The 69995-nt window shown below is 43.8% G+C and overlaps 5 protein-coding genes across 5 annotated transcripts; 1 reads left to right on the top strand and 4 right to left on the bottom strand.

Annotated features, from left to right (window-relative positions):
* Positions 1-9431: 9431 nt before the first annotated feature.
* LOC148995859 (uncharacterized) lies at positions 9432-28846 on the bottom strand. The gene is made up of 2 exons (XM_089117987.1): positions 23536-28846; positions 9432-9937 (listed from the first exon to the last, which is right to left on the bottom strand). The coding sequence occupies exon 1, from the start codon at positions 27982-27984 to the stop codon at positions 26923-26925; it is 1062 nt and encodes a 353-aa protein (XP_088974113.1). The 5' UTR covers positions 27985-28846; the 3' UTR covers positions 9432-9937; positions 23536-26922.
* A 165-nt stretch (positions 28847-29011) lies between these two features.
* On the bottom strand, positions 29012-41987 carry LOC148995858 (uncharacterized). Its single transcript, XM_089117977.1, has 3 exons — positions 41924-41987; positions 41520-41581; positions 29012-41430 (listed from the first exon to the last, which is right to left on the bottom strand). Exon 3 carries the CDS (start codon positions 32958-32960, stop codon positions 31659-31661), a length of 1302 nt encoding a protein of 433 aa, XP_088974103.1. The 5' UTR covers positions 32961-41430; positions 41520-41581; positions 41924-41987; the 3' UTR covers positions 29012-31658.
* LOC148995856 (uncharacterized) lies at positions 40100-62335 on the bottom strand. Its single transcript, XM_089119157.1, has 11 exons — positions 61881-62335; positions 61590-61752; positions 53743-53935; positions 45202-45286; positions 44909-44970; positions 42471-42579; positions 42322-42383; positions 41520-41581; positions 41185-41246; positions 40695-40811; positions 40100-40596 (listed from the first exon to the last, which is right to left on the bottom strand). The coding sequence occupies exons 1-11, from the start codon at positions 61981-61983 to the stop codon at positions 40100-40102; spliced, it is 1515 nt and encodes a 504-aa protein (XP_088975283.1). The 5' UTR covers positions 61984-62335.
* LOC120472313 (uncharacterized) lies at positions 45983-50460 on the bottom strand. The gene is made up of 2 exons (XM_089117975.1): positions 46233-50460; positions 45983-46042 (listed from the first exon to the last, which is right to left on the bottom strand). Exon 1 carries the CDS (start codon positions 50456-50458, stop codon positions 46475-46477), a length of 3984 nt encoding a protein of 1327 aa, XP_088974101.1. The 5' UTR covers positions 50459-50460; the 3' UTR covers positions 45983-46042; positions 46233-46474.
* LOC148995857 (uncharacterized) lies at positions 56252-57235 on the top strand. Its single transcript, XM_089117992.1, has 2 exons — positions 56252-56583; positions 56725-57235. The coding sequence occupies exons 1-2, from the start codon at positions 56338-56340 to the stop codon at positions 57229-57231; spliced, it is 753 nt and encodes a 250-aa protein (XP_088974118.1). The 5' UTR covers positions 56252-56337; the 3' UTR covers positions 57232-57235.
* Positions 62336-69995: the final 7660 nt, after the last annotated feature.

The following is a 69995-nucleotide window of genomic DNA, read 5'->3' as shown; positions in this document are numbered from 1 at the left end:
AGTGCTATACAAGCATCCATTTTCGGTACAATGTCCGGGGTGGCATTGTGGTTGCGTTGAATGGGCTCATAACATTCACTTACTGCACTGTGTCGAATTTGGATTTCTTCTCTCATTTTATTTAGTTCATCTTTAGAACAGAATGATTTTAATGTGGTCCTAACCTTTCCTGCCACCTCTTTCCAGGAGCCATAAGCTCTCATGAATTCCTTCTTGTGTTTAATAGCTTCCTGTTTGCGAAACTCTAATCCTTTTTCTGTAAATGTTCTTTCGCGTGAACTAGACCTGACGGCCTGTGGGTTATTGGTTTTCATGGGTAGGTCATGTGTGCTAGCTGCTTCTTCTTCATTAAGTGACATCTTGTTGAAGTTGTGATGCTGTTTGGTTAAATTGAACTACTGGTTTATAGTTTAATTACTGAAATATAGCTCAATAACTCAACCAATGTTAAATATCAAACATGCACTGGGCGATTATCATTAATGAAAATGTAGGCTAACACAAACAGCTTAGCAATGAATGCTATCAAAGGATTTACCCAGGAATGAATTAAACTTTTAACAGGTTCAGTTAGTTCAATAGCTCTCCTTTTTCTCTTTTAATTAAATTACCCTTCTGTATCTTTATATTCACCTTTCACGTGTATGGTTACATCAAAACATCAAACGTTTACAGTATATGGTCTATAAAAGGTGACTTCAGTCCATTAAATAAACATCACTGTTCGCAGTCAAAGAGTCCCTGTGATTTTATGCAGCAATCAGCAAACGAAATAGACCGATCTTGCCCGGGTACCGGTTGACGTGACAGCGTTTGAACAGCAGGTGGCAGCCTTGTCCACAGAATGGCGGGTGGCAGTCCTTCTAACGTCAAGTTGAATTTCACTCCACATCCAGCGTCGAGTTTTCACTGTAGCAGCCCTTCAACTTGGAATAAACAGGCTTGGGAGTGTTTCCACACGGGTGCACTTTTATTCCGACAAGTGTGCATAGCATCAACGCCGTGAAAACTTCAAAGGAAAAAAACAAAGGCAGTTTAGCTTGATACAAATAATCCTTTGACAAATGCACATATGCTAGAAAGCTAGCATCAGATAGATAACAGCAAAGCAGGCAACAATCATCACAAAATGAATCTCATTTCCATTTACATAAACATATTAAATGAATTAGTATGCAAATGTACATTACAATGAACCACGTACCTCGCTCCGCATATCAAAGGGTGCTAATAGTGATCCAGGGGGGTTTCTGCCACCATTTAACTTAAACTTGGACAAACTTCGTGAATTAGCTTTACTGCCAAACAAAGGAATAACACTTAACATTTTATTTTAAGATTACATTAATATTTTTCGACCTCAGACGTGCATCGTCTCATATCATACCTTCCCGCGTTTACACCGTTCATGAGTGAGCGCGTGAGTGTGCGAACACAGAGAAAATATAGTCCCCCCTACAGATAGCATGTCAAAATAAAAGTCTCATAAAATAGAATATAAAAAACAGGATAATCATAATAAAACACTGATACTGGCCAACTACAGTCGTAACCCCGGTTCTATGGGAAGGGCATCCGTACCTGACCTCTGCAGAAGCATCCAATTGCACCAAGTCTGGCTAGACAGACAGAAGCGCGCGGCCAGTGCCCGATGAGGCCACACCCCTCACCCGCGGGCACATAACATCTGGGCGCGCTGCTATTCCTCAGTAAGTATATTCGCTTCTCGTGCGGCAAGCGGGGCAAAGCTGGTGGATCTCTCCACTCGATGTTTCAGAGAACCGGGGTTACGACAGTAACCTATTGTTCTCTTTCATCATCTCGTGTTCTCATCATCGACAGCTCCCCGATTGCCCAATACACTCACAGTGAGGTTCTGAAGCCAGAGAAGGACGGTCACGTCGGGGAGGCGGTGCCTGACACGTCCCTTAATCATGAGCCTGCGATGGTGAAACCACACCTAACTAATGTGGACAAGCAGGACATGAAATACGCATGGGACACATGCGAGATAGTAACCCCAACCCACCAAGACATAATCTACACCCGAAAGGGGAAGAAATGATAGGTGACAGGAATGAACATGGCCAGTCAGCCCATTCACCCTTAATGGTATATCCCAACAGGGTTACAGCAGGGAGGGGCTAAGACGACCCGACCCCTAGAACCGAATGTGCTACCGAGGTACTGGTGACATCCAGCCGGTAGTAGCGCACGAAGGTATGAGGAGAAGCCCAACTGGCAGCGGAGCAGATGTCCTGCAGTGACACTCCCCTAAACAGAGCCCAAGAGGTGGCTAAACCTCTTGTGGAATGAGCTCTGATGCCCCTAGGGGGCTGCACTCCCTTGCTTTGTAAGCCATGGTAATAGCATCCACAACCCAATGTGAGAGGCGTTGCTTTTTCCAAATTGGACTCCCTAAGTGAGGGGGAGCCCATGAAAAAAAGAGCCGGTCGCTCTTCCGGAAAGCATTCGTCCTCGTCACACAGAGCGTTCAGCCTCTGATCCTCTAGAGAGGTAAAAGGTGGAGGGTGAAAAGCGGACAGCTCCAACACCTCCGAAGTGAACGCAGGGAAGCACTTCGGCATGAAGGCCGGGTTAGGCTTAAGGAAGACCTTATCTCCACTAAGAGAGAACTTAGAGCACGAGGGATGAACCGAGAGTTCATGTAGCTCACTGACACGTTTAGCGGATGCCAAGGCCAAAAGCAAAGCTGTCTTGAGAGACAGCAGCTTAAGGGATATACTATCCAAAGGCTTCCAGCACCACGGAGAGGTCCCACTCCGGGACAGTTCTCCTGACGACTGGCAAAGAGCGGCGTGCACCCTTCACAAATCTGCGGATTAGAGGGTGCCGACCGACGGTCGAGCCCTCAAAACCCACACGACAGGCTGAAATAGCAGCCAAGTGGACCTTAATGGTGGAAAAGGACCTGCCTTTATCCATGAGGTCTTGAAGGAACCACAAAATATCAGGAACTGAACACTGATAAGATGTGATACCGCGCCCATCACACCACCCCTCGAACACTTGCCACTTACAGCCATACAAGGGCCGTGTAGAGACGGCCCTGGCATTCTGAATAGTGGTGACCACACGCGGCGAAAGCCCAAGTGCGTTCAGGTTCGTCCTCTCACGGGCCAGGCCCGGAGAGCCAACCTGTCCGGGTGGGGGTGCTAAATCTCACCGTTGGCTTGGGATAATAGATCCGTGCGAACGGGAAGGCACAATGGCTCGGCGTATAACGGAGGGATCATCTCCGCCAGCCACGGTGCTTTGGGCCATCTGGGTGCTATCAGAATGAGAGACAGGCCCTGCTCTCTCACCCTGGCCAATGTGGGAATATCAGGCACAGGGGAGGAAAAGCATACAGGAGCACTCTCGGCCATGGGAGGGCCGGTGCGTCTACCCCGAGGGGCGCGTCCATGTCCCTTAGAGAGAAGAACATAGGACAATGGCAGTTTACGCGCGAGGCGAATAGATCTACGCTCGCCCGTCCGAATCTCATCCATAGCATTTCCACCATCTGCGGACGAAGACGCCAATCCCGTAGATTGGGTTTCCCCTTGACAGCGGATATGCGCCGACGTTCAGAATGCCTGGGACGTGAGTCGCGCGTAGCGACAAGAAAACCCGTCTGCTCCACACCAAGAGCTTGTGAGCTAGGTGGTGAAGTTTCGACGAGCGCAAGCTGTCCTGACGGTTGCTGTATGCCACAGCCGTGGTATTGTCGCACCGTACCAGCACACGATGTCCCTGCGGGCGAGGCAGAAAATGATTCAGGGCTTTCCAATTGGTAAAAAGCTCTAAATAATGTATATGTGCTGAACGTAGTCTGTTTGGCCACAGACCGTTCACCGTTTTGCCCTCCTGGGTGGCACCCCAGCCTGTCAAGGATGCATCTGTCGTCACCACTTTCCGCATCGTAACCGCCCCGAGAGGGGTTCCCCGTGCGTAAAAGTCTGCGTTCTTCCAATGGCGCAGGGCTGCAGTGCGCGCGCGCGCGCGCGCGTCACTGTAACCGAGCGGCAAAGGTCGCGAATCGGGCTGAAATGTAGCGACAAAACCCATTTCATGAACGCCCTCATCTTAAGGAGTCCTAATGGCACAACTTGGGTGGATGAAGCCATGAGACCCTGCATCCTGAGACATGTGCGATATTGCACTTTCGCCCCTTCTCTGAACTGTGACAGACAGCTCATAGAGAGCGAACGCGCTCTAGAGAGAGACGCGCTCGCATGGCAACCGAGTTCAACTCCAAACCCAGGAAATTGACATTCTGACTGGCCGTGAGATAGCTCTTGCCCACGTTCACTCGGAACCCGAGCGATGTGATGTGCGCGAGCACACGGCCGGTGTCCTGCGACACCTTCTCCTTCGATTCGGCTATGATGAGCCAATCGTCTGTGCAAGTAGGATTCTCAGACCTGTTATTCTCAGAGGCGTTAAGCCCGCCTCCGCGCACAGACAGAAAGACCGGGGACTCAAACTGAGTCCAAACGGAAGAACTGTGAATTCGCAACATATGCCCTGGTAGGCAAAACGAAGAAAATTCCTGTGCGGAGGATAAATGCTTATGTGAAAGAAAGCGTCTTTCAGATCGACTGATGTGAACCAGTCGTTCTGTTTTATGGCACGGGCGAGTGCGCCCTGTGTCAGCATTCAGCATGAAGGTGTATTTCCTCAAATGTTTGTTCAACACTCGAAGGTCCAAGATAGGGCGGAGAGAGCCGCCTTTCTTTGGAACCAGAAAATACCGGGAATAAAAACCCTGGTTCATCAGATCGGGGGGTACCGCCTGAATCGCTCCCTTGTTTAAGAGAGAGATGAATTTTCCCCTTCCAGAATGTGAGAAGCTTTCTCTTCCGTGTGAGAAAAGAGAATGCCGTTGAAATGAGAGGGTTTTACTGCCAATTGCAATCTGTAACCCTGCATTATTGTACGCATAACCCACTCGGGAGCCGAAACGGTTCGCCAAGCCGCTTCGTGACTCGCGAGTGTCCCCGCTCGGGACAGAGCAGAGCTGTGTCTTGAGACCAACAGAATTATTTGTGATGCAATGGCGCCATCTCGTGGGCACACTAGAGGCGACATGCGGGGGTTCGGAGGGGTTTCCTCTCTCTGCGGTGAGAAAGGTTCTCTCTGCGGAAAGAGGTTTTCCCTCCGAAACGAATTTGTTAGATTCGTTATTATTTGTGTTTTGTGTGTTTTGTGTTGGGCAAACACTGCGTGAACTGGGCAAACATAGTGTGGTGTACACTGTGCTAAACTTTCACCCACAAGGAGCCCCCTGAAATTGGGGGGAAAACACACATCTCCTGAACACATGAACTGGGCAGTCTCAAGTGCAGGCAGAAAATACTATCCGTTTTTAGGGATATAGAAGAATAGTTTGTTTAAACGTGTATTTGGTTATGTGTTGGGAAACACAATGACCAAGCCTTCCACACACACAACGTGCACTAGAAGCACATGGCTTGCAGCCGCAACTGAGCTGTGCGAGCCCAGCTGGTTGATTTGTGAGGCAATGGCGCCATCTTGAGGGTGGACTCGGGGCGACATGCAAGGGATCAGAGAGATTTGCTCTCTATGTTGACACAGACATAAAAATCTGCACGAATTCATTAGATTCGTTTAATAACAGTTTGTGTTTTGTGTTGGGAAACACTGGGGCAAGCCTTTAATAACCGTTTTTGGTGAGGGAACCAAGTGTGTTGCGGTGTGGTAACACTGCTTATGTACTTTCCCTCACAACAGCCCCCCTGTGGCTTGGTAGCCACGAGACGGGATTACCCGACCGTCCGAGGGAGACCCCGTGTCTTTCGGACAAGGGTTCCGGGACCGGGAGAATACGGAGGGCTCGTGGCCCGTGAACGCGGGCTGGAGGCTCCCATGGTGGAACAGCAGGCGGGCTGCTAGCGTTCAGGGCCGCCTTCCTACTCATCAAGGCCCGTGAGACAGTGTTGACAGTCTAGCGGGAGGCTCTAGGCGCGCTTGAGAGCTTCGCGAACACTGGAAAAAAAACGTTGAAGAGTTGTTTCCTCAGGCTGGGCGGTGGTACCCGCGTTTACCCGTCGTAAATATTCCTATCCTGGTCGGTGGCGCTCTACGGAGCTGGCCACACAATGTTGAGACGAACGGCCGCTCGCTCACAAGCTTCCAGGAGGATCGACTGAGGCAAAACCGCGTGAGCGCTAGCTTAGGGTAACGTTAGAAAGGCCGCGTCATCCTCGTCGCCGGAACCGTACCGGTTCGTCAACGAGAGTGAGGTTTTCCCGCGAAGATGTCCTCTTCAGGGAATGCGGATTGGGCTGAATACCGCTCAAATATTTTATCTGTGGCGCTCCGGGAGTCCCCCGGTAGCGCGTCATCATCACCGTGTCCCCCATCCGAGTAAGAAATGCCAAGCACGGTGCGCTGGATAGTGCAACTAAAGCCGGCTTTGTAAAAAGCTACATGGGCAGCAATTACAATGACCGCAATTCTCCGGGTTCTCCAAAGCTCCTTGAGCGTGCTAAGCCCAAGCGGACCGCGCAGAACGAGAGGGTCCTTAGCGGCGATGAGAGCACCACACGCGGCCGGGCAGGCTCGTCGCGATGGACTGTTCCCCAGGGGAAGCGGCTGTTAAGACGGTCACATAGGTCACGTGGGTGGGCCAGCGGTGAAGAACTCGGAAAAAGGAGGAGCAGGTGAAGGACAGTGAGAGCTCGGCGGCTCCGGATGCAAAAAACACAGCGGACAGGCTGAAGAAAAACGACTGTCACTCACGTCTGGCGGAGGCTGATCTGGCGATATGTCCTCCTGTAGACTCGAAAGTGGACAGCGTAACGTTAATCCAACCGAACTGTGTCAGTGCAGAGGTCGCGAGGTCGCGAGAAGCGAATGTCAACTGAGGAATAGCAGCGCGCCCAGATGTTATATGCCCGTGGGTGAGGGGTGTGGCCTCATCGGGCACTGGATGCGGGCACACGGATGCCCTTCCCATAGGTGGATCTCGAACACGAGATGATGAAAGAGAACGCATGGCGTTTCAAATAACAACAGTAGAAGTGAAGATAAACATATCAATTATCTCCGACTGGTTTTGTTTCATTGTCAAAAGACATAACAGGAATAACAAAGTAACAAAGTGCACATAATGCACATTATAGTTTCATAGTTTTAAATCAACTTAAAATGAAATGCTAGCAGAAAATCTCACTTCTGATGTACTCACCGAAGATTCTTAAAACAAGCAAGGAAAACAAAAGTGCAAACGGCAGTTTACAATAACTAAAACTTCTTTAAGCTTTTACAACATTGAAAATTATTTATTCTGTGTGTTAAGCGATCCGCTTTACTACATTTATCTCACTCCGTCTTCATCTCACAATGCACTTGACGAGAGGGTAGGAAAAAAAATAAATCCCCAGTCTTCTTTAGCTGTGCAACAGAGTGACTCAGACAATAAAACGTGAAGCAGCGCCATCTAGGGGAATGGAGAATCACAGCAACTATCTCAGTCCTGTACAGTTTATGTGGGCTACACATGCATGGTTTGATTTGGTTGTGATTGTGTAACTAACATGATTAACATATTCACTGAAAGTGCATTACCTGTGCGATTTACCCTGACGGTACCCACACTTCTCAGTCCCAGGTTGGTGTGCAGCGTCTTCACCAAGTTGAAGCTGGTAAAGAAGTTGTCGTAGAACACCACAGTTGCCTCTTTGTGTACTGCGATAGTGTCGCAGAGTATTGAGACAACCTTGGCGCCAAGGAGGAGGTCTAATAAGGAGGCATTGTTCTTTGGTCAAAAAGAGGGCGCGTCTTACGGAAGCGGTCAGGGCAGCCCTCCATCTGGAAGTTATCATTGAAGTGGACATATCTTCGGAGCAGTTTGAAGCGCTTCACTGACATCCACTTGATTGGCATCAGCCACTGGTGGGAAGCGCAATGGCGCCACCAGGGGGTGGCCAGGGGTGGCCATGGCCACCCCTGGCCGACTCCTGGCCACCCCATTGGCCACCCCAATGGCCAGTATTAATTTTTGTAGCATCAGTTATGCATTTTATAAATAAGTCAAAAATATTCTTAAGTAAAAGAAGACGGGGAATTTATGTGTCGTGACGTGCTTTTTAAGTGCCAAATGGTACAGCAGCTTTTAGGTGTGTTTTTGCCACGTTTTTGGACAGGCAGGGATGCAAACAGCGCGCTTTTCGGCGCCTCCCGCTTTTTTCACGTCAGTTTGGGTGACAAAGTCATCTGAAGTCATTCCATAGCTTAATGTGAGGGACAGAAGTATATTTACATCGTTAAAGTATAAACTCGTTTTCCCTCCTCTGCGACTGTCATCATTCTCCATTCATATTCAAACAGCACGCGCGCCTCTTGGATGCACGGTAAAACTCTCTCCAATACGATATATTCACGTTATAAATGCATGATCTGTAGATAAAAGTCTGTATATTCGCATAAAATTACTTTATTTTCTTGGAGTTTGTTGCTGTTTTTAAGCGACTCACTACCGATCACACATACATATCACAAGGATTATGAATCGGCATCAAACGCACAATAACTGTGAAGGAACAAATCGCACTTGGATTTGTGCGCTCAACATTTCTTCGATTTGTGACATGAGCTTTTAAATGCACATTTATGAAGCGCAGTGCTGCTGCACACTGTGACTCCATGTTGCTTTGAGCACATCATTCTGCACCCGCGATGTTTTTCATCATGCAAGAACGGGCTCAATCATGGGTTTGCGCACTGAAATATTAAAAGCCAATATATTTTGTTATACCTAGCCTGCTCAATACATTTTAAATAAGCATAATTTAATTGTATATAATTTATTTGTAGTTTAGGCTATGCACTTCTGAATTCTTGACATTAATATATAAATATAAAATTGTGACATGATTGCCTGATTGAATTTTAAAAGAGAACTAATAGTAATTTGTTTTTATTAACATATTTAGATTTTATAAAATTACTGTGCAGATTTTTTCAAGAATTACTTTTTGCTGCTGATGTATACATTAAGTGTATTAAAAATTCATAATACATTTATGTAATATTTAAAGGTGTTAACTGTAATCTTACACTGCAAACTAATAACTTAAAAATGATTAAATTCATCACAATTATGTAAGTATCTGGAAATTTGCTGTGGGGCAAGGACCCTTATATATCATATAATATATATCATTATATACAATGTAATATATATTAGTTGGGCCCTACTAATATCATAACATTAAATATTACACAATAAACCAAAGTATATCAGTAGGAGTTTCCTTAAGTCTTTCTGATAGTTTTCTACAGGCTGGTTTATTACAATTACATTATGGTTTATACTGTAGTTTTGGTGTGCCACCCCAAGATTTTAACTGGCCCCATCTGGCCACCCCTACGAAAAATTTCTGGAGGCGCCACTGGGGAAGCGTGACTCGCAGGGAAGCCCAGTAATCTTCCGAAGAGGGAAATTCAAAAACACCCACGTAGAGCAAAACTGACAAGAAAACCTCCATTTCTGCAGCAGTGGTGTTGACGGATGTCCCGGTCCGTTGAACCGAGTACCGGTCGGTACGCTCAGTCATGTGCACAATCGTCCGGTCAGTAAAGAGCTTCTTAAAATACAGAAACGGCGTCTGGACCGACTCTGGAAGCTCGAAGACGGGCTCGGGCAGAGTGAAGGTCGGGATGTCCTTTTTGACCCATTTGGTCTTCCTGGACTTTGCAGGAGGGGAGGGAGTTTGATTGAGGTCTGAAGACACCTCAACAAGCCTGTTTCTATTCCTCGATTTCTTTGAAGGGGGCGGTAAATCTATACTGCGTGGAGGGACAAAATCTTCATTCTCTCCATCGTCCGGATCACTGAGGTCTTCCGCTTCCGAGTCACATGGATCAGCGGGTGCTAGAGGTAGATCTGGGGTGTCCATAAAATGTACTGATGGAACATAATAAACATTACTGTACAGTGTAGGGTCGCAAACTGTGTCTTCAGTGCATCGGGTACATCTATCCATAATAAATGCACAATGGTCAAATTGATAAACTGTTCACCCAACATACAGGCACATTATGATTTATTTTAATTTGTTGAGAAAAAATTAAATACGCTAAAAAATACTCTTTGTACTATGTATGACAAAGCAGGATAACACTCGACCATGAAATTAGATTAAGAGTCAGAAAATTAGACAAGAGACAGAAAATGTTCAAGTGTGACTGATAAGGTAAGTTTACTGTGCTAAATAAAGCCAAAAATGTTCAACCATCAATTCAGTCTCATTATCGTGTTATGTTTGTCAGATTGTTGAACAGAAAATGTAATGTTTATTCCCATCGAGACTATTCAATGCATAACGTAGTGTTAGTCAATAAGCCTCAGCTATGATGCAGAAATATTTGAGTAGGACTAATGGTTCATTTCGTAATATGTAAAGAGTAAACAGTATTACATTTAGAATCTGAAGGTAAACCACAGGCCGTATAAATAAGGGTAAAATAAATATAGTCTAGCAAAGAAATAGGCCGCATGATCCTGCAGGCTGTATTATTACTGCTGTGCTAAAATACACGGTCAAGCCAGCCGCTAAAAAAATAAGCGTGTGCGCCTATTACTATGAATACGGTAATTTCAGTCACAGCAGAGGAAGAACACGCTTCAGAGCGCTTGAGTTGCCCAGATCGATATATATATCTATCTATCTTTTCTTTCTTTCTTTCTTTCTTTCTTTCTTTCTTTCTTTCTTTCTTTCTTTCTTTCTTTCTTTCTTTCTTTCTTTCTTTCTTTCTTTCTTTCTATCTATCTATCTGTTTGTCTGTCTGTCTGTCTGTTACAAAAAAAATTGTAATAAGAAAAAAACTAATGGCCAATTCGTCCCATGCAATATCACCTCATATCAAACAATTTTATAGCATTTTGGACAAATGTCCCATTATTCAACTTCAGAGGGCCATAAATACCTTATTTCTAATAAGTAGAAAAAATTACCTGTCAGTTCTTGTAGGGGACATCCCATAGAGTACACACACCTCATATCAAACAATTTTACTGCAGCATTTTGGAGTAATGTTACATTATTTGACTTCAGAGGGCCATTATACCTCTTTTCTAATAAGTAGAAAAAAATGACGGTCAGTTCTTATATGGGACGTCCCATACAGTATACGCACCTCGTATCAAACCATTTTACTGTAGCATTTTTGAGAAATGTAGCATTATTCTACTTCGGAGGTCCATAAATATCTCATTTCTCATAAGTAGAAAAAAATAATGGCCAATTGTTATAGGGCACGTCCCATACAGTATACACACCTCACGTCAAACCATTTTACTGTAGCATTTTGGAGAAATTACACATTATTTGACTTCAGAGGGCCATAAATACCTCTTTTCTAATAAGTAGAAAAAAAACAATGTTCAGGTCATGTACGGGACGTCCCACACAGTACACGCAACTCATATAAAAACCATTTTACTGTAGCATTTTGGAGAAATGTCCCATTATTCGACTTCAGAGGGCCGTAAATACCTCATTTCTAATAAGTAGACAAAAATAATGGTCAGTTCTTATGCGGGACGTCCCATAGAGTACACGCACCTCACATCAAACCATTTTACTGTCGCATTTTGGAGAAATGTCCCGTTATTCGACTTCAGAGGCCCATATATACCTCATTTCTAATAAGTAGAAAAAACGAACGGTCAGTTCTTATACGGGACGTCCCACACAGTACACGCACCTCATATCAAGCAATTTTACTGTAGCATTTTTGAGAAATGTCCCTTTATTCGACTTCAGAGGGCCATAAATACCTCATTTCTAATAAGTAGAAAAAAATAACGGTCAGTTCTTATACGGGACGTCCCACACAGTACACGCACCTCACATCAAACCATTTGACTGCAGCATTTTGGAGAAATGTCCCATTATTCTACTTCAGAGGGCCATAAATACCTCATTTCTAATAAGTAGAAAAATTGAACGGTCAGTTCTTATACGGGACGTCCCACACAGTACACGCACCTCACATCAAACCATTTGACTGCAGCATTTTGGAGAAATGTCCCATTATTCGACTTCAGAGGGCCATAAATACCTCATTTCTAATAAGTAGAAAAAACGAACGGCCAATTCTTATACGGGACGTCCCACACAGTACACGCACCTCACATCAAACCATTTGACTGCAGCATTTTGGAGAAATGTCCCATTATTCGACTTCAGAGGGCCATAAATACCTCATTTCTAATAAGTAGAAAAAACGAACGGTCAGTTCTTATACGGGACGTCCCACACAGTACACGCACCTCATATCAAGCAATTTTACTGTAGCATTTTGGAGAAATGTCACATTATTCGACTTTATAGGCCCATAAATACCTCATTTCTAATAAGTAGTAAAAAATAACTGTCAGTTCCTGTAGGGGCCGTCCCATACAGTTTACACACCTCATATCAAACCATTTTACTGTCGCATTTTGGAGAAATGTCCCATTATTCGACTTCAGAGGCCCATAAATACCTCATTTCTAATAAGTAGAAAAAAAAATAACGGTCAGTTTATGAAGGTAGATTTGTGTCTTTATTATTCAATCAAAAAAAATGTTGCTTCAATCAAAAAAAATATTTTCAATTAAAAAAACCTTCACTTCAATGAAAAAAAAAACTTTTCAATCAAAGAAAAAAAGTATTTGAATCCAAAAATATATTTGAGACTCAAAAAAATACATTTGAACACTGCTTTTCTTTGATTGAAAATGTTTTCTTTGATAGAAGTCCGTTTTTTTTTGTTTAAAGCAACCTTTTTAATTAAAGTAACATTGTTTTTTGATTGGACCATATAATGGGTAGGACGTTTGTGTCTTTATCATTCAATCAAAAAAGAAGTTGCTTCAAACAAACAAACAACAGAATCAATACAAAAGTCACTTCAATGAAAAGATAAACATTTTCAAATATAGAAAATCATTTTTGAATGCAAATAAAATATTTGAGACTCCAAAAATTGCATTTGAACACCTTTTGTTTTAATTGAAAATGTTCTCTTTGATTGAAGTAATCTTTTTTGTGTTTGGGCCATACATGGGTAGGACATTTGTGTCTTAATCATTCAATTCCAAAAAAGTTGTTTCAATCAAAAAAAAAAATATTTTCAATCAAAGAAAAAACTTTTCAAAAGCAAAAAAAAAAATATTTACCTCGTGTATAAAAAAAGTATTGAAGAGAATGTGTGTTTTCGTTGTTTTTGTTTTTTATTTGAAGTGAAAAAAATTTAGAATTTCAAATTGTTTTGATTGAATCCTTTTTTTTTTTTTGAAGTGCAAAAAGTTTTGAAGTTCAAACTTTTTTTTGATTGAATCATTTTGAGACAAACGTTCCGCAGTGGGCGGGTGTTTCTCTGTTGCTCAGACATGTTTGATTGACAAGTGTCTACACCAACGACATCTTTCTGACAAAGAAGTCATGTTCGCCACTCGCCAGCAGCTTTTTTAGAGGGGATAAAATCTTTGCCTGGCAGGGGGATCTGCCACTCGACCGGCCACGGATATATGTGCCTTATATGCACTGCATTATATAGCGCCTGCCACTCGAACTTACACAATATTTACAGTAAATGCAGCGCATATTCCCCGACAGAACGGTACGCACAATAGGTCAATATTCACCATTAACCAAACGCTTTTCACCTGCCTAGCCACAAGATTTCTCACTGTTTACACCTATCAGACGCTCCTAATGGTAGGCCTACACGAGAGCACACATACAGTACAATACAGATATTATTTACACATTTATCATCTGATCATATATTTTATTCGTTCTTTTTGCCCGTATTGGAGCGCGTATAATAACGTGCAATCCATCTCTTATTTACCTTTTTGTCATCTTATATTATATTTTATTTGCTCTTTTTATGCGTATGGGAGTGCGCTCGCATGGCTCTATTAAGCGTCGCGCCGGCCACACCAGCCACACGATCTCTCTCTATTTACACCTAATGGTAGCTACACGAAAGCACACATAGTGCAATACAGATCTCATTTACCCATTTATCGTCTGATCTTATATTTTATTCGCTCTTTTTATGCGAACGGGTCGTGGCTCTAAGCATCGCCAGCCATACCAGCCACAAGATCTCTTATTACACCCATCAGACACTCCGATTGATGCACATGTGAAAACAGACAGTGCGATCCTGCAATCCCTTAAGTATCTTTTTTGTCATCTTATTTTATATTTTATTTGCTCTTTTTGTCCATAATGGAGCGTGCGCGTCACCTAGCGTCGCGCCTGCCACAAGATCTCTCACTGTTTACATGAGACACTCAGATGAGAGCAAATAAAGTCCAATCCATCTCTTATCTACCTTTTTGTAATTTTTTCTTATATTTTATTTGCTCTTTTTGCCCGTATTGGAGCCATCTTCGCAGTAGTGAACGCGCCGAGAGAAACGCTCATTTCATATGGATTAAATATAATCTGAGAGTAGAATAATCTATTTATTTTCGTTTTGAATTGTTTTGTTTAAAATTAGGCTAGACATTTCTACCTTTCTAGATGTAGCCTATTTATCATGTCTTTGAGAAACGTGCAAAGCAAAAAGTTCATGATTTTATTGCTATGCCTATGTTTGCTTTGCTTCTTATTTATTAAATCCTGGGAATTGGTTGATCAAACATTGATTAAAATCAAGATGCCATTTATTAAAAACGAAATTCACTTTAAAGAAAGGCTTTATTAAAAAAAACAAACTTAATGGAGTGGTCAAAATCATTCCCCATAGATATGTATGCATGTCCCCACCACTTTTTGCCAGGGTCGATTTTGTACCCACCACTTTTGAAACATCTCGCGGCGCCTACTCGAAAGAGAAAAAAAATAATGAATGCGTCATTGTACCCAGCACTTTTGAAAATGCTCTTCCGAATACGTCTCTCCGTCCCCCAGCACATTTCAAACCAAACCAAACTGACGCCCGTACACAAGAGCAGGATAACACTGTCTGTGTGCTCTCGTGTATTAATCGGAGTTTCTGATAGTAAACAGTGAGAGATCGTGTGGCTGGTGTGGCTGGCGCGATGCTTAGAGCCACAAGATCAAATGATAAATAGATAATATCCTGTAGGGGTAAAAACTTGCTGGCGAGTGGCGAACATGACTTCTTTGTCAGAAAGATGTCGTTGGTGTAGACACTTGTCAATCAAACATGTCTGACCAACAGAGAAGCACCCGCCCACTGCGGAACGTTTGTGTCAAAATGATTCAATCAAAAAAAAGTTTGAACTTCACAACTTTTTGCACTTCAAAAAATAAAAAAAAAGGATTCAATCAAAACAATTTGAAATTCTACATTTTTTTCACTTCAAATAAAAAACAAAAACAACGAAAACACGCATTCTCTTCAATACTTTTTTTATACACGAGGTAAATAATTTTTTTTTTTGCTTTTGAAAAGTTTTTTCTTTGATTGAAAATAGTTTTTTTTTTGATTGAAACAACTTTTTTGGAATTGAATGATTAAGACACAAATGTCCTACCCATGTATGGCCCAAACACAAAAAAGATTACTTCAATCAAAGAGAACATTTTCAATTAAAACAAAAGGTGTTCAAATGCAATTTTTGGAGTCTCAAATATTTTATTTGCATTCAAAAATGATTTTCTATATTTGAAAATGTTTATCTTTTCATTGAAGTGACTTTTGTATTGATTCTGTTGTTTGTTTGTTTGAAGCAACTTCTTTTTTGATTGAATGATAAAGACACAAACGTCCTACCCCTTATATGGTCCAATCAAAAAACAATGTTACTTTAATTAAAAAGGTTGCTTTAAACAAAAAAAACCGGACTTCTATCAAAGGAAACATTTTCAATCAAAGAAAAGCAGTGTTCAAATGTATTTTTTTGAGTCTCAAATATATTTTTGGATTCAAATACTTTTTTTCTTTGATTGAAAAGTTTTTTTTTCATTGAAGTGAAGGTTTTTTTAATTGAAAATATTTTTTTTGATTGAAGCAACATTTTTTTTGATTGAATAATAAAGACACAAATCTACCTTCATATCAGTTCTTATACGGGACGTCCCACACAGTACACGCACCTCATATCAAACCATTTTACTGTAGCATTTTCGAGAAATGTCCCATTATTCGACTTCAAAGGGCCATAAATACCTCATTTCTAATAAGTAGAAAAAACGAACGGCCAATTCTTATACGGGACGTCCCACACAGTATACTCATCTCATATCAAATAATTTTACTGTAGCATTTTGGAGAAATGTCACATTATTCGACTTTAGAGGCCCATAAATACCTCATTTCTAATAAGTAGTAAAAAAATAACTGTCAGTTCCTGTAGGGGCCGTCCCATACAGTTTACACACCTCATATCAAACCATTTTACTGTAGCATTTTGGAGAAATGTCCCATTATTCTACTTCAGAGGTCCATAAATATCTCATTTCTCATAAGTAGAAAAAAATAATGGCCAATTATCATAGGGCACGTCCCACAGAGTACACACACCTCACATCAAACCATTTTACTGTCGCATTTTGGAGAAATGTCCCATTATTCGACTTCAGAGGCCCATAAATACCTCCTTTCTAATAAGCAGAAAAAAATAACGGTCAGTTCTTATACGGGACGTCCCACACAGTACACGCACCTCGTATCAAACCATTTTACTGTAGCATTTTCGAGAAATGTCCCATTATTCGACTTCAAAGGGCCATAAATACCTCATTTCTAATAAGTAGAAAAAACTAACGGCCAATTCTTATACGGGACTTCCCACACAGTACACGCACCTCATATCAAACCATTTCACTGTAGCATTTTGGAGAAATGTCCCATTATTTAACTTCAGAGGCCCATAAATACCTCTTTTTCAATAAGTAGAAAAAAATAACGGTCAGTTCTTATACGGGACGTCCCACACAGTATACGCACCTCATATCAAACCATTTGACTGCAGCATTTTGGAGAAATGTCACATTATTCGACTTCAGAGGGCCATAAATACCTCATTTCTAATAAGTAGAAAAAAATAATGGTCAGTTCTTACACCGGACATCCCACACAGTACACGCACCTCACATCAAACCATTTTACTGTCGCATTTTGGAGAAATGTCCCATTATTCGACTTCAGAGGCCCATAAATACCTCCTTTCTAATAAGCAGAAAAAAATAACGGTCAGTTCTTATACGGGACGTCCCACACAGTACACGCACCTCGTATCAAACCATTTTACTGTAGCATTTTCGAGAAATGTCCCATTATTCGACTTCAAAGGGCCATAAATACCTCATTTCTAATAAGTAGAAAAAACTAACGGCCAATTCTTATACGGGACTTCCCACACAGTACACGCACCTCATATCAAACCATTTCACTGTAGCATTTTGGAGAAATGTCCCATTATTTAACTTCAGAGGCCCATAAATACCTCTTTTTCAATAAGTAGAAAAAAATAACGGTCAGTTCTTATACGGGACGTCCCACACAGTATACGCACCTCATATCAAACCATTTGACTGCAGCATTTTGGAGAAATGTCACATTATTCGACTTCAGAGGGCCATAAATACCTCATTTCTAATAAGTAGAAAAAAATAATGGTCAGTTCTTACACCGGACATCCCACACAGTACACGCACCTCACATCAAACCATTTTACTGTCGCATTTTGGAGAAATGTCCCATTATTCGACTTCAGAGGCCCATAAATACCTCATTTCTAATAAGTAGAAAAAACGAACGGCCAGTTCTTATACGGGACGTCCCACACAGTACACGCACCTCATATCAAGCAATTTTACTGTAGCATTTTTGAGAAATGTCCCTTTATTCGACTTCAGAGGGCCATAAATACCTCATTTCTAATAAGTAGAAAAAAAATAATGGCCAATTCTTATACGGGACTTCCCACACAGTACACGCACCTCACATCAAACCATTTGACTGCAGCATTTTGGAGAAATGTCCCATTATTCGACTTCAGAGGGCCATAAACACCTCATTTCTAATAAGTAGAAAAAACTAATGGCCAATTCTTATACGGGACGTCCCACACAGTACACGCACCTCACATCAAACCATTTTACTGTAGCCTTTTGGAGAAATGTCCCATTATTCTACTTCAGAGGTCCATAAATATCTCATTTCTCATAAGTAGAAAAAAATAATGGCCAATTATTATAGGGCACGTCCCATAGAGTACACGCACCTCACATCAAACCATTTTACTGTCGCATTTTGGAGAAATGTCCCATTATTCGACTTCAGAGGCCCATAAATACCTCATTTTCAATAAGTAGAAAAAAAATAATGGTCAGTTCTTATACGGGACGTCCCATACAGTATACGCACCTCGTATCAAACCATTTTACTGTAGCATTTTGGAGTGATGTTACATTATTTGACTTCAGAGGCTGATAAATTCCTCATTTCTAATAAGTAGAAAAAACGAACGGTCAGTTCTTGTAGGGGACGTCCCATACAGTTTACACACCTCATAACAAACCCTTTTACTGTAACATTTTTTGATAAATGTCCCATTATTCGACTTCGGAGGCCCATGAATACCTCATTTCTAATAAGTAGAAAACAATAACCGTCAGTTCTTGTAGGGGACGTCCCATACAGTACACGCACCTCATATCAAACTATTTTACTGCAGCCTTTTGGAGAAATGTCGCATTATTTGACTTCAGAGGCCCATGAATATACTTCATTTCTAGTAAGTAGAAAAAACGAATGGCCAATTCTCATACGGGACATCCCAGTTAGTACACGCACCTCATATGAAACCATTTTACTGTAGCATTTTGGAGAAATGCCCCATTATAAGACTTCAGAGGCCCATAAATACCTCATTTCTAATAATAGAAAAAAACGAATGGCCAATTCTTATAGGGAACGTCCCATTCAGTATACGCACCTCATTTCAAACCGTTTTACTGCAGCATTTTTGAGATATGTCATATTAATTGACTTAAGGTTGTGTATAAAGACCTCATTTCATATGAGTAGGAATTCAGTGGGTGCTGGGGTCTTGTGGATTACCACTTACCGTCCTAACTGTGGACAACAACGCCAGTCCCACTCACAACCCAGTTCCCAGCCAAGATCACCCAGACTCTGAGGATCAACAGCATGAGCCCACCACAAGCAGCAAGGGGGAATCTGCTGGTCCCGCCCAACCTCCCACCCCATCCCCAAAATACTTGTAATAAACTTGTATATGTCCTATTATCTGTCTGTCTCTGCAGTCCCAAGACACTCCTGCCACCCAGTCATCTCTTCCTCCCATCAGTCCCGCAGTGCGACTCAGTCTCCTCTCTGTGGCCCTGCTACATCTTTTGCCTGCTGTAAGCCATCTCCTCTTGGGGGTGTGAAGACTGTGGCTCCGTCTCCAGCATCTGAGTGCTCCGCCTCCGCTCCACCTTTACCCGCCGCCCTTGCTCCTGTGCTCACTTACCACCCTTGACTCCAGCGTGGACAATCGGCCATTCAGCGGGCTCCCTCTGTTGGACATTACACCTTCTTAGCCATGGACTTGCGGCCCATTCGCTGCCCTACGGCTCTCCACCTCTTTCGCCTTTGACTAGCTCCGCCCGCCCTCCCTCAGCTTCCACCTCTACCTATGGTTGTTGCAGCTCAGCCTCTAACCTCAGGATCGCAGCTTCCACTTCAGGGGGTCGGCGCTGTGGCCTAGTCGTGGTCGCCTAGGTCTGTGCCTCATCGCATCTCTGGCTACGTGGTGTGCTCTGGATCACCTCTGGTAATCCCCTTGGTAGTGTTGGGACTCTTCACTCCATGGCTACTCCCTTCTGCGACGCCTCCGTGGGATGCAGTCTTGACTGTGGGCTGGGTCTCCGTCTGCTCTTCTCTGCTCAAGGCCATCGCCCTGGCTGTCACCATCATCTTCACCAACCTTTTGCATGGTTCTCTCCGGCTTTTTATTGTCCTCCAGCTAAGCCGCATTCTATACATCTGCCGGCACAAGATGGCACCTTTGGCTTTATCATTGTGTTCATCTGCGTTCTACAACGCAATCTATAACATGCATATAGTATGGGGCTTTGAAGTAGTAAAATATAACATATCTTTAAAACGCTGCAGTAAAATGTTTACTCTATGGGACGTCTCCTAAAAAAAACTGACCGTTTGTTTTTTCTACTTATTAGAAATGAGGTATTTATAGGTCTCTGAAGTCGAACAATGTAACATTTCTCCAAAACGCTACAGTAAAATTGTTTGATATGAGGTGCGTACACTGTATGGGACGTACCGTATAAGAACTGACCGTTCGTTTTTTCTACTCATTAGAAATGAGGAATTTATCAGCCTCTGAAGTCAAATAATGTAACATTACTCCAAAATGCTACAGTAAAATGGTTTGATAAGAGGTGCGTATACTTTATGGGACGTCCCGTATAAGAACTGACTGTTCGTTTTTTCTACTTATTAGAAATGAGGAATTTATAGGCCTCTGAAGTAGAATAATGTGACATTTCTCCAAAATGCTGCAGTAAAATGGTTTGATATGAGGTTTGATATGATTTTTTTTCTACTTATTAGAAATTAGGTATTTATGGGCCTCTGAAGTCGAATAATGGGACATTTCTCCAAAATGCGACAGTAAAATGGTTTGATGTGAGGTGTGTGTACTTTATGGGACGTCCCGTATTAGAACAGACCATTAATTTTTTCTACTTATTAGAAATGAGGTATTTATAGGCCTCTGAAGGCAAATAATGTGACATTTCTCCAAAATGCAACAGTAAAATGGTTTGATGTGAGGTGTGTATACTTTATGGGACGTCCCGTATAAGAACTGACCGTTAGTTTTTCCTCCTTATTAGAAATAAGGTATTTATGGGCCTCTGAAGTCGAATAATGGGACATTTCTCCAAAATGCGACAGTGAAATGGTTTGATGTGAGGTGTGTGTGTACTTTATGGGATGTCCCGTATAAGAACAGACCGTTAATTTTTTCTACTTATTACAAATGAGGTATTTATAGGCCTCTGAAGGCAAATAATGTGACATTTCTCCAAAATGCTACAGTAAAATGGTTTGACTTTAGGCGTGTATACTTTAGGGGATGTCCCGTATAAGAACTGACCGTTCGTTTTTTTCTACTTATTAGAAATGAGGTATTTATAGGCCTCTGAAGGCAAATAATGTGACATTTCTACAAAATGCTACAGTAAAATGGTTTGACATGAGGTGCGTGTACTGTGTGGGACGTCCCGTATAAGAACTGACCATTATTATTTTCTACTTATTGGAAATGAGGTATTTACGGCCCTCTGAAGTCGAATAATGGGACATTTCTCCAAAATGCTGCAGTCAAATGGTTTGATATGAGGTGCGTGTACTGTGTGGGACGTCCCGTATAAGAACTGACCGTTATTTTTTTTCTACTTGTTAGAAATGAGGTATTTATGGCCCTCTGAAGTCGAATAATGGGACATTTCTCCAAAATGCTGCAGTCAAACGGTTTGATATGAGGTGCGTATACTGTGTGGGACGTCCCGTATAAGAACTGACCGTTATTATTTTTTTCTACTTATTGAAAAAGAGGTATTTATGGGGCTCTGAAGTTGAATAATGGGACATTTCTCCAACATGCTACAGTAAAATAGTTTGATATGAGGTGTGTGTACTGTATGGGACGTCCCATATAAGAACTGACAGTTATTTTTTTGTACTTATTAGAAATGAGGTATTTATGGCCCTCTGAAGTCGAATAATGGAACATTTCTCCAAAATGCCACAGTAAAATTGTTTGATATGAGGTGTGTGTACTGTATGGGACGTTGCCTACAAGAAGTGATCGTTGTTTTTTTCTACTAATTAGAAATGAGGAATATATCAGCCTCTGAAGTCAAATAATGTAACATTACTCCAAAATGCTACAGTAAAATGGTTTGATACGAGGTGCGTATACTGTATGGGATGTCCCGTATAAGAACTGACCATTATTTTTTTCTACTTATTGAAAATGAGGTATTTATGGGCCTCTGAAGTTGAATAATGGGACATTTCTCCAAAATGCTACAGTAAAATGGTTTGATATGAGGTGTGTGTACTGTGTGGGACGTCCCGTACAAGAAGTGGCCATTAGTTTTTTCTACTTATTCGAAATGAGGTATATATGGGCCTCTGAAGTCGAATAATGGGACATTTCTCCAAAATGCGACAGTAAAATGGTTTGATGTGAGGTGCGTGTACTCTATGGGACGTCCCGTATAAGAACTGACCATTATTTTTTTCTACTTATTAGAAATGATGTATTTACGGCCCTCTGAAGTCGAATAATGGGACATTTCTCCAAAATGCTACAGTAAAATGGTTTTTATATGAGTTGCGTATACTGTGTGGGACGTCCCGTACATGACCTGAACATTGTTTTTTTCTACTTATTACAAAAGAGGTATTTATGGCCCTCTGAAGTCAAATAATGTGTAATTTCTCCAAAATGCTACAGTAAAATGGTTTGACATGAGGTGTGTATACTGTATGGGACGTGCCCTATAATAATTGGCCATTATTTTTTTCTACTTATGAGAAATGAGATATTTATGGACCTCTGAAGTAGAATAATGCTACATTTCTCAAAAATGCTACAGTAAAATGGTTTGATACGAGGTGCGTATACTGTATGGGACGTCCCATATAAGAACTGACCGTCATTTTTTTTTCTACTTATTAGAAAAGAGGTATAATGGCCCTCTGAAGTCAAATAACGTAACATTACTCCAAAATGCTGCAGTAAAATTGTTTGATATGAGGTGTGTGTACTCTATGGGATGTCCCCTACAAGAACTGACAGTTAATTTTTTCTACTTATTAGAAATAAGGTATTTATGGCCCTCTGAAGTTGAATAATGGGACATTTATCCAAAATGCTATAAAATTGTTTGATATGAGGTGATACTGCATGGAAAGAAGAAAGAAAGAAAGAAAGAAAGAAAGAAAGAAAGACAGAAAGAAAGAAAGAAAGAAAGGTTATGAATATATAGATAGAAATAAAGAAAAAGATAGATAGATAGATAGATAGATAGATAGATAGATAGATAGATAGATAGATAGAGAGAAAGATAAAGAAAGAGAAAAAAAAGATAAAGAAAGAAAGAAAGAAAGAAAGAAAGAAAGAAAGAAAGAAAGAAAGAAAGAAAGAAAGAAAGAAAGAAAGAAAAGAAAAGATAGATATATCGATCTGGGCAACTCAAGCGCTCTGAAGCGCGTTCTTCCTCTGCTTTTACTGAAATTACCGTATTCATAGTAATAGGCGCACACGCTTATTTTTTTAGCGGCTGGCTTGACCGTGTATTTTCAAACTGCGGCTGGCTTGACCGCAGTGTCCAGTTCAGTGTTTACCCTAACTGGGCAACTCAACCGAGCGGAACTTTTCTGAGGCAACAGAGAGATACATTTTATTATCACGTTTCTTCCATTCAACAAAAAGATAATCATTAGGAAGTCTAGAACATGAAATCCAACCAAAAAATGTCTTACCTTAAATTTTCGCGTCACTGGCAGCCATTGTTTGAAGAGAGATCACGACAATAATCTTCCGGTTCAGATTCAGCTCGTCTCAGCAACACATATTTTAGTACAACATTGCCACCCAGTGGATATAATTGTCATTACACATTCTATTCAGTGAAAGGAATAAGAACAAACAGCTAAAAATGGAGTTTGGCGAGTATTATTAACAGGAATTTGACCGCGGAAAAAAGTCAACCGCACGGTTACAATGCACGTTAAAGGGTTAAGGACTGTATATTACTGGAGTAGGTGGATTTGTATCCACCTTGTGGATCGATGAGCATTACCACTGTTCCGATAGAAATGTCACCGGCATCTGTGTGCCACTTGTTGCGGGTCTGTAGCGTGGGCAGGTAATGCTGGGTGAAACTTGACCAGAACTGATCGGACAGAACTTGACTCCGTTTCCACCTTCTTCGACCCATGAGCTCTGTAGCAGGATAGACTACGAGTGGCAGTGAGCTATCTGGCCGCCCCATCGGCAGCTACATTGCTGGAAGTGTAACCCAAGGGCTTGCTATTAAGCATTCCCTCCACCTCAATGAGGACTGTTTGGAGAACTTCCTCAGTTACGACTTGGGAGCTGACTGTGATGCGAAGAGCAGTCTTGACTGACCTCATTTCTCTTTCCCACACACCACCAAAGTGTGGGGCTCCAGGTGGGTTAAAGTGGAAAGAAATCTTTTGTTTAGCTAAATGCAGCTGGATCTGTGATGGCGCGAGCGACGCAAAGGCTTCCCGCAACTCTTTCCGTCCTCCGTGAAAGTCAGTGCCGTTGTCTGAATATAACTCGCGAGGTGTTCCACGGCGAGCTATGAACCTCCTCAAAGCCATCAGAAAGGAATCAGCATCAATAGCTGTGAGAAGGTCTCGAAGAACACTTCGCGTCGCGAGGCACTTAAAGATAATTCCCCACCTTTTCTCACATCGTCTGCCAATCTTAATTTGGAACGGCCCGAAACAGTCCATGCCCGTACTGTAGAATGGGGGTTTGAGCAGTCTGAGTCGAGCTGGAGGTAGATCTGCCATTCGGGGAATAACTGGTTTGTTCTTCCGTGTTTGGCAGTCTTTGCACAAACGTTGTTGTTGTTTTCGTACAGCTTCTCGTCCTCTCGGTATCCAAAAGCTTCTCCTTAACCAGCTCTTAGGAGTTTGTATTCATCTGGAAAACTATCCATTTGACATTTCTGCAGGATGTGCCATTCTGCAGCTGGGTAGTCCACTGCTGAAGGTGGTCTTGTATCAATTAGACCTTGAACTGTGGCCTCCACTAACTCGCTCCAGGTGTTGTGTGTGACGGGATCGGGAATGTCAGGAACATCTACTTCCGTCATGAGTCCACAGAAGATTCCTTTGCGCTGCTCTGTTTTGATTTCTGGTGGTTGAATAGAAGGACAGACAGGCCATACTGACTCAGACTCAAGCAGGAATGATGGTCCTTGGCTCCATCTGTCGGGCACTGACAGCTGAAGAAGAGTTTTACCTCGGGTCAGGTCATCAGCTGGATTACTGCCGGAATCCACATATCGCCAGGAACATTCAGTTGTCAGCTCTCGAATTTCGGCTATCCCGGTTCCAACAAACACCTTGAATCGGTACGCTTCAGATTTGAGCCGGGCTAGAACGGCGGTGGAATCGGTCCATGGCGTCACTGTATTCATCTCGACGGTGAGCTCGGTTTTTTTCAACAGTTTGGCTAATTGGGCACCATTCAGGGCAGCACGAAGCTCTAGTCGAGGAATCGTCAGACGTCGTTTTGGGGCGACCTTGGACCTCGCTAGTACAAAGGCTAATTGAATACGACCACTGTCATCATTAGTACGTAGGCAGGCGACAGATCCGTAAGCTTGCTCGGAAGCGTCGCAAAAGATGCGAATCTGTCTGGTGTCGTGGGAATCATTAATGTCTGAAGATGTGACACAGCGTGGGTAGTGAAATACTTGCTACCATAGGAAGTTCCGCCTCCCATTCTCTCCGGGATCTCAAAAGGTCGTCAGGTAGGTTTGGGTCGTCCCAGTCTCGTTGCGCGTCCCATAATCTCTGAACTAAAATCTTGGCTCGGGTGGTGAAGGGGAGTGTGAAGCCTAAGGGGTCGTACTGGGTTGCAAGTACCTCGTAAACATGTCCAAGAGCACACGGTCCGGGCTCAACGGGACGGCTTTTATACCCAAGAAGGTCTGATTTGCAGTGCCACCTCAAACCCAGTGCGGATTCTCGAGCATCGGAACGATCTTGAGATTCAGCCACAATTCAGTACTACTGGATCTCGCGTCTGCTGGAAGGTGGTCCACCACACTGGGATCATTACTTGCCCACTGGCGAAGTTCGAACTCACCACTGGCAAAGAGGGCGCAGAGTCTGCCCACAAGCGGCCTTGCCTCTTGAGCTGACGGTAGGCTCTTCGAGCAACTGTCCACGTAAAAATTCCTTTTCTACCGTAGTTCTGATATCGTCATCAGGAGTGCAATGATCTGCAACATGTCGCTGGACGGCATAAATGGCACAACGCGGACTCCGAGTAGTGCCAAAAGCTAGCACTTGCCGTTCGTAAATGTCTGGTGGTTTAGATCTGTCCATGTCTCGCCGTGAGAAACAGGGGAGACGCCCATCTTCAGGGAGGAGACGAACTTGGTGGAACATCCCTTTTATATCCCCGCTTATTGCCACTGGACGCTCACGAAAGCGCAGGAATACACCAAGCAATGACGGACCCAAGGCAGGTCCTGGCAGCGGATGGTTATTCAGGTTGTTTGGCCTTCAAAGTCAAATGAACAGCTAAAAACCACACGGTTCTTACCGTTGTGCTGCACGGGGTGGTGAGGGATGAACCATGACTCACTTTGTGAATTAACTGCTTCAGGTGGGAGTTTGACAACATAGCCCGAGGTCTCTAATTTTTGTATCTCTTGTTGGTAGAAGGCTGCTTTACTGGGGTCTTTCTCCAGACGTTTCTCTATGTTCCTAAGGTTCGGAAGAACTGCCTCCGTAGGAGCACGAAGTATGGGCGTATCCTTCTTACGCAGGAGAGGAGCGGCGTAGCGACTTACGCCATCGATCATTACTCTGACACAGTCTGTGACTGAAGCAAGTCGAGGGCTGCTTGGTCCTGCTTAGACCGAGTGACAGATTTCTCGTTTTCTGCTTGCCGGAGTCTCTCGACATTCCGGAACGACTCTGTCACTGAGGGATTAGTGGCAATGTGCAGACCCTGCTGGGATTCAACATTATCTCCAAATACTCTTGCTGGGCCTTGTAAAGACCAACCCAGTCTTGTCCCGACAGCTGCCGGACCTCCGGGCGGACCGAGACGGACTGGTTCGATCGGAGTGATGAGGTGAGGATGATCTGCTCCAATCAGTAACAGGGGACAGGCTTTGTGAATAGGCTGTAATGGTAAGCCTTCCAAATGCCGGTATCTTCTGCAACGGGGGAGGAATGTTCAGCTAAGCTAAGTGGTTCTGCTGTGAAGGCTCCCGTTATTTTATGACTCCTGCCAGGTTGGGATGGAGTTGAAATTTGAAAGGACACTGAAGTACCGCAAAGCTTAGTAATGTCTTGCCTTACAGTTCTCAAGGCCGAGTCCTCCGCCTGGCCAGTAAGTCCCAGTCTCCGGGCTGCTGCTGGTAACAGCGTAGTCCGTTCAGAACCATCATCAAGCACAGCGCAAGTATCTAGGCTTTGTCCCTTATGCTTCAGAAGGACACTGCCGAGTCCTTGAGGGCGCTCAAGGCACAGCGTTTTGCCAGTCGAGCCGACTAAACGTGTCCCTTCTTTCGTTGGCTTAAAGTTGACCCCGTGAACGATCTGGAGGTGCTTTCCCTTGCGCAGACGGCAGAGTTTCTTTAGAGTACACTGTGCAGCTCTACGGTCGCGTCCACACTTCCAGCATCCGTTATTAGTCTTAATCCGGTCGATCACTTGGTCTTTGGTTAAGGACTGGAATGCGGCACATTGACTAAGGTAATGTTCTTTACGGTCACAGTGTGGACAGAAGGCAAAGGTTTTATCTTGACTCTCGGTTGACGCTGGTGCTACCGAGGAAGATAATTCACGTGAGCCACGAAGGACGGTAGTCTGTCTGACCCTGGCTTTAGTTTCCTTCCGTTGATCCGCTCGGGAACGGGCTCTATCTTTCCGAGGCTTGCATCCGCCAAAGCTCTCTGGATCCTGGCACCAGGATTCCAAATTAAGCCACTTGGCTAGATCAAGAAGCGTGTACACTGAGCCAGGTTCATAACTCGCGTGCCGGCGGAAAGACGCTCTCTGTTCTGGAGGGAGCTCGGACAAAAGTCGAGCCGCGCGGGATCCACGATGCGATTCGACGTCTCCTTCTGTTCCTAATGTCTTAAGGAATCCTACCAAGGCTTGTATCTGAAAGCCTACAGTGTCGCCGGACTGAATATCTGACGCATCCATAATGGCAGCAATTTGGCTCAGGGCGGCAAGCTGACGAGGTCGACCGAACCGTTCAGTGAGGGCTGCCGTGGTATCGGAGTAGGGAGTGGATGAATTTAAAAAAAAAAGGAATCGGCGATGAGGCGAGCATCTGTTCACTTTAGGTGATCTACCAGAATTTGGTACTTGAATAGCTCCGTAGCTTCATCAGGTAGTAGGTTATTCAAGGCAAGTTTGAGACGGGCCAATTCACCAGGATCTCGACGGGTCAAATCTGGAATGGTTGGCTGCGGACCTCTATAAACTATCTCCCGTCTTGCGGCATTAGTCTGGATCGGCGGAAAGTTAGCTGGTGCTACGAGCGGCTGACTGGAGTGAGCTGAAGGAGGTGTGTGGTTAAAATAGAAGTTCTTCTTACTGTTGTTGGCTGCCTTGTGCTCCACACATCTCTTGTGATCGTCAACCGTGCCCGAGGAAATCCGAGCTCCCGCGTTATCCGGAACAATGGCATTTGTGTAAGGCTGCATTGGAGGAGCATTCTGCGCATGGCTAACTGCATCTGCATGAGGGATCTGTATTCTTAGATGTAGAAAGGTGGCGTGGTGCTGGGACTGGAAAGGCTCCAGGAGCTGGTGAAGCGAGTCGTTCACCAACCAAGAAATGTGCTGGCGTTAGCGGCTGCGGCTCATCGAGCTCATTGTGAACAAAAGTGAGAGGTCTGGAATTCAGTACGGCTTCTACTTCTGCAAGAAGCGTAGACGTTTCTTCAAATGTGAGCGATGCCTTTCCTAGCACCTTCCTCGTGCTCATTTTCACAGACCTTACAAGTCTTTCCCCAAAATCCACCCCGCCAGGCAGCTCGTTCTACAATGAAACGCCAAGTTGTTCCTTTTCCTGAGAAGTATTCCAGGATTTGTGGATCTTTGATGGCTTTCCACAGCTCGCTAAGGTCTTGGTTCGCTCTTTTAAGGGTTTCGGCGTCGTCCGAATAGATGACTTTACACAACCCTCTTCTGGAAATGAATCGCTTGAGTGCTAACAAGAAACTCTCTGTCGACTGACTTGAAACCAGTTCTGAATGCACCGCTCTCGTGACGGCACATGTGAACAGAGCAACGTAGGCCTTGCGTAATGCACGATCGCCCTTCACGCACAGCGGTCCTGCAAAGTCTATGCCAGTCACTTCAAAAATGGTGGTTTCTCAGTCCCTTGGATACTCTGTCCCTTGGCAATGGAGCCGTGTCCTGCTGCGCGGGCTCGACTTTGAACCTCTTACACGCGGTACGTTTTGACAAAACACCTTTAACGATTTGTCTGGCTCTCAAAATCCAGTATCTACTTCTTGTTTGCACTAGTGTGTCTCTCAAACCAGAATGCGTGATGAATTCATGGTTGTACTGGACCAGCAACTCACAATATCGGTCTTTGTTGGGCAAAATCCATGGATGTTTCTCTCTGTAGCTGAAGTCTGACCGTTGGAGTCTGCCTCCAACACAGAGCGAATCAAATCTCTGATTTTTGAGTCTGCGTTCAGTGTCTTTCCAGCTTTCAGCGAACTGATTTCGGGACTGAAGCTTCTTTCTTGTGTCAACTTTATCCAATACTTTTCAGCTTCAGACATTTCATCTGCAGTCAACTCACCACGCACCTTGGAGCTTGAACTGGCATTATGCACAAACCGCTTAATCCAAGCAGTAACTCGCAGAACTCGCTTTAGCTTACTGTACTTCATTAAGTCCACAACAGGTTCCTTTTCTCGTTTTTTCACCGCTGCCGAGTCGCACCACAATCTGCTGATCTTGTGTTAACTCACTAACCACAATTTCGTCACTTGTCTCTTCTTCACTTCCAAATCTCACTTTCCTTCAGGTTAGCTACAGTCAGACCTCTGGTGGGAAGGTCTGCGGGATTGAACTTGCTCCTACAGTGAGACCACATTTCAGGATTGGTTAAAAGCTGAATTTCTGACACTCTGCTTGCCACAAACTGTTTCCATCCACTGCAGCACAATCGTCGAATCCGTCCACATACGAACTTGATGAAGCTCCACATTCAGAGGCTTTAACAGACTGCTTCCGAGTCTCGCTCCGATTACCGCTCCCGTCGGCTCAAGACGGGGCAGTGAGATCTTCTTCAGTGGGGCTACCCTGGACTTTGAAGCAACGAGGCATGTCGTTTTTGTTCCATCATCAGCTACTCGAAGCAGGTAAGCAACAGTGCTGTAAGCTTTCTCGCTTGCGTCACAGAACACATGGAGTTGATGTGCGTCGTGTCTATGCATGCATTTTGATCCATACCAACGAGGAATGTGTATGTGACGGATCTGTGGTAGCTCTGCACACCATCCTTGCCGTTCTTGCGCGAGATCCGAGGGCAGCTCCTCATCCCAGCCGAGTCCTCGTATCCGCAGCTCTTGGAAAAGACATTTTACTCGCACAGTAAATGGAGTCAGAAACCCTATTGGGTCGATTATATGCGAGCGGATAGCTTTAGAACACTTCTTTTAGTATTCTCTCTCTTCTTCTCTCACTGCATCTCTATCCGTCTCAGCGAGAGAAATCTGCAAGAAAGCCTTTTCAATGTCTGCAGTAAAAGCAATCTCATTCAGTCTGAATTTGATCAGTATGCCAAGCAGATCTGGATTCAGGTTAGGACCAGTAAGTAGACAGTCATTTAATGATGGAACCCCAACTTCATGTGATGAAGCATCAAATACTACTCTGAGCTTTGTGGTTACCTTGTCCTCTCGAAGAACAGTATGACGAGGCATGCGATACTTTACAGCGTTTGAAGATGATCCGTTCTCCACAACATCTTCGGCGATGCCCTGCTGAAGGTCATCGTTCACCACTTCATTATATCTGTGATGCATTACCACATCTGACCGCAACCTCCTTTTCAGTCCTTCAAATCTTTTCTTTGCCATTCTGTAGTTATCCGGGAGCTCTGGTTTGCCAGGTCGCCGTGGCAGCTCAACTTCATATCGCCCGTTCTTATACTGAGTAGTTTTTTCAAACATGCGAAGAGCATCCTCTTCTTCAGGGCTGTTGGACTGCTGCATGGTAATGCCAAGGGATTCGGTCTCCCAGAAGGCATATTTGCATATTAAGCATATTTGAACTCTATAAATTAATCAGTATGAGGGGCTAAGACAAGTTCCTTTTGAGAAACGGGCCGGATGTAGGTCTTATCCTTAACTTGAATCTCAGCAGATCTGGTACGGCCATCCGAACTTGGGAAGTTCTTCGCAACTTTGCCTACCAACCACAATGCTCGTGGTAGTTGTGGATCGATGAGCACATGCTCATCTGGTGCATGTGGCTCATCTGAATGCTGGGTGAAACTTGACCAGAACTGATCGGCCAGAACTTGACTCCGCTTCCACCTTCTTCGACCCATGAGCTCTGTAGCACGATAGACTACGAGTGGCAGTGAGCTATCTGGCCGCCCCATCGGCAAATAATTTGGTGTAACAGGGTCAAGGTCAGCTACATTGCTGGAAGTGTAACCCAAGGGCTTGCTATTAAGCATTCCCTCCACCTCAATGAGGACTGTTTGGAGAACTTCCTCAGTTACGACTTGGGAGCTGACTGTGATGCGAAGAGCAGTCTTGACTGACCTCATTTCTCTTTCCCACACACCACCAAAGTGTGGGGCTCCAGGTGGGTTAAAGTGGAAAGAAATCTTTTGTTTAGCTAAATGCAGCTGGATCTGTGATGGAGCGAGCGATGCAAAGGCTTCTTGCAACTCTTTCTGTCCTCCGTGAAAGTTAGTGCCGTTGTCTGAATATAACTCGCGAGGTGTTCCACGGCGAGAAAGGAATCAGTATCAATAGCTGTAAGAAGGTCTAGATGAACACTTCGTGTCGTGAGGCACTTAAAGACGATTCCCCACCTTTTCTCACATCGTCTTCCAATCTTAATTTGGAACGGCCCGAAACAGTCCATGCCCGTACTGTAGAATGGGGGTTTGAGCAGTCTGAGTCGAGCTGGAGGTACATCTGCCATTCGGGGAATAACTGGTTTGTTCTTCCATGTTTGGCAGTCTTTGCACAAATGTTGTTGTTGTTTTCGTATAGCTTCTCGTCCTCTCGGTATCCAAAAGCTTCTCCTTATCTCTCCGAAGACTCTTTCAGGTCCTGAATGGCAGAGTTTACGATCATAGTCTCGGATCAGTAACTTGGTGACCCAGTGATGTGGGTAAAGAACTACAGGATGTATAACCGACAGCTCTAATCCTTCAGCTCGGCGTAAACGACCACCGACTCTTATAAGCTGACAGGAGTCGTCAAATTCTGGGGCGAGAGCAAGTAGTCGACTAGTCGAAGGTACTGATTTACCAGCTCTTAGGAGTTTGTATTCATCTGGAAAACTATCCATTTGAGATTTCTGCAGGATATGCCATTCTGCAGTTTGGTAGTCCACTGCTGAAGGTGGTCCTGTATCAATGAGACCTTGAACCGTGGCCTCCAAGGAATCGGGAATGTCAGGAACATCTACTTCCGTCATGAGTCCACAGAAGATTCCTTTGCGCTGCTCTGTTTTGATTTCTGGTGGTTGAATAGAAGGACAGACAGGCCATACTGACTCAGACTCAAGCAGGAATGATGGTCCTTGGCTCCATCTGTCGGGCACTGACAGCTGAAGAAGAGTTTTACCTCGGGTCAGGTCATCAGCTGGATTACTGCCGGAATCCACATATCGCCAGGAACATTCAGTTGTCAGCTCTCGAATTTCGGCTATCCCGGTTCCAACAAACACCTTGAATCGGTACGCTTCAGATTTGAGCCGGGCTAGAACGGCGGTGGAATCGGTCCATGGCGTCACTGTATTCATCTCGAGGGTGAGCTCGCTTTTCAACGGTTTGGCTAATTGGGCACCATTCAGGGCAGCACGAAGCTCTGGTCGAGGAATCGTCAGACGTCGTTTTGGGGCGACCTTGGACCTCACTAGTACAAAGGCTAGTACAGCGTTTTGCCAGTCGAGCCGACTAAACATGTCCCTTCTTTCGTTGGCGTAAACTTGACCTCGTGAAGGATCTGGAGGTGCTTTCCCTTGCACAGACGGCAGAGTTTCTTTAGAGTACACTGTGCAGCTCTATGGTTGCGTCCACACTTCCAGCATCCGTTATTAGTCTTAATCCAGTCGATCACTTGGTCTTTGGTTAAGGACTGGAATGCGGCACATTGACAAGTTAAGGTAATGTTCTTTACTGTCACAGTATGGACAGAAGGCAAAGGTTTTATCTTGACTCTTGGTTGACACTGGTGGTACTGAGGAAGATAATTCATTTGAGCCATGAAGGATGGTAATCTGTCTGACCCTGGAGTTAGTTTCCTTCTGTTGATCCACTCGGGAACGGGCTCTATCTTTCTGAGGCTTGCATCCACCAAAGCTCTCTGGATCCTGGCACCAGGATTCGAAATTAAGCCATTTAGCTAGATCAAGAAGCGTGTACACTGAGCCAGGTTCATAACTCATGTGCCGGCGGAAAGACGCTCTTTGTTCTGGAGGGAGCTCGGACAAAAGTCGAGCCACGTGGGATCCACGATGCGATTCGACGTCTCCTTCTGTTCCTAATGTCTTAAGGAATCCTACCAAGGCTTGTATCTGAAAGCCTACAGTGTCGCCAGACTGAATATCTGATGCATCCATAATGGCAGCAATTTGGCTCAGGGCAAGCTGACGAGGTCGAACGAACCGTTCAGTGAGGGCTGCCATGGTATCGGAGTAGGGAGTGGATGAATTTAAAAAAAGGAATCAGCGATGAGGCGAGCATCTGTTCACTTTAGGTGATCTACCAGAATTTGGTACTTGAATAGCTCTGTAGCTTCATCAGGTAGTAGGTTATTAAAGGCAAGTTTGAGACGGGCCAATTCACCAGGATCTCGACGGGTAAAATCTGGAATGGTTGGCTGCGGACCTCTATAAACTATCTCCTGTCTTGCGGCATTAGTCTGGATCAGTGGAAAGTTAGCTGGTGCTACGAGCGGCTGACTGGAGTGAGCTGAAGGAGGTGTGTGGTTAAAATAGAAGTTCTTCTTACTGTTGTTGGCTGCCTTGTGCTCCACACATCTCTGTGATTGTCAACCGTGCCTGAGGAAATCTGAGCTCCCACATTATCCGGAACAATGGCATTTGTATAAGGCTGCATTGGAGGAGCATTCTGCGCATGGCTAACTGTATCTGCATAAGGATCTGTATTCTTAGATGTGGAAAGGTGGCGTGGTGCTGGGACTGGAAAGGCTCTAGGAGCTGGTGAAGGCTGTCTGCTTGCAACTCTATGCAGAGGAACTGGAGGGGTTAATACTTGGAATGGTGACTTAGGCCTAGGACTTGACCTCTGGCTTTGCGACTGGTTTATCAGCATCTTCTGCATACTTTTCTGGATCTCCATCAGTTGGCTAATCTCCTCCCTCGTGGAAAGTTGAGCCAGATCGTGCACTGTGCTTTGGATATCAAGTGGTAAAGAATGTCCATACCGGTCAGGGCTGTGTTCATCTCTCTCACTCCAATGATCTGTGGTAAGGTACCAGGCCTCTGAAGCCAAGTGTGGTGTTTCTAACGAATCAGGTGATCCAACATCCCATTTTCTTTGATCGTGATAAGAAATAGATGCTTGTGGATGGGCCATAGGAATATCTCTGTCTTCGTCATCCTCTTGAAAGTCATATGACCCATGTGGTCGCGGTGTTGACTGAGGCAGAAGGACATTAGCTCTAGGCAGTCCAGCATACTGTAATTCGAAATCTTGTAAGTAGGCTGGTTGACCAACTATACGTCTAGGGCGTGCTCCTTCAACTTGATACTCTGCATTCTGGTCCTCTGACACCAAATGTTTTTGAGCTTTAATTAAGGACTGTATATTACTGGAGTAGGTGGATTTGTAACCGCACTGGTGTGTCGGTAAGAACACATACGACTCAGAGTTTGCAGCAGAGTTTGTGGTTTACTCTTGATTCAAGTTGAATAGGAACAGTGAGTGGTAACAGTAAGTGGTCTGAAAATAATACAGAATAACAATAATATTAGAGATACAGCTAAATCAATAACATTCATCAAGGCAATAGAACTGGTAACATTATTGAAGTTATTGCAGTTCCTAGATAATATTTCACAATTCATATTTCGTTCGTCTCTTACTGACTAGGCACTGACTGACGTCATTCAATAAACACGACTCTCTGATTGGCTGAAACCTTCTTAACATTGCCGCCCCCAAATATGCCAAGCATATTTGAACTCTATAAATTAATCAGTATGAGGGGCTAAGACAAGTTCCTTTTGAGAAACGGGCCGGATGTAGGTCTTATCCTTAACTTGAATCTCAGCAGATCTGGTACGGCCATCCGAACTTGGGAAGGTCTTCGCAACTTTGCCTACCAACCGCAATGCTCGTGGTAGTTGCGGATCGATGAGGACATTACCACTGTTCCGATAGAAATGTCACCGGCATCTGTGTGCCACTTGTTGCGGGTCTGTAGCGTGGGCAGGTAATGCTGGGCGAAACTTGACCAGAGGATAGACTACGAGTGGCAGTGAGCTATCTGGCCGCCCCATCGGCAAATAATTCGCTGCAACAGGGTCGAGGTCAGCTGCATCGCTGGAAGTGTAACCCAAGGGCTTGCTATTAAGCATTCCCTCCACCTCAATGAGGACTGTTTGGAGAACTTCCTCAGTTACGACTTGGGAGCTGACTGTGATGCGAAGAGCAGTCTTGACTGACCTCATTTCTCTTTCCCACACACCACCAAAGTGTGGGGCTCCAGGTGGGTTAAAGTGGAAAGAAATCTTTTGTTTAGCTAAATGCAGCTGGATCTGTGATGGCGCGAGCGACGCAAAGGCTTCCCGCAACTCTTTCCGTCCTCCGTGAAAGTCAGTGCCGTTGTCTGAATATAACTCGCGAGGTGTTCCACGGCGAGCTATGAACCTCCTCAAAGCCATCAGAAAGGAATCAGCATCAATAGCTGTGAGAAGGTCTCGATGAACACTTCGCGTCGCGAGGCACTTAAAGATGATTCCCCACCTTTTCTCACATCGTCTGCCAATCTTAATTTGGAACGGCCCGAAACGGTCCATGCCCGTGCTGTGGAATGGGGGTTTGAGCAGTCTGAGTCGAGCTGGAGGTAGATCTGCCATTCGGGGAATAACTGGTTTGTTCTTCCGCGTTTGGCAGTCTTTGCACAAATGTTGTTGTTGTTGTTTTCGTTTTCGTATATAGCTTCTCGTACCTCTCGGCATCCAAAAGCTTCTCCTTAACCAGCTCTTAGGAGTTTGTACTCGTCTGGAAAACTATCCATTCGAGACTTCTGCAGGATGTGCCATTCTGCAGTTGGGTAGTCCACTGCTGAAGGTGGTCCTGTATCAATTAGACCTTGAACCGTGGCCTCCAGGGAACCGGGAATGTCAGGAACATCTACTTCCGTCATGAGTCCACAGAAGATTCCTTTGCGCTGCTCTGTTTTGACTTCTGGTGGTTGAATAGAATGACAGACAGGCCACACTGACTCGGACTCGAGCAGGAATGATGGTCCTCGGCTCCATCTGTCGGGCACTGACAGCTGAAGAAGAGTTTTGCCTCGGGTCAGGTCATCGGCTGGATTAGTGCCGGAATCCACACGTCGCCAGGAACATTCAGTTGTCGGCCCTCGAATTTCGGCTATCCCGGTTCCAACAAACACCTTGAATCGGTACGATTCAGATTTGAGCCGGGCTAGAACGGCGGTGGACTCGGTCAGTGGCGTCACTGTGTTCATCTCGACGGTGAGCTCGGTTTTTTTCAACGGTTTTGCTAATTGGGCACCGTTCAGGGCAGCACGAAGCTCTGGTCGAGGAATCGTCAGACGTCGTTTTGGGGCGACCTTGGACCTCGCTAGTACAAAGGCTAATTGAATACGACCACCGTCATCGTTAGTACGTAGGCAGGCGACAGATCCGTGAGCTTGCTCGGAAGCGTCGCGAAAGATGCGAATCTGTCTGGTGTCGTGGGAACGATTAATGTCCGAAGATGTGACACAGCGTGGGTAGTGAAATACTTGCCACCGTAGGAAGTTCCGCCTCCCATTCTCTCCGGGAGCTCAAAAGGTCGTCAGGTAGGTTTGGGTCGTCCCAGTCTCGTTGCTCGTCCCATAACCTCTGAACTAAAATCTTGGCTCGGGCGGCGAAGGGGAGCGTGAAGCCTAAGGGGTCGTACTGGGTTGCAAGTACCTCGTACACAAAGAACACACGGTCCGGGCTCAGCGGGACGGCTTTCATACCCAAGAAGGTCTGATTTGCGGTGCCACCTCAAACCCAGTGCGGATTCTCGAGCATCGGAACGATCTTGAGATTCAGCCACAATTCGGTACTACTGGATCTCGCGTCTGCTGGAAGGTGGTCCACCGCAACTGGGATCGTTACTCGCCCACTAGCGAAGTTCGAACCCACCACTGGCAAAGAGGGCGCGGAGTCTGCCCACAAGCGGCCTTGCCTCTTGAGCTGACAGTAGGCTCTTCGAGCGACCGTCCACGTAGAAATTCCCTTCTACCGTAGTTCTGATATCGTCATCAGGAGCGCAATGATCCGCAACGCGTCGCCGGACGGCATGAACGGCACAACGCGGACTCCGAGTAGTGCCAAAAGGTAGCGCTTGCCGTTCGTAAATGTCTGGTGGTTTAGATCCGTCCGTGTCTCGCCGTGAGAAACAGGGGAGACGCCCATCTTCAGGGAGGAGACGAACTTGGTGGAACATCCCTTTCGCATCCCCGCTTATCGCCACTGGACGCTCACGGAAGCGCAGGAACACACCAAGCAACGACGGACCCGAGGCCGGTCCTGGCAGCGGATGGTTATTCAGGTTATGGCCTCCAGAGTCAAATGAACAGTCAAAAACCACACGGCTCTTACCGTTTTGTGCTGCACGAGGTGGTGAGGGATGAACCATGACTCACTTTGTGAATCAACTGCTTCAGGTGGGAGTTTGACAACATAGCCCGAGGTCTCGCGGCGCAGCGACTTACGCCATCGATCATTACTCCGACACAGTCTGTGACTGAAGCAAGTCGAGGGCTGCTTGGTCCTGCTTAGACCGAGTGACAGATTTCTCGTTTCTGTTGGGAATCACGTCTGCTTGCCGGAGTCTCTCGACGTTCCGGAACGACTCTGTCACTGAGGGATTAGTGGCAATGTGCGGACCCTGCTGGGATTCAACATTATCTCCACATACTCTCGCTGGGCCTCGTAAAGACCGACCCAGTCTCGTCCCGACAGCTGCCGGACCTCCGGGCGGACCGAGACGGACCGGTTCGATCGGAGTGACGAGGTGAGGATGATCTGCTCCAATCGGTAACAGGGGACAGGCTTTGTGAAAAGGCTGTAACGGGAAGCCTTTCAAATGCCGGTATCTTTGTTGAAGGTCTGCAACGGGGTAGGAATGTTCAGCTAAGCTAAGTGGTTCTGCTGTGAAGGCTCCCGTTGTTTTATTATAACTCCTGCCAGGTTGGGATGGAGTTGAAATTTGAAAGGACACCGAAGTACCGCAAAGCTTAAGTAACGTCTCGCCTCACAGTTCTCAAGGCCGAGTCCTCCGCCTGGCCAGTGAGTCCCAGTCTCCGGGCTGCTGCTGGTAACAGCGTAGTCCGTTCAGGACCGTCATCGAGCACAGCGCGAGCATCTAGGCTTTGTCCCTTATGCTTCAGGAGGACACTGCCGAGTCCTTGAGGGCGGTCGAGGCACAGCGTTTTGCCAGTCGAGCCGACTAAACGTGTCCCTTCTTTCGTTGGCTTAAAGTTGACCCCGTGAACGATCTGGAGGTGCTTTCCCTTGCGCAGACGGCAGAGTTTCTTTAGAGTACACCGTGCAGCTCTACGGTCGCGTCCACACTTCCAGCATCCGTTATTAGTCTTAATCCGGTCGATCACTTGGTCTTTGGTTAAGGACTGGAATGCGGCACATTGACTAAGGTAGTGTTCTTTACGGTCACAGTGTGGACAGAAGGCAAAGGTTTTATCTTGACTCTCGGTTGACGCTGGTGCTACTGAGGAAGATAATTCACGTGAGCCACGAAGGACGGTAGTCTGTCCGACCCTGGCTTTAGTTTCCTTCTGTTGATCCGCTCGGGAACGGGCTCTATCTTTCTGAGGCTTGCATCCGCCAAAGCTCTCTGGATCCTGGCACCAGGATTCCAAATGAAGCCACTTAGCTAGATCAAGAAGCGTGTACACTGAGCCAGGTTCATAACTCGCGTGCCGGCGGAAAGACGCTCTCTGTTCTGGAGGGAGCTCGGACAAAAGTCGAGCCGCGCGGGATCCACGATGCGATTCGACGTCTCCTTCTGTTCCTAATGTCTTAAGGAATCATACCAAGGCTTGTATCTGAAAGCCTACAGTGTCGCCGGACTGAATATCTGACGCATCCATAATGGCAGCAATTTGGCTCAGGGCGGCAAGCTGACGAGGTCGACCGAACCGTTCGGTGAGGGCTGCCGTGGTATCGGAGTAGGGAGCGGATGAATTTAAAAAAAAGGAATCGGCGATGAGGCGAGCATCTGTTCACTTTAGGCGATCTACCAGAATTTGGTACTTGAATAGCTCCGTGGCTTCATCAGGTAGTAGGTTATTCAAGGCAAGTTTGAGACGGGCCAATTCACCAGGATCTCGACGGGTCAAATCTGGAATGGTTGGCCGCGGACCTCTATGAACTATCTCCCGTCTTGCGGCATTAGTCTGGATCGGCGGAAAGTTAGCTGGTGCTACGAGCGGCTGACTGGAGTGAGCTGAAGGAGGTGTGTGGTTAAAATAGAAGTTCTTCTTACTGTTGTTGGCTGCCTTGTGCTCCACACATCTCTTGTGATCGTCAACCGTGCCCGAGGAAATCCGATCCCACGTTATCCGGAACAATGGCATTTGTGTAAGGCTGCATTGGAGGAGCATTCTGCGCATGGCTAACTGCATCTGCATGAGGGATCTGTATTCTTAGATGTAGAAAGGTGGCGTGGTGCTGGGACTGGAAAGGCTCCAGGAGCTGGTGAAGTGAGTCGTTCACCAACCAAGAAATGTGCTGGCGTTAGTGGCTGCGGCTCATCGAGCTCATTGTGAACAAAAGTGAGAGGTCTGGAATTCAGTATGGCTTCTACTTCTGCAAGAAGCGTAGACATTTCTTCAAATGGGAGCGATGCCTTTCCTAGCACCTTCCTCGTGCTCATTTTCACAGACCTTACAAGTCTCTCCCCAAAATCCACCCCACCAGGCAGCTCGTTCTACAATGAAACGCCAAGTTGTTCCTTTTCCTGAGAAGTATTCCAGGATTTGTGGATCTTTGATGGCTTTCCACAGCTCACTAAGGTCTTGGTTCGCTCTTTTAAGGGTTTTGGCGTCGTCCGAATAGATGACTTTACACAACCCTCTTCTGGAAATGAATCGCTTGAGTGCTAACAAGAAACTCTCTGTCGACTGACTTGAAACCAGTTCTGAATGCACCGCTCTCGTGACAGCACATGTAAACAGAGCAACGTAGGCCTTGCGTAATGCACGATCGCCCTTCACGCACAGCGGTCCTGCAAAGTCTATGCCAGTCACTTCAAAAATGGTGGTTTCTCGGATACTCTGTCCCTTGGCAATGGAGCCGTGTCCTGCTGCGCGGGCTTGACTTTGAATCTCTTACACGCAGTACGTTTTGACAAAACACCTTTAACGATTTGTCTGGCTCTCAAAATCCAGTATCTACTTCTTGTTTGCACTAGTGTGTCTCTCAAACCAGAATGCGTGATGAATTCATGGTTGTACTGGACCAGCAACTCACAATATCGGTCTTTGTTGGGCAAAACCCATGGATGTTTCTCTCTGTAGCTGAAGTCTGACTGTTGGAGTCTGCCTCCAACACAGAGCAAATCAAATCTCTGATTTTTGAGTCTGCGTTCAGTGTCTTTCCAGCTTTCAGCGAACTGATTTCAGGACTGAAGCTTCTTTCTTGTGTCAACTTTATCCAATACTTTTCAGCTTCAGACATTTCATCTGCAGTCAACTCACCACGCATCTTGGAGCTTGAACTGGCATTACGCACAAACCGCTTAATCCAAGCAGTAACTCGCAGAACTCGCTTTAGCTTACTGTACTTCATTAAGTCCACAACAGGTTCCTTTTCTCGTTTTTTCACCGCTGCCGAGTTGCGCCGCAATCTGCTGATCTTGTGTTAACTCACTAACCACAATTTCGTCACTTGTCTCTTCTTCACTTCCAAATCTCACTTTCCTTCAGGTTAGCTACAGTCAGACCTCTGGTGGGAAGGTCTGCGGGATTGAACTTGCTCCTACAGTGAGACCACATTTCAGGATTGGTTAAAAGCTGAATTTCTGACACTCTGCTTGCCACAAACTGTTTCCATCCACTGCAGCACAATCGTCGAATCCGTCCACATACGAACTTGATGAAGTTCCACATTCAGAGGCTTTAACAGACTGCTTCCGAGTCTCGCTCCAACATGACCACCGTAGCTGCAAGAAGTTTATTAAAACACTGAAAACTGTTCCAAGGAACTTCTAACCACTGGTCAATTTCAAAACACAAGTGAATTCAAACTCACCTCACAAGCAGAGTCATTCGGCGCAGCTCTGGATGCGTGACACTCTGATCTCGGTTCAGTCCCTGTACAAGGGAACACGCAAGATTCAGTGCTTGGCTTTCCTCGTATCATAAAACAAGTTTACAGTTTATGTCAAGTTTAGGCTTAGAATCAGGGTGAAGTACTTTAACATCAGTGTTTTTCACCTATCATTACCCTATAATTTTAGGGAAAAATTATGGGTAGGGTTAGGTTTAGGGGTAGGGATTGGGTAATGACTCAATTTGGGACAGGAATGTTAATCCAGGATCAATAAAATATGTTGATCCAGGACCATGTATTACTTGGCAAAATCACGGCGACCCTGTAAACCCTCAGCAGGCATGACATGCATTCCCAGAAGTTAACTCAAAACTATAACTGACCACTGGCAGGGTCTGTTGATGACACAGGGGGCGAGCCCTCCTGGGGCTGGACATCAACTTCACCAATCCCTGGTTTCTCTCACTGTGTCAGAGGTCAATGTGGACCTCTGACACAGTGCACCTAAAAAAAAAAACCCCAGCAAAATGCAAAGATGAACAGGCATCAACTGGTACAGTGTCCATTTCACCTAAGAGGGACACCCTCAATCAAACCCTCAATCAAACCTCTAAGTTTATGACACTCAAAATGATGTAGACAGGGAAACAAAATGTTAAATAATGACCATCTTTACAGACAAAGATATTCAGACTGTATCTGCAGAAATATGTCCCTTAAGAAAATACATCAATTCTAAACATTCAGACATCCCGCAATAAACAGCTGAATTCAAACTAACCTCATGCTCAGGGCTGTCTGGTGTGGGACTGAATGTCTGACACTCTGCTCTCAATTCAGTGTCTGTTGAAGAGAACACAGGACATGAAGGCACAGTGCTTTACGGGACCCCAGTATTTCCCAGGCATTGCTTATTCAAGAGGGACTCACTTCTGACTAAATCTGTAGAGAAAACATTGGGTTCCAAGTCATGGGTGTGGTCACCAAGCACTGCAACGGAGTGTTGGCCAGAAGAGAAGCTCGCACCGCTAAGCTGTGTCTAAACAAGTTAAACAGAAAATGCACATGTGAACTTGGACATCACCTACACAACTGTGTTATTGTATAGTTGACCTGACTAAGACAGAGTAACAATTTAAAATGTTCTGACCCTTGAATATGATTGGCTGGATCACACTGGATCCTTTTGGAAAATTTTCATAACGTCACATCTCTGGCTGCATTTTTCCTTTGTTAGTTCAACAAAGTTACGCTGTCTGCATTTGTGAATTACTTGCCTACAATTCAGCTACAGAAAATATATTTTGCGGAAGAACTGTTACTTACGAATAATTAATTACGTTTTGTTGTGCCCTCTGTAGAGAATCGAGGCGAATCAAACACAACTTTATCAAATTAATCTCTCATGGGATTAATTCACAGGGCTTCAACACTCCAAAAGTTCTAGAGCCCACATTCCAGAGTCACGGAACGGCGCCGAGGGTTTGCTTTGGGGGGACAATAACCCCCCCCCCCCCCCCCCCCCCCCCCCTCCGAAGACTTTTATGGTCCTGCAGATAGCAACAGAATGCCACAGGAAGAAACGTGTCAATATGTTAATGGTTTTACTAAGACAAATCGGCTCCAAAATGGTGGAACGAGAGGCTCACAACCAAGACCCCTTTGATCCCCTGACAGAGATGTTCCACAGAACACATCTCCTCGTCCCCCTTACGAGTTGAACTCGCAGTAACCTTGCGGTTGAGATCGGAGATCTCACACATAAAATCATATAAACTCACCACAGAACAATTCTTGGACCTATAACCAATCATAATTGTTGTTGTTCCTACACTTCATGTGTTATTATGCTTAGATCACATAATAACCATCTAATTGTTGTTAACTATTAACTCTTGTAATTGTTATACAACCATTAGAAGTGTGAATGCCTCGTTTGCTCTTAAACGAACCGTATTCTCGTAATTCAAAAGATGGCTTGATTGAAATCTGCGTAAAAGGTTTTGTTTTATGATTATAATTATCATAAGGTTAAAACGATGGTCTTTTGTCTCTGCTAAGTGCTGGAGACCAGCTCACAGACCATGCATAAATTATGATAAAGAAAGAAGTAGATCCACCTCCTGAGATCATGCCATTACCCATTGGCCTGAAGTTTCTTGGAGGTTGGACTAGACTTTAAGTTAAAGATCCGAACAAAGGACCTCATGATCAGATTTTTGAAGATTTTTACAGATTTTTAAGATTTTTGTCCGATTTTTGTTCAGTTCGTTCAGTTCTGTAACTGTTAAGTTAGTGCCTCTCTCTAAAACCAGCAAGAGAGTGTTCTGTTCGTGCTTATCTCTGAAACAAAGAACATGTCCGCATGCTTCTACATCGACTAGACCAAATTCGACCCGCAGACGAATAACCCATCAAGATCAGGGTTACAATTCAGCTCAGTCAAGCCATCCGACTCGTCTTACTTTCATTTCTTTCCTTTATTTCCTTTTTGTAAAAGTCTCGTTTCAAAGTTAAGTTTGCTGCAAAGCTTCGTTTTGAACGGCTCTCCGCAACGCGCTTCGAAATCGTAAAGACTTTTCATTCGGCTGCTAGTCACACGTGACCGGCAAACTCAGAAACTTCCATCCCTGCACTTCAAAGACAACAAACCACGCAACGGACCCGGCCGGGAAACCCCCCTTCGATGCGACGCAGACAAAGGGAATTCCCTCAGCCACTACAAAGCGCAAGTACTCCAGGCTCTAACTGAACTGGTGCTTTAATGTTAATTGAATAACCTCTCTAAGAAATGAAGGTTCAAATTAATGCTTGGTGGTCCCTTCAGGTTATGTCTTACGTGCATATAGAAAGTTGAAACTTTCTCTCACTCTTTCCAACTCACTCTTTCCCTTTCGCGACTGTATGAATGTGTGTGTGTGTGTGTGCGTGATTATGTTTAGTTGTGTTTAGAATAGCTAATAAAGTCTTCCATATATTTGAAAAGATAAATCTTCTTGTGTCGTGTTTGCACATTTAATGTCTTGTACTGTTCGATCTAAAGTTACCTTGCTAAGACATAGTGTTTCACTATAGATTTGGTTATAATTACGGCCCGTTCAAATGAATTCTAAGCGAGTCATTTGCTCGTTTCAGTGATTCGGTTCCATAGATTCATTGCAAATCAATGAATCATTTCCCTTTGAGCTAAATTGGCCTTCGGCCCCCTTAAATACATTTTATGTATATTATTAAATGTTGCATTTGCTACATCTCATTCAATAAAACTATAGCAGGTGTGTGTGGTGATGCTTTGTGTTGTGACATTTCCTTAGCCATTGTAAAACAATGGGACATGTTGCTTTAACAGACACTGTATTCAGCCTTACCTCAGAAGCAGAACAGCCTGATGTCATATTGCAGGACTGGAGTTCTGGTCTCTCTCTGGTCTCTGCAGAATACAGAAAAGAATATGAGCAAGGCCAGGGAGAGTGGGGTTGTGGGTCACTCTAGAAGCAACCACTGGTTCACATCCTTTATAGACACAATAAGTTTATATGCCCACCATAACTACTGTAAAACCATCTCAGTTAACATGGCAATATGGGGCATAAAAGTTTCTTACTCATCTACAGTACACCATTGACAACTAGATAAAACATTAAGTCAAAAAGTCACTGACCTTCAATAAAGACTGTGGATGACATGTCTTGGACACTGGCTTTAGTAGACTCTTGGAAAGAAATGCTTGTAACAGTAGGGGGAATCTAAAAACATACAGGACAACATACACAGATAAGCTTGGTGGCATCAGCTGGGAGAGTCATGCAAAGTTGAGATTAACCTGACAAGGTTGACTGAGAACTGGATTGAATACTACAAAGCAGTGATTTCTGTTTTGTTTTTGTTTTTTTGGTTCAAAATGTCACTAATAAGTAGGGTTGGGAACCGAGAACCGGTTCTTTTCCAGAACCGGTTGTGTTTTTAAAAAAATACCGGAACCGTGCAAAATTCCTAAGTTTCGGTTCCGAAAACGGTTCTGATGCCGATGCGATATCATCATGTGGGCGAAGTGCTGGGAGTAGAAGACGCCGTCTTATTCCTAAATGACAAAAACTTCACCACTGAAGTTGCGATTTGCTCTCACACGCGCTGCATTTGTCACACACAGACACACGCACGCTGCGCGCGCCGACCGCCGAGTCACTCTCTAGCCTACATTCAAATCTGTTTGCGCTGAGAGAGAGAGAGAGAGAGCAGTTGTCGATATGAAACTGCTTTACAATCACACAGTCTCAATATTTATTTGTTTCACATATTCAAATGATTTCCGTTACAGAATTAGTGAGATTATAGTTTGAGTAAACATTGACGGTTATACTGCTCTCCTTGTGCGTTTCCATATGTGTGAACACAATTCAGCAGCAAGCCAAACTCCCTTCAAATAAAGACTGGAGTCAGGGTGCAGTTTTCCAAGAAAAACTCCTGATGTTTACTCCAATATGATTCAAAGAAGAGTGAAACTATCAAAAACAATACACAAATAAAGTGCTTTTAGAAACAGAATACAAAATATATACACAATATTAAGGTTAACAGAGCAGAGTTACCGGTTGAGCAATTGGTGTATAAAACAACACTTAATTATTATCAATATAGCATAGAAGATGTATAAAATATTCTCAATTTACACATTTAACAATGATTACTTACTGACAATGCTTTCGAAGGCATAAACATTAAAGAAAACTGGAGCAGCAGTCACATGGAGCTTAATGCTTGAGAGAGTTAAGCGAAACTGAAACTAAAATGGCTGCTCCCTGCTCAGTCAGGTAATTTTTCAAAATTAGAGTCCCAAATAAAAAACCTAAAATGCTTAGTCCAATTAACATAACACTCTCCGCATGACATCTATAAAGATGTCATCTATAATTATCTGTTTAAAGGTGTTTTTCTTATTTTCTAAGCAGGAGAATGATTTCAGATATAGGCCTCAAGAAAGTTTTGCTGGACCCTCCTTTAGTTACTTTAAGTTCAACTTTTCGAACCTTGCCATCTTGACCAGGGAAAACACTTGTGACGAGTGCCATAGGCCATTCATTTCGGGCTACTTGATTGTCCTTAAGTAGTACTATGTCGCCCTCCTGGATGTTTGGGTATGGATCCTGCCATTTGTGACGAACTTGCAGTGTTTGCAGATATTCCTGTTTCCAGCGACACCAGAATTGGTTGGCTAGGCTCTGTACTTGCCGCCATTGGCGTTTGTAGATGTCCTTTTCGGAGAAGTTTCCTGCTGGAGGTGGAGAACCTGCCTTTTGTGTTAGGAGCATTGCAGGGGTAAGTATCAAGGGTGAGTCTGCGTCCATAGAAACAGGTACTAGAGGTCTACTGTTAATAATGGCCGTCACTTCTGCCATAAGTGTACAAAGCACTTCATCAGAGAGGTTGGAGTGTCCTTCCCGCATCAGCATTGAGTCAAGAATTCTACGAGCGAGACCAATCATACGCTCCCATACGCCTCCCATATGGGAGGAGTGTGGTGGGTTGAAAACCCATGTGCATCCTTCGTCATTGATGTATCTTTGCACCTTGGTTTCCTTAATCACTTTGTGGAATTCAAGCTCGTTGCAAGCGCCAATGAAATTAGTTCCACAGTCAGAATGTAGTTGTTTTGCAGGGCCGCGGATCGCAAAAAACCTGCGAAGGGCATTGATACAACTTGAAGAGTCCATAGACATAATGACTTCAATGTGAACTGCACGGGTGCTCATGCAGGTGAAAAGCACTGCCCAGCGTTTACTGTGAGCTTGACCTCCTCTTGTGCGGCGAGCTACCACTGTCCAAGGGCCAAAGACATCTAAGCCAGTGTAAGTAAACGGTGGTGACACACTTAGTCGTTCTGGTGGCAAGTCTGACATTTTCTGCATCTCTAGTTTACCACGCAGTTTACGACAGGTTACACATGCATGGAGAACACTGCTTATGCATCTCTTGCCTCCAACAAGCCACAATCCAGCAGCACGAACGGCCCCTTCTGTGAATATGCGGCCTTGGTGTTCCACGCGTTCATGGTAGTGCCTTATGAGTAACGTAGAAACGTGATGCTTGCCAGGTAATATGACTGGGTTTTTTTCTGGGTAGCTTAAATCTGCCAGTTTTAATCTGCCTCCGACTCTGAGTAGGCCATCCTCACCTAGGAAAGGATTCAGTTTTGAGAGTGGAACTTTGCTGCTAATGTTTCCTCCCTTAGAGAGTGTTTCAATCTCCTTACTGAATGATTCCTTTTGCACAGAGCGGATTATCACATTCTTGGCTTTTAACAGCTCACTTACATTGTGTGCTTTTGAACAAAGATGCCAACCGCTGCATGTATCGGATTCATTGGTGGATCTAGAAGCTACATGGATGAGCGATGCAATGGCTCTTTGTAAGGATTTCCAAGAGGAGAATCTCTGAAACCTGTCAGAGGTGAGTTGTTTCTCCTTCATTTCTGAGATGCAAGCTGTCACCATTGGCCTGATTTCTGCATCTGAATCTGGGTCCACAAGCGCAAAGTTATCTGACATAATGAAGTCATCTTCATGTGGCTCATGCAGGAATGCCGGACCAGTAAACCAGTTAGATTTGGCAAGCTGAGATGCATGGATTGATCTAGAAGCAATGTCAGCAGGATTGTGCTCTGTGGGTATGTATCGCCACTGCTTTGGTTCTGAAAATTGTCTGATTCTCTGTACCCTGTTGTGGACATAGACGTAGAAACGTTTAGTTTCGTTATAGATGTAGCCAAGTACAATCTTGCTGTCGCAGTAGAAGGTAATAGCATCCGGTTTGATGTCAATCTCTTGAACAATGAGTTCTGCCACCTCCACTGCTAAGACTGCTGCACAAAGCTCTAATCGGGGTATGGTAGGCTGGTTTTTTGGCGTCAGTTTTGCTTTTCCTAAGATGAAGCCAGTGCTGATCTGTCCATCTCCATCTACTGTCCTGAGATATGCTACAGCTCCTATGGCTTTTGTCGACGCATCAGAGAAAACACAGATTTCTTTGTGATTTGCCTTGGAATGAGAGTTGGGTGTGTACGGACGAGGAATGTGAAGGTGTTGCAAGTCTTTCAATGAATGTGTCCATGATTCCCACTCACCGAGTTTCTCTTGTGGCAGTAGTTCATCCCAGTCTGTTCCTTCAATGGATAGCTTTCTGAGTAAAAACCTCCCCTGAATAGTGACAGGAGCCACAAGACCGAGAGGATCAAAGAGACTATTGATTACCGATAGGACACCACGGCGTGTGAATGGTTTGTCGTTGACTGATACTTTGAATGTAAATGTGTCAGTCGCAGTTTCCCAATTAAGACCAAGGCTGCGTTGTGTAGGCATAGTTGTACCATTGAGATCGAGATCTTTGATGTCCTTTGCGTGATCTTCCGTAGGGAATGCTTTGAGTACTTGTAGACTGTTGGATACAAACTTGTGCAGTCGCAGGTTTGATTCCGAGAGGGATGCTTGTGTTCTCTTTAGTAGGTCTATTGCTTCCTCTTCAGTTGGCAAGGAAATTAGTGCATCATCCACATAGAATCCATGTTCCACAAAGTGCCTGGTGTCTTGACCATGTTGCGGCACACCCTTCTCTGCGGCTCGTCTTAGGCAGTAGATTGCAACAGCCGGGGATGGGCTGTTGCCAAACACGTGGACTTTCATCTTGTATTCAACAATGTCCTTGTTAAGGTCATTATCACGGTACCACAGGAAGCGTAGGTAGTCTCTATGATCTTCTCTCACAACAAAACAGTGAAACATATGTTGGATGTCTGCCATCACTGCTACACACTCTTTCCTGAAGCGCATCAAGACACCAATGAGGCTGTTATTAAGGTCTGGTCCGGTGAGGAGCACATCATTGAGAGAGATACCTTCATATCGTGCGCTGGAGTCGAATACCACCCTGATCTGATCGGGTTTTTTGGGATGATAGACTCCGAATAGTGGCAAGTACCAGCATTCATTTCCCTTTGGTAGTGGAGCTGCAAGTTCTGCATGGTCACTGTCAAATAGTTTTTGCATGAAGGTAACAAACTGTTCTTTCATGACTGGCTTCCGTTCTAGGGTACGTCGCAAGGAAGAGAGACGGCTTAGAGCTTGATCTCTGTTGTTTGAAAGAACTGGCCGTGGAGACCTAAAGGGAAGAGGTGCCACCCAACTGTTGGAGTTATCCTGGAAAACGTCTTTCTCCATAATCTTTAGAAATACTTCATCCTCGATGGAGAGTGCAGGCTTATTGTCGTTCTCTGATCTTTTAAATAGAGTCTGACCAAGATTGTCTGTGTTCATGTTCCAGTGGGTTTCGAAGTCATGAGCTGTATGCAAAGCTGTTAAGTTGCTGGTGATCTTTTCTTTAATGTGTACGTGACTTGTACAAGGAATAAACAGTGAGGGTCTTCCATTTTCTAAGATGTTCGTCTTGAAACATGAAACACTGGGCTTGTGCACATCTCCAAGGCATACTTCACCAACCAGCACCCATCCTAAGTCGAGTTTTTGGCCAAAGGGTGTGTTGTGTGGGCCGTTAATTTGCTTCCTCACTTTATGAACTCTAAGTATGTCTCGTCCAAGCAACAGTAGGATGTGGGCTTCAGGGTCCAGAGCTGGGATTTCAGATGCAATATGCCTGAGGTGAGGTTGATGGAGAGCAGCTTCAGGTGTTGGAATTTCATCACGGTTGTTGGGTATTTCGTCACATTCAATTAATGTTGGAAGTGCAAGACTAATTCCACCCTTTGCTGCTTCAATCCGATAACCATTTGCTTTTCTTCCTGAACACTCAATCAACCCAGCACATGTCTTTAGGCTGTAAGGAGATGCTTTGCTCTTAATGTTGAATATGTCGAAAAATCTTGACCTGGCCAGAGATCTGTTGCTCTGATCATCGAGCATAGCATACATTTTTACTGCATTTTCAGGATGCCCTTCAGGAAACACATTGACGAGACATATTTTGGAGCAAGATTTTGTAGAAAGACAATGACAAACTTCAGTGCAAAGGGAGCTCACCTCTTGTGTTATTGGAATTTCTCTTGCATCCTCCCCGCCATGCAATAATGGAGGACTTTGGATTTTGGATGTCCATGAGGGTGGACCAGGATGCAGAGCTGAGTTGTGACTGTCACTGTTGCACTCATCACATTTTAGAATGACTTTGCAATCGCGTGCAACGTGTGATGATGATGAGCAGCACCTGAAACAGATCCCTTGCTCCTTTAGGTATGCTTTTCGCTCATCGATTGTTTTCAATCTGAGAGACTTCGGTTTTGTGTACCAACACTGGCGTCTTGAAGTTAGTGTGTTTTACAGTGGGTCCTTCATACTGTGGTCGGCAACTACTGGAAAAGGCAAAGCTGGGATCGTTACGTGTTTTAGCATGATTGCAAATGAACTGAGTAAAGAACGAGAAAGGAGGATAAGTGACACCAAATTCTTCTTTAAACTTTGAGCCTTGAGAAATCCATTTCTCTTGTAAGGTCTATGGCAGTTTTTCAACAATGGGTCTGATGCCGCGAGCAGTGTCTAAGTAAGCTAAACCTGGTAGATAGCCGTCTTCCTTGGCTGAGAGCAGCTCCATTAAAAGATCTCCGAGCTCTCTTAGTTTGAGGTTGTCTTTACCTGAAATCCTGGGAAAACTATCCAACTTCTTAAACAGTGCACTTTCGATTACTTCAGGTGAGCTGTAACATTCATCAAGCCTGTTCCAGACCATTTTCAAGGCTGTGTCTGGGTTTTCAATATGAACTGCCCTGAGACGTCTCACATATTCTGAAGATTCTTTACCAAGCCACTTTGACAACAAGTCTAGCTCCTCACTGGCTGTAAGACTCAAGTCTTTGATTGTGTTGATAAAAGAGGACCTCCAGGCTCTGTAACTTTCAGGGTGATCATCAAAGCGTGTTAAACCACTGCTCACCAGCTCACGACGTGCAAGATATTTCACTAGATCCATCATGCCTGAAGTTTCAGGGTGTTGTGGGAAATATCCTGATACGCCACTGCACTTAGGCCGTTGCTGCCATTTATTGCTGACTGCTATTTCTTTTGGCTCCTCTTTCACACTTCTTTGGAGTTTTATCTTTTGCAGTTTTGGCACTCTTGGAGGTGAAAATGAAGAATAAGCATCAAGTACGACATACTGGTTATCGTTCACATGCACTATATTTGGCTTAGTTTGAGAGGTTAACTGGTTCTGATCCGTTACTTGGTCTGGTTCAGATTCGCAATCGTGAGACTGATCAATGGCTAAGTCAGCCTGCTCACTGAGATATGTAGCTTGGTCCCTGACATAATCACAAACACGTTTTTCTGTGCTTTGTGCAGATGAAGAGTGACTTTTCATTTCATACAGCACATCATCCTCAAACTCTGCTGCTGCTGCTAAAATATCTGCTTCTGCACTAGCAGCTGCAGCCTCTTTTTCAAGATGCAGGGCTTCCAAGTTAGCTTGTAATCTGGCTGTGTCTACTTTAATTGCAATTTCTCTCTCTGCAAAAGTAACTCGTGCTCGTGCAGCCTCTGCCTTAGCTCTAGCACGTGCTGCAGCAACACCAACTGAAGATCTTGAGGATCTTGAACTTCTTATGGAACTTTTAGAAGATTTGTCAGATGTACTGTTACTTTTAATTTGTATCTTTCTTGATGCGGTCTCTTTTGGATACCTTTCAGCCATGATGATCGCTACTTGCTGCTGTATGGGTCTGCCAAGATGTTCAGCCAGCTGAGTTTATGTCATTTCACTATACTGCTCTCCTTGTGCGTTTCCATATGTGTGAACACAATTCAGCAGCAAGCCAAACTCCCTTCAAATAAAGACTGGAGTCAGGGTGCAGTTTTCCAAGAACAACTCCTGATGTTTACTCCAATATGATTCAAAGAAGAGTGAAACTATCAAAAACAATACACAAATAAAGTGCTTTTAGAAACAGAATACAAAATATATACACAATATTAAGGTTAACAGAGCAGAGTTACCGGTTGAGCAATTGGTGTATAAAACAACACTTAATTATTATCAATATAGCATAGAAGATGTATAAAATATTCTCAATTTACACATTTAACAATGATTACTTACTGACAATGCTTTCGAAGGCATAAACATTAAAGAAAACTGGAGCAGCAGTCACATGGAGCTTAATGCTTGAGAGAGTTGAGCGAAACTGAAACTAAAATGGCTGCTCCCTGCTCAGTCAGGTAATTTTTCAAAATTAGAGTCCCAAATACAAAACCTAAAATGCTTAGTCCAATTAACATAAGAACGGTAGTGGTCAAAACAGATGCAGTCCGTATATTTTTTGTGTTCAGAATTTGCAAAATATATACAATGAGCGAGTACATCATAATGTTTTTTTTTCAAACCGTGTTTTTGTCTTATCTTGAATCACTACGTAAAGCCTGTAATAAGCGTTAATACTCGGACTTCTTGTTTAGACTGGCCGGCGGATCACAGCTGCTGCGGAGTAGCCCAATGCCTGCGTGACTCGTCATGGACATTAACAGAGAGAAGTAGCTCCGGCAACAATGTTCTTCCGCAAGACGCATGCAGTTCTGTTTATTAACTGCTAGAGCGCCGATTTATCCAGTAATGAAATAAGTAAAGTCTTTATAAATCAATCATTCAAACCGTTTTAAAAAATAATCTGTTCTACACACATATGTGTGTTAAAGCATATTCTACTCCTTCTGAGAGGGTATTCTTCACTGTTGGAGATACAATAAAGGAGAGGTCTAAATTATTATAGAGAATGCAGAATTTTTTAATTTCCTTTATATATATATATATATATATATATATATTTTTTTTGTTACAAAGATTGCTTAATAATATTTTGAGTTTGTTTACATTACCAGTCTGTTAAACTAATTTGTCAAGTACTATAAGAAATAAACACAAAAAGGATTGTGGATTTTTCTCTTACTAATATTTTTAATTGAATGGGAACCGGAACCGGAATCGTTTGGCGGAACCGGAATCGGAACCGGAACCGGAAAATTTCTCACGATTCCCAACCCTACTAATAAGCGATAGGTATTGTGTAATCTCTGTGGCATCATGAAACTGACTCAGCATAACACAGTAGCTTTTAAGACAGATGATTGCATTGTTATCAAGATGTCAAAATATAGGCTTTAAACAATGACACCAATTCATAGGGGGAAAAAAAAGAAGACAAGTGACCCACCTCTTTACGCCAGGGCCAATCTTTCCCACCATAGTCATAAGTGATTTCAGTTCCTGCCGTAATTTCCTTCAGAGCAAAAAGGCAGAGATGTGGCTTCCCTTCTACTTCGATCAACTTCATTCTGCAATTCGGTGCCTTGAATTCATCGTTTGCTAAACGCCCAAAAGAACCGTCCTCAAGAGCTCCGTCAATACTGAAAATATACAAACATCATGTACTAAACAGACGTTTATAGTGAAACACTTTTGAATTCAGATGCATTTTTTCTTGATAAAACGATATCAACAGTTTGATAAAGTTTATGCACCAAAAGCAGAAAGAAACTCACTTGAACCATAGTCTGGTAATACCAAACTCTGCGACTTCGCTTTGCTTCGTATAGACAGAGTCTGGCATGGCACAATTACAAAGTTTTCTTTCTCGCTGGGGCGCTACTGAGAGATGTCGATGTACAGAAGCGAAATGAAATTGAGCGGAAGTACAAGTCTGACGTAGTCGGGCTACTTGAATCGCGCACCACACGGAGCATTTATCCGCTCAGCTCAAAGTCCGAGCAGCAGCGCGGCGTGAGCTCGCCAGAGCAGGCGCATTTACTCTCATGAGAAGCGCTTGACTTCAGTGAAGAACACTAATGTCTCAGTGATTTAAATCAGTTTAAAGGCAGATGAAACAACGCTGACGAACAGTGTTGGGAGTAACGGCGTTTGAGTATAACGGCGTTACTAACGGCGTTATTTTTTCAGTAACGGGGTAATCCAATTAATTATTTTTCCCATTTTTGCAACGCCGTTATCGTTACTGAGAACGTAAAGTGGCGCGTTACTACAATTTGGTTGAATGAAGCGCGAGATGTCAGTGTTTGATGCACATCAGCTGCCTGGAGAGAGCAAGGGGTGGGGGGATGATGACACCGTTGCAAATGCGATGATAGGGACTTTAAGCAAAAGCCTCTGGTGGAACGGCAACGGCACTCTGGCGTTCTATTGCGCATGCGCGACATTAACTGCCACTTCTTGACGTTCTACTGTAACCGTCTACTACGGGAGAACAGCTGATTTGCCGTAGTCGTTACTACGTGACCGATTAAGACAGTTAATGTTATGTTTTAGGTTATGTGGCATTGAAATCGTTTCTGTACATCATTAAGTGCTAAAATCAACCCTTCTCTTTCTTTTTAAAACCACTTTCTTTTTGTATTTTGTCTGATGATTAAATTATTCCCTATGCCGTCCTCTTTACTGTTGCTTAGTGATTTTTGCGCTCTTTAGCTACGGCAGTTAACTGTTTATTTCCGGCTGCCGTCGCCGTTCTATCAGCAGCTGTTGCTTAAAGTCCCTAATGATTGGCTGGGTGGGCGGATGCGCTACTCGCGTGCTGTCTCACTGCACGCTCTGACTACCGCTAAACACAAGACAGCGACAATGGCGATGACGAGCCAGGGAAATTCAAAGGTAGCGTTCTCGAACTGGAAGTACCGGCACTATTTCTCGCTTATTGAAATTAAATGCAAGAATGTTTATGTAAAATGCACGCTATGCCCAGGAAAAAAGACTTTATCCACATCTGCCTCAAGCAACTCAAATCTTATGAAGCACCTCACATCAATACGTGCTAACACGACACTTGTTGCTGCTGCCAACCCAAGCCCAAATGCAGCTAGCGTGAGCTCCAGCAGCGAAGGAGACGGAGCCACTCTGTTAAAGCAAGCAACACTCGATTTTTCGGGTCAGCAACAGATGACCAAGCCAGAGCTGAACACATTGATTGCAAGGTATGTTGTTGAAAACATGCTACCCCTGTCCACTGTGGAGTCTGAGTCATTCAGAGCTATCCTTGCTAAAAGGCCAATACGAGGAGGAGGAAGGGGGGTTGCCCCATGCCGCAACACTTTTGCTAAATTCATAGACGGTGAATATGAAAATATGAATATTGAGCTCAAAAAGTCATTTGAGGAACTCGAGTACATTTCAACTACAGCAGACATCTGGACTGCCCACAATAAAAGTTACATGGGTGTGACAGCACATTGGATCAATCCAAATAACATGGAAAGAGAGAAAGCAGCTCTTGCCTGCAGACGGTTTAAGGGGAATCATACTCATGACGCTATTGCAGTTGAGCTTGACAATATACACTCAACATATGGGATAACACATAAAATCACAGCAACAGTGACTGATAATGGCTCTAATTTTGTTAAAGCATTTAAGAGGTACCAGCCACTTGAGGAGAGTGATTCTGAAGAAGATGATGAAGATGAGGTGACATTTACAGACATTAATGATGCTCTACAAGCAACTGATGATAATGATGGTGATGTTGTGATCACTTTGCCCCCTCACAAGAGATGTGCATCACACACACTTAACCTGATTTCATGCACAGATGTTGACAAGTGGCTGCTGTCAAAACCTGCTACAAAGGCTGTTTACAGAAGTGCTACTGCCAAATGTTCTGCCCTATGGAACAAGACTAGTCGATCAACTTTGGCTACTGAAACAGTTGATGAGGTGGTGTCAAAAAAAGCTGCTTGTACCTTGTACAACACGATGGAATTCCTTCTATGATGCCCTGGCTCGAATTTGTGAAATATCCATGGTAGACCTTAACACCATCTCCTCCAAATTAGGACTGACAGCGATAACAGAAAGGGAACACCTGTTTTTAAAGGAGTACTGCACTGCGATGAAGCCCCTTACAGTTGCCCTAGATATACTTCAGGGAGAAGACAACTGTTTTTATGGTACACTCCTGCCAACGATTGAGACATTAATGCTGAAGACAGAAGCCCTTAAAAGTGGCCTGCAAATACTGAGGGACCTTCCTGACGCCATAGTCACAGTAAGAACTTGAATTGAATATTTTATTTTTTATTAAGTGACGTTGTATGATAATACATACTACTACTACTACTAATAATAATAACAACAACACTGATTTGTGTTTTGGATACATTTAATGCGATTATTCTTATAATTTCAGGCTATCAAAACCAGATTTGCTGATGTCCTGGGAAATGAAGAGGCTACACTTGCTGCTGTAACTCTTCCAAAATTCAAACTTCGCTGGCTGCGGTCACGGGAGTTAAAGGATAAGGCTGAGGCAAGTTTGCTGACAGAGTGCCGTAAGATTATCTTCGAAGAACCACCACAGCCAGGTACCACCAGCACATCTTCACATCACACAGATTCAGCCAAAGAGAACGATTTCTTTTCCTTTGAGGAGGATGAGGAGGACACCTCCTCTTCAGCAGAAAACCAGGTGGCAGATTATATTAGATCTTCAGCACAAAACTTTAACTCTCTGTGTGGATTTTCTCTTATCGAGAAAATTTCACTACGTTACAATGCTGCTACTCCATCTAGTGCACCTGTTGAGAGACTGTTCAGCCTGGGCAAGCTTGTCTTCTCTCCAAAGAGGAACAGACTGTCAGACAAAAGATTTGAAAAGCTTCTCCTCCTACGTTACAACCACTGGTTTAGTCGTTAGATGAGAGGAGTATTTTAGTAGATTAATGTTGTTAATTTTCACTGAGAACGAACAACATGTTAATCTCCTTGAATCTCCTGCAATAATATACAGGTACAGAGATTTGCACTACTTAATGGCCAGATCTTCCTTTGTTTCTTTTTACCCAAGTTTACATTTGTGTGCTTAGTTTTGCATTTGATTGCAAAGTGTGTGAATAACTGAATATTATTTATTTTAAATATTTAACTTTTATTACTTCACTAACTATTTAAGAGTTGGATAGTGCTCGGTTTATTGTGCCGTAGTATTATACAGATACAGATAATTGCACTAATTAAAGGCCAGATTTTCCTTTGTTTCTTATTACTCAAGGCTGCTGTCAAAGCAGCAGTGTGTGTCTTAGTTTTGCACTTGAATGAAAACTGTGTGAACATTTAATTTTGTTAGTGTACTCAATATTTAAGAGTTAGATAGTGTTATGTTTATTGTGCAGTAGGCCTAGTATACAGTTACAGAGATTTGCACTACCTAATGGCCAGATTTTCCTTTGTTTCTTTTTACCCAAGTTTACATTTGTGTTTCTTAATTTTGCACTTGAATTTGACTTTCAATATTTATTTTTTATGCTTTTATTTCAATGCATATCATTCAAATAAATACCAAATGTTCTAAAATACTGTAGATAGTGTTCTTATTCTTCAATCAGTTAATATAAACATCTTTAATGTTAAATATGTTATAGAACTTAATAGCGTTATAGAACATAAATAACATCAGTTACTTTGCTGAGCAACTAATTACTTTTACAATGTGGTAACTGAGTTACTAACTTAATTACTTTTTGGGAGAAGTAATTTGTAACTGTAACTAATTACTTTTTTAAAGTAAGATGACCAACACTGCTGACGAACAGGAGAAACACTGTGCGCAACGGTACAGTCAGAATCTAAATTGATACTGAATCCATTTTTCATGGATTTACTGTAATGTTAGCCTAGTAATATTAACTGAAATGAGGTATATACTGAATTGTATTATATTATTAATGTAGAAAATGTATTAAATGACTAATAAAAATATAATTAGTATTTAATAATGTATTTAGCAGGCATGTGATTGGCTAAGGACAAAAAAGCAGGAAAATATAGCGAGCCACCCCCCCAGGATCAATATATATCCCAATATCTTTTCCGCAAAGTGAGAGCAATTATTCAATCAAAGTCAAATATAGTCTTCACTGTATAGATGACACATTGATTCTTATTAAAGCTACTATTACAGTTCTCAAGAGCAGTGAGTGATTTCCTCTGTGTTTTGTTGTTTAATTAACATTAATAGTTCTCCCAAAAATTGTAATTGTCATCATTTACTCTCAAGTTGTTTAAAACCTAAATAAGTTTCTTTCTTCTGTTTAAGTTATTTGGAAGAATGTGGGTAACAAAACAGTTGATGTACCCCAGTGATTTCCATACTAAAATTTTCCCTATGGAAGTCAATGGGGACCAGCAACTGTCTGGTTACCCACATCTTCTTTTTTGTTCAGCACAAGAAATAAATTAATACAGGTTTGGAACAACATTACAGTGAATAAATAATAACAGAATTTTTATTTTGGGGTCAACTATCCCTTTAAGAACAAGCGGCTGCATTTTTATTATTAGGGCTACTGTCACTTTAAGACCTGTACGCGACACGTCTAATATACACGGAGCATTTGACAAGCAGATTTCTCTCAATTTTCTCGGTTTGCTTTCAGTTGGCCTCCCCGGAGAAAATTTTGATTTCTCTGACCAAATTATGTGCCATTTAAGACTTTTGAAGGACAAAAAAAGGATAATAAATAGCTTTAAAACCATGTCAGTGGGCATTCGATTATTTTGTCAATAGCCTGCTCTCTTCTCATCTACATCTTTATTTTTCTCAGTCTCCTTATCCTGCCCTATTTCTTCCCCTCCTAAACTCCTAAACCCCCTGAACTTTGACTGATAGTCTTTCATTTGCATCTGTCAGTGAAGTAAATAATTGATAATTATATGTTTCATGAATCATTATCTTAAACAAGTTAATTTACTCAAGGCTACCAGGTCTGTATTGCCACCTAATACAAGCTTTGGAATTTAAAAATGTAATTTTAAATAATACAAATTATTTGGTGGAATTGGCAGACGTTCCCTCATGCGCTGTGCAAACCCGTGAAAACATTCTCAGGATTCTATGCAGCATTAAATGCACGCAGGTGATTTTTGAATATTAATGAACGAATATTAATGTCGATATACAATGGTTTGTTAAAACTTATCCTGCTATTGATCTCTTTGTAAGACCCTAGAACAGCGGCTATAGGGAAAACAAATGTCAGGCGAAATATTTCGGACCTAAAACTAACTTTACCGCGCTCAACCACCGCAAGTGCATTTCAAGCATTTGTAAAGCCTTGTGTATAACTAGACGCGTCCGCACGAGCGCGGGGCTCCGCGCGCACCTCTCCAAACGGACGAGGCGTTTATAGCTACTTTATATAGTTTATACTTTATGCTGTTATACTTTATACAGTTTATACTTTATATAGTTTATACTTTGTGTTTATCGCTCGCGTTCAGCGGGGAGGAAGGGAAGTTGGTCCATATCGGGAGAGATTCGTTGAGATTAATTAATCTATTTATTTATTTATTTATCTGAGGTGCCGGAACGCAGTTCCGGACCACTTTAACCCCTGGACATAACCAAACGTTCTTATGTAAACCTTGTGTATATTTGAGAGTATTAGCGAAATAATACTACTCGAAAGATAACTTAGTCCAGCAACCAGGCGCTGTTACAAGCTTTAGTGCATGTGCGCATTAGCAGTGAATGACATGTTTAACCGGCAAGGCTTTAAAGCAGATGCAAATTAACTTTTGTGAACTCGCTGAACTGATGTAGCCGTTCCTCAGCGAGTATCTGTCGCGTTGTACACTAATGCTGTTGAGACGGAGGTGTCAGGACTGCAACTGACAGAATGCACGATAGCTGCAGTCTGCAGCTTGCTTGGAGCAAGGATCATAGCGCAAATTTGAAATATATCGATATATCGCCCAGCCCTGGTGACCTAACTGTGATGTTCTTGTCAACTGACAATACCAGCGCGAGAGCGACTTAGATACGAAATTGAGCAGGTGAACAAGCTGAACCAAATAGACATTCTTTGGCTGAACGCAAATACGTCCTTGTTGATACTTTGAAAGGAACTTTCTGTACGCACGTCAGCCAGTTGTGGGTTATGTCCTCATATTCTCTCCTTTTCACTCCGGCTGCCGACATCCGACACCCCCCACCCCCCGTTTTTTTTTTTTTTACAGATCTGCATGATTCACGTGGGTCACATTTTCAGGTCGGAAAATCCGGAATTCCGGATTAATCCGGAAAAATCACATCCCTGATTTAGGCTACTGTTTTTCATACAAATACCATAGAAACCATAAAGTTACAATTTGCCATGATAGTGAGGTGCTAAGTTATAGGCTATGCCTGGCTTTATCTGTGGTTATCATGATCTAAGCGCATGATACTGGATGACCAATGGTTAATTTTAATAAAAATCAAACAGTCAGAATATTACATTTTACCAAATAAAAATATGGTCATATATATATATATATATATATATATATATATATATATATATATCTTACAGATGTTACTGTTTTTGTTAATAAACATTAATTTAACATAGTAGTATTAGCTTGAGTTAGGATGCAGATTTACTGTCAACTCACTGTCAAATATGCTTTTCGAGACAAAACATGCAACAGCACTGCAAACTGAGCAAAAATGACAAATATTTGAATGTTCAAACATGAATGTTGAATGTTCTACATGGGGTGTGACCGGTTAATAAACGGAGGTCTGAAATCTCTGCCGCTTTACCAATCAGAGTAACACGGTTGACCGCTGACACAGAGTAAAGCCTTGTATATACTCGACGCGTCCGCACGAGCATGAAGGTGCGCGCGGCAAAAATAGCGCGTTCGGTGCGCAAGAACGGCAAGACCCCATTTCGCTAGGTGGTGTGCACGCCTTTTTTTGTAACATCGCGTGGCGCCGTGTCCGAGGACGACCGACTTCAAACCGAATCTGCCCGAGCATGTAGCTACGTCTCACCGCACCGGCACGCAGTTTGCGCGTCTAAATTACAAAGTTTTTAATTCATTTAATGGAAAGCACATTCACATCAAGTTGTCTTGCTGTTAATTTTAAATAAACGTAGAGCAAGTAGCTAATCAGTGTCCGTTCGTTCAGTTGTCCTATAACAGACGAACGTCGCAACGCATAAGCCCTACTTCAGAAATCCTGACTTCACAATAGAAATCTAAACAAATTAGTCATTCTGAACCTACCACCATGTCTTCCTCTTCCATTTAAACTCAAACATGAAGGTCGAACACGCATTGTGGTACAGTTTACGTCTATGTTCAGCTTCAGCTGCATCAATGAGCTCCGCTCTGTACTCCACCACAAAGTCTCCTTGATTGAAAACATCTAAAGTGAAGATACCACGACCTGCAAACACAACCTTATTAATGTTTGTAAAATTAATAGTCATAAACTGATAACAATTATAACATCAATTCAAGAACCAGTGACGTGTAACCCCTCAGGCTAGCCTACAGTGTGTCAAAGTCACTTACCTTTAACTGGATTAATATATTTAATTTCTAACATTGAACTCTTGTCTCTTCCAGCAAGGATGTGATTAGTGGCATCCTGAAGGGGAGTAGTTCTCCGTGGCATGACTGAATTTGCTAAGGAAATTAAGATCAAAAATGTTAACACCACATCTTCTCACATCTCAACACTACTTTTAATCTCACTACATGGATATTTAAACAGTTTCAATTGAGCTATGCTTTCATAACATTCACATAAAATTTCCCTGCTGTCAGTATATCAATACCTTTTAAGTTCAGTGAGGAGATAGACACCGACAGACAGATGAACAAAAGGGTCTAATTTCAATGCCTTAAAACATTAGCCCTCGGTTTCACAGACAAGGCTTAAGCTAGTCCCAGACTAACATGCATGACTGAGCTGTTTTAACTCAAAAAAACTTGCATTGACAGATCTTAAAATACAGTATGTCAGTCATAGTTTTGTCTCAAAATGCACACCAGCGTAATCCTGGCTTAGTGTAAACCAGTGGTTCTCAACTCTAGTCCTCGCAACCCACTGCTCTGCATATTGTGTATGTCTCCCTTATTGAATACACCTGATTCAGAGCCTCAGCTCGAGCTAAGGATCTGAATCAGGTGTGTTAAATAAGGAGTTGAGAACCACTGGTGTAAACCATGTCTGTGAAACAGGGCTTTAGATCTCTTAGAAATGTAATGTGCTTCACTAATACAACTATAAGAGTGCAAAAAATAATATAATGCAATTTAAAAATGTAAAACTTTAAAATATTATGTAAACAAATATCTCCAGTGTATACTGAATAATATGTCCTGTCATCCATGTTCAGTTACTCTGTCAATCCTGTTACTTTCATTAATTTCTTAAAAAGTATTAACAATTATATTTGTAATGATCTTATATATATATATATTAAAATATATATAATATATGATCCTATATATATATATTAATTGACATGTGATCACCCTCATGGAAAATGTAAGATTGAAAAAAAAAAATTCAACATTTGCAAATCCCAGGGAAAAGAAGCACTAAAATACTTGTGACATACACCTAGTGGGTGCTTTCTTCCGTTACCTTGTGGGTAACTGTAGCCTTCTGCCAGGAGCAGATGTCGTCAGGTGGTACACAACCTTCACTGGGTGTTTCGGCCCTCAACCACAACACCCTCCGGTTGGTGGGCCGGCAGTGATGGCCAAGTCACTGCCCATCTGCTCCTGGCTTCCAGCTTTCCTCCTCCCTCCTGTTCCATATCCAGCAGGAGGCACGTTCTGCCTCCTCCCCCATCCGACGTACTGCTTGTTTTTTCCTTCTTTCATCCATGCCCAGAGCTGATAGTAACCGCCAGGTTGATTTAGCGGGGAAACCTCTGCAGCCAACCTCCACTGGGAACAACCAGGCCTGCCATCCCTTGTCCTTGCAGTCCTGAAGAAGGGACTGATACTTCAAGGCCTTCCTCTCATGGGCAACCTCACATCCCTCCTCCCAAGGCACCGTCAGCTCAACTAGGATTATTTTCTTGGACGGAGGGCTGTGAGCACCACCCCTGGGAATTGCAGCCTTTTTCCCACGTCCACCCTCATCTCCCAGGACCTGGCGTTTTGAAGGAGATTGGGTTTCGATGGTTTGGTTAAAACAGGCCTTTCTCCCTCCTTGATGAAGGTGATCGCCCTCTTCAAGCCCATACCGGCAGGCCTTTTCGTGCATCTCTCCTGTTCCAGTATGTCAGCAAGGGACAGTAACACTTTGTCATGACGCCACCTATACCGACCCTGAGTGAGAGCTGTTTTGCACCCTGATAGTATATGTGCCAATGTTCCCTTTTGCCCACATAACTTGCAGTTAGGATCTTCCCTCAGCCCCCATACATGTAAGTGTGTCATAGACCGATCGCAGTAGGAAGGAAATTCGGTAGGGCTCCAGACGCCACAACTCTTGCCAGGAGATCTTGCGCTTGGGAAGGTCCCATTTTGTCCATGCGCCCTGGGATCCTTGTTCCACTGCCCTTGCCATCCGCCTTTCCTCCTCACGGGCCCGCACCTCAGCCTGAACCATCTCCTGCCTGCTCTTTACACCAGCGCTTCTCCATTGCTGGAAACGTGCAGAGCCGAGTCCTCTCCGTCCGATGCGAGGGCTTCCAAGAATATCTCGCAGCCTCAGAGCACTCTCCGCCTGCTCTACAGCTGTGCTGGCTGCCCATTTACGTCCAGACCTGGTCATGACCCCTGCTTGCCTTACCAGTTCGTCTTTGGAGTCTCTGAGGCTAAGTAGGACTCTACACTTTGCCACTTTAAACTCTTCTACGATGGAGGACAAGGGAAGTTGCAGTCGGCCTGACCGAATGTAGAGGCCCGCTGCGGAAAAACTAGGGGGAATCCCCAACCACCTTCGCAGGTGCTTGTTAGTCTTCCTTTCTATGCCCTCCACAGCCGTCATGGGTAACTCGTACGTAGTAAAGAGCCAAAGAAGCCTGGGCAGGAGACCATGCTGGTACAGCCAGGTCTTGAATTTACCAGGGAGCTTGGACTTGTCGATCTTCTTTAGCCATTCCTCAGCTTGCTCCACCGTGTTTTTGGCATTGGCCCGATCTGAGAGTGACGCGTCGAACCACTGTCCTAAACACTTTACTGGGTTATCTTCAATTGATGGAATGGCCTCTCCCTGGACATGAAGACTGAACCTCCCTGTGGGCTTGCCCTTCCTGATCACCAGACTCCTAGACTTATTGGCCTTGAAAGACATCCTTGCCCACGTAGCTACAGCACCAAGGGTTTCCAAGACCCATCTTGCTTGAACGCGTGTACCAGTTGTTATTGTAATATCGTCCATAAACGCTCGGAGCACTGGCTGGGAGATGCCCGACTCTAACGTGGGACCACGGGTTACTCCTTCTGCTGCTCCAACCAGAAGGTTCATGCCCATGACGAACAAGATAGGGGAGATGGTGCACCCCGTAGGAATCCCCTTTTGAAGATCTTGCCAGTTAGTTGTAAACTGCCCTGCTGTAAATCTAAGCTTAATCCCTCCTAGGTAGCTGGAGATCATGTCACGGATAGCCGTAGGGATATGATAGTGGTCCAGTCCTTCTTGAATTAGGCCGTGCGGAACTGAACCGTAGGCATTTGCAAGATCTAACCATATGACCGTCAGGTCACTTTTCTTCTGCTTTGCCTCTTGGATCAGTTGGGTGATCATTGAAGTGTGCTCCAGGCACCCTGAAAAGCCTGGAACGCCTCCTTTCTGTATGGAGGTGTTGATGTATTGATTTTGAGTCATATAGGAGGTCAGTCTTTTTGCAAGCACAGAGAAGAATATCTTGCATTCCACACTCAGTAGAGAGATTGTCCTAAATCGGGCGATTGAGGAGGAACCCTCTTCCTTAGGAACAAAACAGCCCTCTGCTAGCTTCCAGCTTGGTGGGACCGATCCTTTTGCCCAGATATTCCTCAGGATCCTCCACAACCTTTTAAGCAGTTGTGGACAATGCTTGTATACCTTGTATGGTATGCCACTCGGACCTGGGGCTGCTGAAGCCTTGGCTTTCCGGATAATATCCTGCATTTCCTGCCAAGTTGGCTCCTTCGTATTCAGCTCCACTGATGGTTCTTCAGGCTTCCTGATGCTATTATTTTGTCCTAGACCCCCGCCCCTGAAAGGGTCACTGTGTGCTTCTCGCAGAAACTCCTCTACCTCTGATTTTGAGCTGGATAATGTGCCGGATTTTCGTTGACCAAGCAGAGTTCTAGTGAAGCTAAACGGGTCTTTGAGAAACTGCATTCGCCTCTTTGCTTTCTTTTTCCTCTGTTGCCGTAGATATTCGGCCCTTCGGAGTTTGCACATCTGATCCCGCAACTTGCTTGTTAAGTCCTTAATACCCTCTCTTTCAGCTGGTGGCCCGATTTTGAATTGCTTATTAAGGGTCTTTATTTCGCTTCTTAAGCTGTGAATCTCTCTTTCCCTCCTGTTTGGTTGCCTTGGTGACTGGGGCTGACTCCTCTGCTCTATTGGGCCAAATCTCTCCTTCGCCAGATTGTACGTCACGGCTGTGAGTGACTCGATCTTCCTGTGCACGGGACCGGCCAAAGTGGCTTCCAGGATACCATTGAGGTCGTCATCAAACTGCGTCCATGCCTTACTGTCAGACGATGTGGGCCACTTGATTCTCTCTCTTCTTGACGAATGGATGGGGATAACCGAAGGGGAACCTGCTCGATCTGTCCTCTGGCTCTGGGGCGGCTCAAGTGCGTAGAGATCTTCAGCACTGTGGGGTGCTACCTGGCTGGAGCTCTCCTTCTTCTCACCAGACACTGTGTCTGCGCGCTGCACTTGGGTCACTGACCTTCCACAAGAAGACCTGCTCTGATGTATCTTAAGCCCTCTGGTGCCTTTGCAAACTATTGTAGTAATGCATGCGTCTGTAAAGGCATGACAAAAATATCAGCACATGAGGTAGATAAATAGTCATAAAATAAAAAAAGATGGCACAATACAATTTCTTGTAACTCTTAAGCTGGCTTCATTTAATGGATATTTTTAACAAATCGATCAAATGTAACGCTATTATATTTTTTAATGCGTCAAAGTTGAAGGCCTTGAATTTGCGGAAAGACCCGTTTTACTGTTAAGTTTAACTTTATATTGTCTTTATTTGTATGTCTCTTTGGAAAAAAGCATCTGCTAAACACCAAAACCGTAACAATACTTGTCATTGGAACCTATTAAAACGTTTAGTTATTGATTTCTTACCTGCTCTCCACGACGTGCTTCTCAGAACTCCCGGGAAAATTAATCAGCTGATGACTGACGTAGCTCTCTCCTATCCAGCCAATCAAAATGAGTTTTCAAATGTGAGCATGCGCAGTTCCCGCCTTGTGTATAATGTCCCGCGTTGTGTATAATTTCCCACGCTTGTGTGTCCCAACATGCAGGGACCCCGACAACCGATAGGGGGCAGTGTCGGACACACGACTATACAAAATATGTCAGGTTTTTGGTACATGAAGACTTTTGAGAAAACCACTTTTTGGGTATTAAAACATGCTGAGAAAAGGTTTTATAAGGTTTATTTTTATGAGGACAGCCAACTGTCCTCATATACCAGAGGGTCCTCATTGCTCTTTGAAATGTCTTGAAATTTGTCCTTCTATGCCCCAAAACAAACACACACTTTTAACACTTTGAAGATGGCAGCAAGTGTATGTACCAGCAGCACAATAGCTGAATGGTATCTTGAAAAGAAGAAGAACGAGAAACTAACTAAACTTTTGAAAAAAGGACTGGACATTAATGCATCTATGAATGAGCAGTTAAGCTGGTTCGAGTCCCAAAAAGACAAGATAAAATCAAAAGCATTTCCAATTTTAGCAGCTAATTGGATTGTGAAACAAGGTGGAATATGTTGTGATTTAGATGGAGGTCCGGTTCCGCTTGTTGAAGTTATGAAGCCTCAGAAAATCATGTCCATCACATGTCCAGAGAAGGAAAACACAACCAGTGATGATGTATTTGATCCAGATTGGACAAATATAACAACTGAAGCTGAAAGGAAATATTCACAAGCACCAGTGAAATACGCCTCCACCTTACAAACCAATTTATCCACCTTTGCCTGAACAATATACAAGTTCATCTAAACCTCTGACGCAGCCTCAAGCTTCAAGATCAAACGGAGGTCCAGTTGACAAAATGTATATTGCATCTGCACAAGCAGCTCCAATAATAACAAGATCTAAATCAGCCCAGCCCCAAGCAGAGACATGATGAGATGTACTCATAATTATGGATCTGACTGGGGTGATGAGACAAGAGATGATGACATGATCACAATTGACAAAATCGGTCCTGAATTTCCGATCAAACAAGGAAGAAGGAAACAAGACAAATCGAAAAGGAGTGGCGGCAGCTCAATACAACATGGATACAAAGAATAAGATTGTTGTTTGCGGCAATTGTGGAAAGCGTGGCCACTCAAGAAAAGACTGCTGGCCTAAAGGTGGTGGAGCAGAAGGTCAAGGTCCATCATTTAAACAAGTCACTGCGAAAAATCGTGATGAAACCTCTCAAGGGAAGACATGGACAAGGGAATTATGCGTCCGCAATAGGAATCAGCGGCCCCCTGTATTAGTAAGAAAAGAGACAATCGCCTTTTCATCAATGCATTAATAGGGGGCCACCCATGTGATATCCTGGTTGACACAGGAGCCTCAATTTCTATAACAGATCTGAACCTACCTACAACATTGACCCTGTTGTTATTGAAGGGCCGACACATGCCCCTCGTAAACAATACCCTATCCGACTTGGAAGCTGAAGGGATCATCAGACAAACTTCATCAACCACTAATAGTCCTGTCTGGCCTGTCAAGAAATCGGATAACTCATGGAGATTAACCATTGATTACACAAGACTCAACAGCGTAACACCAAAACCGCATCCTATTGTGGCCAATCCTGCCACCATTCTGAATGATATTCCAGGAAATGCAAGGATTTTCACAGTACTAGATGTACTGTCGGCTTTCTGGTCTATGCAAAACAGTGTGTCTGGAACAGACTCCCACAAGGACTCAATATTTCTCCTGTGGTATTTCATAGAACTTTGGATCAGTGTTTGCCTCCAATACGTGGATGACTTGTTAATTGCAAGCCCAGATGAAAACAGCCACATATTTGCTCTGAATATTGTCCTACAAGCCCTTAAGAAAGGAGGATTCAAAGTCAACCCCGACAAAGCACAGCTGGCCAAAACCAAGGTTATCTACTTGGGCCAAGAAATATCTGTCGAGGGAAGGAGACTGACAACAGAGCGTGTGGAGGCATTACGGCAACTTCCAAAACCTCTAACAGTTACAGGAATGAGGAAAGTGATGGGACTTTTCAACTATTGTCGTCAGTATATTCCTGATTTTGCCAGCATCACCGGAAGCTGAGGAAGCATTTACTTCAATGAAAGAAAAACTGACTTCAGCCCCAGCCTTGGGACTTCCTGATGGACGATTGCCGTTTCATTTGTGGACCAGGGTGGGAGATGAGACGTACTCAGCAGTACTGTGTCAAAAACCAGGCGATCGATACTTTTCCACAAAGATTCCTGTTACAATGATTGGTCAACCACGATGTATACAAGCTCTCGATGGTGCCACATGGGCAGTGGATGCTGTGGAAAACTTGATAGGAGCACAAACAATCATATTGCATACTCCACACAGTATAGTGACGTTGCTGAACAACACAAACATCAAGATGGGAAGCAACTTTGTTGAACAAGGATTTGAGAGTGGAAATCATCAGAGACACATCCCTTAACCCTGCAACGATGATGATCGAACCACACGAGGGAACACCACATGAGTGTGAAAAACAAGTAGAAGAAGAAAGTCTTGAAAATCCAGACAAGGAGTTATGGGTCGATGGATCCAGTTACTATGTTGATGGAAAACGACATACTGGATGGGCTGTAGTGGAAGCTGATGGAAATGTCGTGAAGAAAGGAGCTCTTTCTGGGCATTTTTCAGCACAAGTAGCTGAGCTCATAGCACTTGCAGAAGCTTTCGAATTATCGGAAGGACAACGAGTCAACATCTACACAGATAGTCGTTATGCTTTTGGAGTGGTCCCTGTGGAAAAAACGTGGACTTATCACCAGCAATGGGAGCGAAATACAACATGCTTCCATAATTCGTCGTTCGATTGAGCGTTTGGAGCGAAAGAGGATGATCAAGGTATCTGGAGAATTCCAACAGGACAAGTGGTGATGCCTATCGGAACAAGAAGGGAACTAATGCAGCTGTATCATGGAAAAGTACATGCTGGAGCAAAAGCAATGAAAGCTCAAATCAGCGAGACGTGGTGGTGGCCACGAATGATGAGAGACATTGATGATTACTGTAGAAGATGCTTGATCTGTCTGAAAGCAAATGTTGGAAAATCTGTAAAGGTGCGGATGTCACATGCACCCAGACCAACAGGTCCATGGACACATCTCCAAATCATCTCCATTCCCAACAAAAACCTGCACTGCTGAAGCAGCCGCACGAGTTATGGTTGAACAAGTCTTTCCTCGCTGGGGTCTTCCATATGAACTTGACTCTGACAATGGAACTCACTTCACT

Source organism: Pimephales promelas, chromosome 2 (assembly GCF_988280905.1).
Source record: "Pimephales promelas chromosome 2, fPimPro1.hap1.1, whole genome shotgun sequence".
Taxonomy (NCBI): Eukaryota; Metazoa; Chordata; class Actinopteri; order Cypriniformes; family Leuciscidae; genus Pimephales; species Pimephales promelas.
This window is presented reverse-complemented; position numbering and strand designations above follow the sequence as displayed.

Bases quoted from the DNA above. Each gene is read 5' to 3' on its own strand.
- LOC148995859 (XM_089117987.1), bottom strand. From the start codon at position 27,984: ATGGATGCGTCAGATATTCAGTCCGGCGACACTGTAGGCTTTCAGATA.
- LOC148995858 (XM_089117977.1), bottom strand. From the start codon at position 32,960: ATGTTTAGTCGGCTCGACTGGCAAAACGCTGTACTAGCCTTTGTACTA.
- LOC120472313 (XM_089117975.1), bottom strand. From the start codon at position 50,458: ATGTATGCTATGCTCGATGATCAGAGCAACAGATCTCTGGCCAGGTCA.
- LOC148995857 (XM_089117992.1), top strand. From the start codon at position 56,338: ATGGTAGACCTTAACACCATCTCCTCCAAATTAGGACTGACAGCGATA. The intron at 56,584-56,724 runs GTAAGAACTTGA...TTATAATTTCAG, and splicing joins TTCCTGACGCCATAGTCACA to GCTATCAAAACCAGATTTGC.
- LOC148995856 (XM_089119157.1), bottom strand. From the start codon at position 61,983: ATGCCACGGAGAACTACTCCCCTTCAGGATGCCACTAATCACATCCTT. The intron at 61,753-61,880 runs GTAAGTGACTTT...TTGTGTTTGCAG, and splicing joins ATATATTAATCCAGTTAAAG to GTCGTGGTATCTTCACTTTA. The intron at 53,936-61,589 runs GTAGGTTCAGAA...GTATATTTTCAG, and splicing joins TGGAAGAGGAAGACATGGTG to TATTGACGGAGCTCTTGAGG.